The 72,089-nt window shown below is 32.4% G+C and overlaps 2 long non-coding RNA genes across 3 annotated transcripts; one reads left to right on the plus strand and one right to left on the minus strand.

Annotated features, from left to right (window-relative positions):
* Nucleotides 1–17,905: 17,905 nt before the first annotated feature.
* LOC134705370 (uncharacterized) lies at nt 17,906–25,219 on the minus strand. The gene is made up of 3 exons (XR_010105546.1): nt 25,035–25,219; nt 19,201–19,410; nt 17,906–18,211 (listed from the first exon to the last, which is right to left on the minus strand). It is a non-coding gene; the product is annotated as an uncharacterized LOC134705370 (long non-coding RNA).
* Nucleotides 25,220–25,365: 146 nt separating this feature from the next.
* On the plus strand, nt 25,366–54,240 carry LOC134705369 (uncharacterized). Of its 2 annotated transcripts, none has more exons than XR_010105544.1 (4): nt 25,366–25,481; nt 38,393–38,479; nt 40,459–40,543; nt 53,886–54,240. It is a non-coding gene; the product is annotated as an uncharacterized LOC134705369 (long non-coding RNA). The 2 variants fall into 2 exon arrangements; XR_010105545.1 differs by having other exon boundaries at nt 25,409–25,452.
* The last annotated feature ends 17,849 nt before the right edge of the window (nt 54,241–72,089 follow it).

Raw genomic sequence — 72,089 nt, forward strand, 5'->3', positions numbered from 1 at the left:
AAAAAATTGTGGGTTTGATGATAAAAGCATGAAACTTTGCATAGAGGTTAACATGTATATGGTGGTCAATTAAGGCTATGGACCCACTCTGAAAAATCCAAAATGGCGGAAATTTTCAAGATGGCGGACAGGTGCTATAAATTGCACAAATTTATAAAAAACAAAGCAAGGAAATTTGAAACTTAATCTTTTTAGAGTAAACAGAACACACGGAATCATTTCAGATAAGTGCTATCACTATTTCGAACTATTAAATTATTTTCAAAATGGTGGACATTTTAAAAATGGCCGCCAAAACAATTTTTTAAATGCACAAAACCAAAACTTTTCTAAATACTAAAACTATGTTTTTTTTCTATCAAATTGTACTTCGAAGTTCAAACACATTTCTTCACGGAAGTAATTACACTTCTTCAGTTGTCAAATTATATTCTTTACTTTTCTACATTGGTTAGAGGTATAGGGGAGGGTTGAGATCTCACAAACATGTTTAACCCCGCCGCATTTTTGCGCCTGTCCCAAGTCAGGAGCCTCTGGCCTTTGTTAGTCTTGTATTATTATAACTTTTAGTTTCTTGTGTTCAATTTGGAAATTAGTATGGCGTTCATTATCACTGAACTAGTATATATTTGTTTAGGGGCCAGCTGAAGGACGCCTCCGGGTGCGGGAATTTCTCGCTACATTGAAGACCTGCTGGTGACCTTCTGCTGTTGTTTTTTTATTTGGTCGGGTTGTGGTCTCTTTGACACATTCCCCGTTTCTATTCTCAATTTTATAATAGATTGGCCATCAAGTCTCTGTCATATTTAAAACCACATTTACAAAGTGCTGTACATGACAGCATGGCCTTCATGCAATTGTATCTTCCACGACGTCCATTTTCAATTTTACAGCCACACTTTATCAGCTCATTACAAAAGACTGAAGCTTGTTGCAAGGATGTCCAATAGGGTATCCACATCTGTGTTTTGTCTTTCTGCAACTCCTATTCACTCGGTGAATCTGTTTTGGGAGATGGTTCTAGACATTTCCGCAAACAAAGCTTGCCGTGTAAACAGCTCGTTTCGGATGTTCTAGTAACGCAGATTCAGATGTAAGAAAGTTATGTATTGTCCTTCCTTTCCTTTTGAAAAGATCTTTCCGTGTTGTTCACCTTCGTATATTCACTAGTTTTATCATACATCAGTATAGCATATCACTCTAACAGAGGCATGAAAGTGGAAACAACATTAGGTATGCTGTTCTACGTAATGTTTCAAACACAGGTGTAATATCTTCAAAAGGAGTCTAGGTATCTGATGCAGTTTTGATAGCAAACGACGATACTTGATCACAATCTGAAACTCCAAAAGCAATCCGAATATCATTAATCTCAATTTCATGGATAAAAGATATTGCAATAACTACGAAATCCGTATCAGTCTGCAATATAACCCGTCTTAGTCTATCTCCAACTTTTGGTTATCTGCTTAGATCATCAGTTCCTTTCGTAGTTATCAACTGTTTCTGTTCATCATACCCTCTTGCTGAAGTTACTAATTGTTCAGCTAAATATACTAACAGCTCCGTTTCATTGGCATTGGCCCTCCCAGTTTGCTGGAACTCTTGAATCTGGTAGGTCTTCTCACACCTTTGCCTCTTGTACATCTTGTTGAGGCTTTCAAACAATTTGAGAAGTACTCATCCAAAGTTACATCAAGTCGATTTACAAAATGCATCTGATCATGTATGTAAGACATGAAAATGTCATTGAAATATTCTTCAAATGTATTACTTCCACGGGATTTCAATATATTAATGATTGCTGCGCCATCTATTACCACAAAGTCTGCATTTGGTGCCTCCTTGTGCAGCACTTAAAATCGTTCCAATGGAACTAACAGGTCAGATCTTAGACTCATTTCTCCAAACTGTGAAAGGGCTGGAGGATATGATTGGTTGCCATGTCGAAATTATTCATCTTTTCTTACTTGGTATGACACATATCGTTGCTGCCCTACACGCCAATGTCGTACAAGGGCAGTAAGTAAGTAAGTATGACACATATAATTGTGAAATCAAAAAAACAGTTTGCTTCAAAGATAATATCTGCTGTTTGTCTTTTGATTTGGTCTTCGGTTGTTGTCGACTTAAAAGCAAGAACTTAGTTTGTTTTATTGGTACAAAGAGCTTCTTTACTCTGATCTCTTTTGATCCATTCTTGTGAAGTTTGGAATTCGTTGATTACGCAAGCCATTTCCGGTCCAGACACCATCCAACGCTGAAGTTGCGCCATTTTTTCAGCCAAGCCTAATGGCTTTTTTGGCCTTGACCTTCTTCTTTGACAAGTTTATTGTTTGGTCGTGTGCTTGATCTATAGCAATAGACGAAAATGTACTATGCAAGTTATGCAACACAAACTTGCTATTTCCAAATTCTGTTGCAACACTTGGTGCTGTTTCGTTTAATGCCATCATATCCCGTACATGTATTGGAAACCACCTTGCATAGTTTGAATGGTCTAAAGCAAAGAACCATGGAATAATCTGTGTCATAAAATCTTTGTATAACTTGAAGTTCCCTTCTCTTAATGATCTGACACACAGCAGAATGTACAATTCAGACCTCAAGTGAAAAAGTGTACTTTCTAATTCTCTCAGCGTACGCCATTCCTCAAAAGTAACATCAATATTACTTCAGGGTTGTGTGCTTCCATATACCGCCAGTATTGTCGTTGTATAAGACTGTACTGTGCACTTGCAGTAACCTCATGAACGTGTCGTGTTCTAAAGACATTAGACGCTCTCAAAAACAAATTTGCTGTTCCTGATGGTGTTATGTTGGCTTGACGTAAGGCACTTGTCCAACCACTATTGTCTAACCAATTGTCTATGGTTCTAAGCGCTGCTATTTCTAAGTGAAGACCTCCAAACAGGACTACAATTTTTTTTCTGAAATTATGTTTGGCCAATTCCACTGTACCGAATTCGGAGTGCATAGAAAGGCTGATCACAAGTGATCACTGCTCTCTGTCCAGAATTACGAAATTGAACATATTGTTTTGTTATATTCACTGAATGTTTAATCATTGCAATCGATTTAGCTTCTTCCTGAAACATGGGTAACAGTGAACTGATATCTAAAGGTACATTGCTATCTTTTGTGGCTTGACAAGCGTGGAAAGCTGCAAGGAATATTCAATGTTCAATTGTATTAAATTTACTGTTTACAAATTTTTGAATTTTTTGAAATACTAAGGCTTTTCTACCTCAGGCATAGTTTACCTTAGCTGTATTTGGCAACACTTTTAGGAATTTTGGTCTAATGCTCTTCAACTTCGTACTTTTTTTGGCCTTTTTAACTTTTTTGGATTCGAGCGTCACTTATTGTGATTTGTAATTGATGTTTATATTAATATTTCACGTTCTGTCCGACTCGGCTTCTGTTAAAATCATTATTTATTTAGGTGGACGATACACATTTTTATTACCAGATTTATGATGTCTGTGGTAGAGACGGCAATGTTTTCTTAACCGTCTCATGACTTGGTGCACGTGTTAAATTTTCAATCTTTGTCAGGTTTATTCAGTCAGTTGCATTGATACGTTAGTAGCAATAGAAGTGCAAAATTAAAATCAACCCTCCAGCCGCCCCAACACCGCCGATTTTTATTAAGATGTTGTGCCTTTATGGTTCACGTTATGTTACTATTATAAATGATCAGGCCAGACATTAATGAACATTTCTGAGTAGTTAGGGTGCCTACGTGCCCTAACGAGGAATAGTCTCATCTTGATTGCTCAACAGCTCTATTTCACGTCGGTCTATGCCCACAAAGATTTACTCTTATGCGGTACCACGTGGAAAATCAAGTAAGGCTATACCGCTCGTGAACGGCTTGCTAAAGTACTCCGAGACAAGTGGACTGGTAGTCGTACACACACGTGTATGCAAATACCCCTATGGTGACGCATTTCTGTCAAAGATATGTGGCTAGCTCAGGCACAGTATTTTAGCGGCAAATTATCCTTAATTATCTGAGAACACACTATCATTTTATGTACATACTCTGTGTTTTGTGTCAACTGCAGGTAGAATGTAATTTGTTTTGTTCTTGATTTACAATATGACAGAACTGAGTGAATTACATGATATACTATAGAAAAAATATCCTCAAGCATTCACAAGTATAATGTTGGCTTCAGTTAGTTTACATTCATCGCTTTTTATTCACTGATGCCAAGGAAGTTTTTTCTGTAACTTAACGTGTTGCCCTTAAGCCCAAATATTTGTATAATAAAAATAATTATTTTATTATGTTTTATATTTTTTCAGTACTCAAATAATCAGACTGGGTATCTTTGAAATACTTCCTGCTGGACGTTTACAGACTTTATATCAACAATAACTACTTTCGTAATTATGGTATATTGTCTGTGATCGTTCTTATAGACGGTCATTAAAAGCTTTAAATTATCTGCGGTCAAGGTTAATTTATATTTGTTTGTACATCTCTAATTATTGTTCACGCCTGTGATTCTCTTATCAAAGGTCTATAAAGGTCAACTCATTGAGGTTTTATTTGTTAATTGGCTATGATCTGCTGTGTCGGTATTAACTTTGGATCATACGCTTGATAAGCATTTATTATGTTTGAATTATGTTGTATAAATGGTGCATGTAAAACAAATATTTTAACAAAAAGCATTTGACAAATTTGACAAATGGGTCGAACAACTAATGTTCTTGTGTACATATTTCATGGCTGTATTCTAACCAACGATAAAACATACGGGCGATGTAGAATTTAATTATGATACAGTCCACTAAATTTTTTTATATATGATAAGAAAGTCTAAAAGGGAACAACTTTACAAAAAAAAGTAAATCTAAGTAAAATCTCTCTTCCACTTTGTACTTGTTTGGCTTTAATAACTATTTCGATCTGAGTGTCACTATTGAGTCTGTTGTAGACGAAACGCGCGTCTGGCATATTTAATTATAATCCTGGTACCTTTGATACCTAATTACTGATTACTAATCTGTCCCCAGTTTGATACTTTGTGACTTTACTATCTTCTCTTAGTCTTTCTCTAGAGGGTTCCTGAATATTTCATCATGCTAATGTAAGAGCTCTGTGTATTTGCTTGCCGTACGCTGACAAGGGAACAATTTTAATTATATTCGTATGAGATCTGGTTGGAGATTAGACAGAGTATGGGGATTTGAAGGATGCAAGGGAATCTGCCTGTCAAGCGGATTTAAACCTTGAATCCACAATCACAGTCTGTCTTCCCTTCATCATTACCAAATATATATTCTCTACATGCTTCCGATTCTTTTGATAAATTGTATACACCCAGCATGGACTTTGAGATAAATTGAGATCCATGGCGGCGAAGCCAAGGTTGACAATGTTTTTTTAGGGGAACTTCGTAATCTAAATCAAGGAATAAATTTAACATTTGTTCATGATTTTACTTTGATTTACTTTTTTTGTAAAGTTGTTCCCTTTTAGACTTTCTTATCATATATAAAAAAAATTAGTGGACTGTATCATAATTAAATTCTACATCGCCCGTATGTTTTATCGTTGGTTAGAATACAGCCATGAAATATGTACACAAGAACATTAGCTGTTCGACCCATTTGTCAAATGCTTTTTGTTAAAATATTTGTTTTACATGCACCATTTATACAACATAATTCAAACATAATAAATGCTCATCAAGCGTAGGACCGACACAGCAGACCATAGCCAATTAACAAATAAAACCTCAATGCGTTGACCTTTATAGACCTTTGATAAGAGAATTACAGGCGTGAACAATAATTAGAGATGTACAAACAAATATAAATTAACCTTGACCGCAGATAATTTAAAGCTTTTAATGACCGTCTATAAGAACGATCACAGACAATATACCATAATTACGAAAGTAGTTATTGTTGATATAAAGTCTGTAAACGTCCAGCAGGAAGTATTTCAAAGATACCCAGTCTGATTATTTGAGTACTGAAAAAATATAAAACATAATAAAATAATTATTTTTATTATACAAATATTTGGGCTTAAAGGCAACACGTTAATTTACAGAAAAAACTTCCTTGGCATCAGTGAATAAAAAGCGATGAATGTAAACTAACTGAAGCCAACATTATACTTGTGAATGCTTGAGGATATTTTTTCTATAGTATATCATGTAATTCACTCAGTTCTGTCATATTGTAAATCAAGAACAAAACAAATTACATTCTACCTGCAGTTGACACAAAACACAGAGTATGTACATAAAATGATAGTGTGTTCTCAGATAATTAAGGATAATTTGCCGCTAAAATACTGTGCCTGAGCTAGCCACATATCTTTGACAGAAATGCGTCACCATAGGGGTATTTGCATACACGTGTGTGTACGACTACCAGTCCACTTGTCTCAGAGTACTTTAGCAAGCCGTTCACGAGCGGTATAGCCTTACTTGATTTTCCACGTGGTACCGCATAAGAGTAAATCTTTGTGGGCATAGACCGACGTGAAATAGAACTGTTGAGCAATCAAGATGAGACTATTCCTCGTTAGGGCACGTAGGCACCCTAACTACTCAGAAATGTTCATTAATGTCTGGCCTGACCATTTATAATAGTAACATAACGTGAACCATAAAGGCACAACATCTTAATAAAAATCGGCGGTGTTGGGGCGGCTGGAGGGTTGATTTTAATTTTGCACTTCTATTGCTACTAACGTATCAATGCAACTGACTGAATAAACCTGACAAAGATTGAAAATTTAACACGTGCACCAAGTCATGAGACGGTTAAGAAAACATTGCCGTCTCTACCACAGACATCATAAATCTGGTAATAAAAATGTGTATCGTCCACCTAAATAAATAATGATTTTAACAGAAGCCGAGTCGGACAGAACGTGAAATATTAATATAAACATCAATTACAAATTTCTAATTTATACAACATGTTTCAAACATAATAAATAAACTCATCATAGATACCAGGACTAAATTTAGTATATACGCCAGACGCGTTTCGTCTACAAAAGGCTCATCAGTGACGCTCGAATCCAAAAAAGTTAAAAAGGCCAAAAAAAGTACGAAGTTGAAGAGCATTTGACCAAAATTCCTAAAAGTGTTGCCAAATACAGCTAAGGTAATCTAAGCCTGAGGTAGAAAAGCCTTAGTATTTCAAAAAATTCAAAAATTTGTAAACAGTAAATTTATAAATATAACCATATCAATGACTACACATTAAGCGTATGATCCAAATTTAATACCGACACAGCAGACCAAAGCCAATTAACTAATAAAACCTCAATGCGTTGACCTTAATAGACCTTTGGTAAGAGAATTACAGGCGTGAATAATAATTAGAGATGTACAAACAAATATAAATTAACCTTGACCGCAGATAATTTAAAGCTTTAAATGACCGTCTATAAGAACGACCACAGACAATATACCATAATTACGAAAGTAGTAATTGATGATATGAAGTCTGTAAACGTCCAGCAGGAAGTATTTCAAGATACCCAGTCTGATTGTGTGAGTACTGAAAAAATATAAAACATAATAAAATAATTATTTTTATTATACAAATACTTGGGCTTAAGGGCAACACGTTATGTTACAGAAAAAACTTCCTTGGCGTCAGTGAATAAAAAGTGATGAATGTAAACTAACTGACGCCAACATTATACTTAACTATCCGGGCAGTGTGCGCGGCACACTGTGTGAATGCTTGAGGATATTTGTTCTCTAGTATCATGTACTTCACTCAGTTCTGTCATATTGTAAATCAAGAACAAAACAAATTACATGCTACCTGCAGTTGACACAAAACACACAGTATGTACATAAAATGATAGTGTGTTCTCAAATAATTAAGGATAATTTGCCGCTAAAATACTGTGCCTGAGCTAGCCACATATCTTTGACAAAAATGCGTCTACTTTGGGGTATTTGCATACACGTGTGTGTACGACTACCAGTCTACTTGTCTCAGAGTACTTTAGCAAGCCGTTCACGAGCAGTATATCCTTACTTGATTTTCCACGTGGTACCGCATGAAAGTAAATCTTTGTGGGCATAGACCGACGTGAAATAGAGCTGTTGAGCAATCAAGATGAGACTATTCCTCGTTAAGGCACGTAGGCACCCTAACTACTCAGAAATGTTCATAAATGTCTGGCCTGATCATTTATAATAGTAACATAACGTGAACCATAAAGGCACAACATCTTCATAAAAATCGGCGGTGTTGGGGCGGCTGTACGTATCAATACTATACGTATCAATGCAACTGACTGAATTAACCTGACAAAGATTGAAAATTTAACACGTGCACCAAGTCATGAGACGGTTAAGATAACATTGCCGTCTCTACCACAGACATAATAAATCTGGTAATAAAAATGTGTATCGTCCACCTAAATAAAAAATGATTTTAACAGAAGCCTACTCGGACAGAACATGAAACATTAATATAAACATCAATTAAAAATTTCTAATATATACAACATGTTTCAAACATAATAAATACACATCAAGCGTATGATCCAAAGTTAATACCGACACAGCAGACCAAAGCCAATTAACTAATCAAACCTCAATGCGTTGACCTTAATAGACCTTTGATAAGAGAATTACAGGCGTGAACAATAATTAGAGATGTACAAACAAATATTAATTAACCTTGACCGCAGATAATTTAAAGCTTTAAATGACCGTCTATAAGAACGATCACAGACAATATACCATAATTACGAAAGTAGTTATTGTTGATATAAAGTCTGTAAACGTCCAGCAGGAAGTATTTCAAGATACCCAGTCTGATTGTTTGAGTACTGAAAAAATATAAAACATAATAAAATAATTATTTTTATTATACAAATATTTGGGCTTAAGGGCAACACGTTATGTTACAGAAAAAACTTCCTTGGCGTCATTGAATAAATAGCGATGAATGTAAACTAACTGACGCCAACATTATACTTAACTATCTGAGCAGTGTGCGCGGCACACTTTGTGAATGCTTGAGGATATTTTTTTCTAGTATCATGTAATTCACTCAGTTCTGTCATATTGTAAATCAAGAACAAAACAAATTACATGCTACCTGCAGTTGACACAAAACACACAGTATGTACATAAAATGATAGTTTGTTCTCAGATAATTAAGGATAATTTGCCGCTAAAATACTGTGCCTGAGCTAGCCACATATCTTTGACAGAAATGCGTCACCTTTGGGGTATTTGCATACACGTGTGTGTACGACTACAAGTCTACTTGTCTCAGAGTACTTTAGCAAGCCGTTCACGAGCGGTATAGCCTTACTTGATTTGCCACGTGGTACCGCATAAGAGTAAATCTTTGTGGGCATAGACCGACGTGAAATAGAGCTGTTGAGCAATCAAGATGAGACTATTCCTCGTTAAGGCACGTAGACACCCTAACTACTCAGAAATGTTTTGGGTAAACGATATTATATTTGGCCAAAATAAAATATCATAGCCCAAAAACCAAATATGTTACGTTATGTTGCCTGCCCAAGTTGCATATTGATTAACCCCAAAAGATTGAAGATGTTGTGCCTGATTAAGCCTTTTGCTTGTTAAAATTAAAGTTGATCTTGAGAAAAATTAATGTCAATATAAAATTCCTTAACCACAATATTGAGATCAACGTGAGAAGAAAAGACACAAGGCTAGGATGAAGGACAAATTACAAAGTTATAACCAATGAATAAAACGTTTTCTGCATTGTATCTTGTTATTTAATCTTTTCCAGCGCTGATTTAATATCCAATTTAGAAGTTCTGATGTTACGTTTAAAACAATCAGATTTCAAACGTCCCAGTTTTTGTATCATGCTGTCCTCAATACCTTGAGAACTAGCACATGTGGCCGCACCTGATCGAAAAGAATGTCCGCTATAATCCTTGTCAAGATATCCTAATGCTATGAGTATTGTTTTCAGCTTGCTTATAAAATTGTTCCGGGAAAGTGGTTTTCCGGTTTCTTCAACGAAAAACTAATCATTCTGCTTTGCGTTCAGGTTTAATCTTACACTCATCAGCTTGATAGCAATTAATACGGACAAACGACGCCCTCTATCTTCAACATTGAAATTATAATACCTTGTCGCAATATATCTGTCTTAGTAGCTTTTAAATTAACAGTTACTTCGCATTCTGACACAAAATTTATGTCAGAAACGCATAAATTTGAATCTGGATCAATAGCAGTTCTATATGTAAACTCATTGCATCTCAGGAAACCATAAAATGCAAGAACACACGCTGTTTGAAATGTTAAATCCATATAATCATGATTGAAAAATCCACGTTGCAAGCAAGTTACTATTTCCTGTAAAATTTTAAACGTTATTGGTAACTTTTGTCGTAATGGCTTACTCTCAGATTTTTAACTCCATTTAACACATTTTGCAAGTGTTGGTATGTATGACCAAATTTATCACAAAGTGGGTTCAAATTATCAAAATTAACTCCATGAAAACGAACTCCAGCGAGATATAATTTGATTATTGAATATTTCAGTTTTAACACTGATTGACAATGGGCCACGAAATAGATCAATAAATCTTCCGAAACTTTAGACATATTGAAACTCCTCGAGTTGAATCCAGTGATATGATTGCCACAAAATTAAATAAAACATTTATATCCTGTTGAATAAACATTGCGGGTATTTACATTGATACCTTTATTCCATAAGCTGTCGACTGCTTGATCTTATTCCACAGAATTTCGGAATGAGGAGGGCAGGTGCATGGATTTGGCGAAGATTCTGGAGCCAATTATCGAAACCGCTTCATCTGGTAACGAGGAAGAGCATCTGCTATGTTATTTTCTTTCCCTGGTACATGTACAGCATGTACAACAAAATTAAATTTAGCCGCACACCAAGTTAAACGGCGAACAAGATTCATAATTACGTTACACTTTGAACGACCCTTATTAATAATGTACACACTAGACATATTATAACAATGAAAAAGAATGCGTTTAGTATACCATTCATGCCCCCATAAAATAGCAGATATAACAATCGGATACAATTCTAAGTAAGCCATTGAGAAAGACTCCTCATCGGGCCGAAAAAAATCGTCGGGCCAAATGCCTTGAAACCACCTGTTCCTAAAATAACCTCCGTATCCGATTTTTGATGAAGCATCCGTAAATAAAGGAAAATCGGACGCATTAATAGAAGTGCAAAATTAAAATCATATGAACACATGTTATATGGATTTAATAGTTTAAAGATTCCTTTCAGCGCTCATAAAACAGTTGGTCCATCTACTTTATTAGAATATCTCAGCATAATTCTCGATTTAATGCATATGATTGCTAAATTTTCTGATGAGAAGCTTGTTCGAATTAAGAATATTTTATACAGCTATCTTAGTAGACATTCATGTACTAAGCGTGAAATGTTAAGTTTATTGGGTCCTCTCAATTATGCATGTAAAGTTATTATACCAGGGAGATCGTTTGTGTCGTATTTAATGACATGAGCACACTCCGTTAAAGAACTTTATCATCACGTTACAATTACAAAGGGATGTAGAGATGACATGGCAATGTTGTTTAAATTCCTAAGTCAGTGGAATGGTATATGGGACAAGACCCCTAAAGGACCTTGAGATGAGGAACTTTGACTCTCATTAAAAAATTAGTCCGCCATGCATATGTGGGAGCTGTGATTTTAAAAATTGACATAAATGAACTAGGACTGGTGTTTTATAGAGCTGATGTGATGTGAAAAAAAGTATACAAAAATAAACCTGATCAAAAAATTACAAAGGACATATTTTTTAATGATTTTTATGGTCAGAATTTTGGGATTATTTCCTGTGGAGAGTGACATTTTTCACTATCTTTCGGGGTTGGGCACTTGACGGGAAAACGAATCACACTTGCCACCCCGAAAATCGCACCACATATGTCCAAGTGTCTCAGCTTCAAAACGATCTATCATACATATCCAAGTTTACGATATGGCCTGAGCAACAGAAGAAAACGTTAACATTATGGCCTATGGAATATCTAATGCGCATATTGACCCATCTTGTGACCTTTAATTTCAAAGGTGATGGAGTGTTTCATGGCTCAGTGACTACAATATTAGGATGAAAGCTGCTGAAATCAAGGTCAGTTACACTCTTTTAGTGCTAATTAATCAAAACAATACAAAATGGCTTCTAAAACTTTTGACTTTTATCAAAAATATACCAATATTCTGTTGTTAAATTGCATTGATGCAGAAAATGGGTCGTGTAAAATCTGGACAGGGGCCATTCAGAGGAAAAGAAATTATATGTTAGGGATGCTAAATGTGGCTTATCCAAATGGAAAAAGGACAAAAATGAATGTTGCACGCTTGTCAAAAATGTTACAGCTAAAAACAATTGATATTGATAGAAATTTAGATGCCTCCCATCTCTGTCATAATGCCTTGTGTGTTAATGCTGACCATATAATGTTTGAGCCCCATGATTTAAATAACCACCGTAAGGTCTGTGTAGCTTCACAAAAATGCACCACTCATGAACTGCATGGCACAACATATCCTAACTGCATGCTGCATCTTAAACTGTGGTTTGTTATATTTATAATTCTAAAATTTAAGTCTCCCCGAGGTGACAACTGCACATTTCATTATGCACGAATCATTTCCTCAAATACAAGTTTCTTACACTGCTAAAAAAAATGAAAATGGGATAAAAGCCCTCCCTCTTAGACTCCAAGACACTGAAACAAACATGTATGTTTATTAACCTGAGGTAAAACATTTACGGCTGGTTTCATGAGTGTTTACATTTTACTTTACATAGAAGGGGGAGTAACTCTTGTTGTTTACAAATGTATTTTTAACTGCGTCAGGAAATTGGGACAATCAAACCACATGAACCAACTGAAGTAAGCACGAGTTAAAAGAAATCCTCAATATAAAAACCAAACAAATCAAACAAAAACTACAAAACTATAAAATTAGGATATCAAAAAGTAAAAGAAAAAGCCTACAGAACGAAAATAGTTGCAAAACAGAATGGAAGTAAATATGGACATGATTTTATTTTATTTTATTTTATTTTATTTCCTTGAATGTTCAGTTTCAACTAATGTGTGCAGTATAGGAAACACAAATTTTTATGCAATATATACATGTGTCTAAATTTGCATGTATGATGCTGTGTGTGGTATGTTTCAATGCCTTGGACCTTTATCCCATTTTCAAAACAGTTAAAATGAAACAAACTCTTTATTATAGAAATAAAAATAACTCAACTCAAAACAACATGCACATGCATATTACTGAAAAAGATTTTGATTTATCATCACAATAATTTATATAACATTTATTAGTCCCTGTAATCATAAAAAATAAATAAATAGCTAAATAAATTAATACATTTGTCATGTACTATTTCCTGAAATAGCTGAAAGAGAAATGGGAATTGTGACCTTGTTAATCTGGCCAAAAACTACAACCAGGCTGCGGAACAAACTCTTTGCAGTTAGTTAACTGACTAAGCTTTGGTTCCAACTGATGTTTTTTGTACCCGTCATTTCGGTTACTTTTGTGAAGCAGAAAATTAATCGCCTGCCTTTTACGAGCCTGTAACCTTCGATATTTTACTTTTGAACTTTTTTTATATGCACTATCATACATTTCAAGTTTACGTATTTTTTTCAGAGCTACTGCAGCACGAGACTTTTTACCCATTGTGCAGCCAACAGCTTTTAGAGTTTTAACCAAGGCAACATCTCTATTATTATTTACTTTCAAGACTGCTGCAGAAGCACGACCTATGGCATTGCGGGAGAAATTCTTATTTTTTGGTAGGTATGTGGAAATAGTCCTATTTACAGACTCACACTTGTTAGTGTTACTGAAAAATTTCATTTGATCTAACGCACTCTGCGAGAGTTTCATCTCTAGCAATGATTCTATTAATAATTTGTCTCTGTCAGTTGGTATCAGAGACCCATTTTGTAAGCCATGGCTATTTAGGTTTATTGATTTATACCACCAGCTTGTTTTTTTACCACCATTACAAAGTGTTATGCTCCATCTACACGTATCACCGCAATTACCACTGTAGCAATTTACCACAGACCGAACAATACCAGGCAAGCATTTTGAAATTTGTTGTCGGTCACCATTGTACTTCATAAATAATGATTTCATTATACCATGTGACCTTAGTTTTATATCATTTGCAAAAGCTGTTTTTATATCATTTTTCTGAGCTTTTGTTACACCAGGGAACATACCGACACTAAAATTTGCTCGAATTCCTTCACGGAACTGACTTTGACCCCTATGAATTGTATCGGCAAGTCTGTTAACCGACCATAAGGGACCAAATACCTCTTGCATTGCCTCTTGTAAACCTTTTACACTTTTTGCATCACCATCAGTAGTGCAATAATCTACAAGTAACTCATTTGTGGCAATATTTTTACCTATTTCATACCCTAGATCCTTTTCACTCAAAGGATCATACCTATTGGTATTTGCTGTACAATAATGCTCATGGTTAGGACATTCAACATCATAACCTTTACCCCGTAACCATGCACCGACCCAGCATAGTTTGTTTATTAAGTGAAATCCTATAACATCATGACTGTCAGTTTCATTCTCACAGGCAATGCCAATTGCTTGTGAGGCATTTTGATCCATTTTATGTCTACTTTTAATATAAACACTCTGGTAAGTACCATCCATTTGTAATTTTATTGGACTATTTTTATTTAACCCTAAGGTTTCATTTCTCCTTTTAAAATTCTCAACAACCTTTTTAGTTTCCTCATTAGCAAGTTTAACAACCTTGTCACATACATTATTGGTTATTCTTTGCATTGTTGTTCTTGCCATAGGAGGAATACACGAACTGGTCAAAAGTACTCGCGCGCTATCATTACCTATGTTAGAGTTTATTACACCAGTTTGAAACCCATAGTTTATGCTGGCACTCTTGCGGCCAGGACGCCCAGTTTCAATTTCTCTATACAGTTTATATTTTTCTGATATAAACTTACACTTTGTACATTTTAATTCCCAAATCCAACCGAGACCCCACTGAGTCTCTTGCACAAGTTCAAAATGTGGAACATTACAATGTGGACTTTCATTTATATGACAACTTATTAGATTATTCATCATTAAAATATTTAAATCTCTATCCACTGTTCTATTTTCTGTATTTGTATCACCTAAATATTCATCCAAATAGTCATCAGACACTTTATGTGGACGAAGGAGTTTCACGGTAGTAGCACACTTTTCAGTCTGAGGTGCTACAAATGACTTCTTATCATAACTTTCTTTAGAATACAATTTAAAATCCTTTTCAGTAAGGCGGGGTAACCAGAGGGATTCTTTGGGCTTTTTTGGCAATACATTTGTAGTTGAATTAGTAAATTCACTTTAACATGATGCAGATGATACTTGCATAGATGAATTTTTTAAAACCTGTGTAGATGGAGGTGTAGATGGAGCTGTAGATGGAGCAACACCATTGCAATCTTGATTTGTTGTTAGGGAATCATAACGTGATATATAAGCTTGGTTACCAACCTTAAATTTGTATCGTTTCTTTTTGCCTTTCATTTTTCAAAATTACTACACTCTGTAAGTTGTGTACAACTCTAAATTATGATGTCATAATGCAATGACGTCACAAAAACCATGACGTCACAATGTACTCTTCACCAAAAAAATAACCCATTTTTCCCACTTTCATGACACATACGAACAAGGTATTAAATAAAACTGGAAATCAACATCAAGTTTAGAAAACCTCCATTTCTTCTTACCTCTTAATTTCATGGTGTTAGTTCAATTATTTTTTAATTTGATGTAATTACCTTTTTTTTCTGTTTAGTTGTTTTTTTTCATATTCAACCTATTAATTATGTTTTACATACATATTGTGCATTATGACTTACCTTAGGAAATAAATTGCAAAACTTGATAGTAAGGCTTAACCTTTTCATGATTTGTAAACTTGAAAATTTAGAAACTAAGCTTACTCCATGCATGCATGGACTAACACAATAGACTTAGTCCATGCATGCATGCACTAAGGCAACTAACCCTAACTTAGTCCACGCTTGCATGGACTAACACAACAGACTTAGTCCATGCATGCATGGACGAAGGCAACCAAGGCTAACTTAGTCCATGCTTGCATGGACGAAGGCAACTAAAATTAACTTTTTTAAAGTTTGAAAAATTTATAAATGCAAAATATTTCAAAAAAATCAAATTTTTCAAAATCAAAAAAAAAAAAAAAAAAAAAAATTAAAAAAAATTTCCTTTTAAAATTTAATTCTTATAAAAATAAATGAAAAAAACATGAAAAATTTACAAAATTATATTTTTCCAAAATGCTGAAAAAAGTTTAAATTCCATTTTTTTTTTTCAAAATTAAACAAAAAGAAGAAAAAAATGGTTAGTTATCACCACCAGATATAGATACCCTTGGATATAGGTATAAATGCCACATGAGAATATTAACGTCTGCCAAAAGATTGGAATGTGTTCACATTTCATTTCAATGGTAAAAACTCTTCACTGAACAGATCAGTTGGAGGTGATTTGTTTAACATAACCTGGACAGTAGCTGCAATTAGTTCCTGAAAGTTCCTATTCATTTAGTAGTGGTAAGTGTTATTTTAGTTTGTTGTTATTATATCTGTAATAAACATGTTTTGTTGCACTATGATTTTTGCCTTTGTCTCAATAGCAGCCAACTTTTTGTATATATTGTACATGTACATGCATTTAGTCGTCAAATCATCAACCCAACAATGTAAGATCTGTAAATTTGCTTTCAAAAATTTTTTGTTCTTCCCATGCCGGGATTCTAATCCATGCTACTGAGATATTGTGACACCAAATCTGTACAATTTTTAAACACCAGAGAAGAGCAGATGATTTAAACACTTTTGTGTAATCCAGCATTATATAAGCTGTTTTTATTGCAGTTTGAGCATTTAAAAACATGTTCATTATGTCCATTGGTTGTGTTTGGTTGCTGTCTGCCATATTAAATGGATTTCCTTTTTTTGTTATTTGCTTAAATTTGTCTATTAGCTTTCTCTTTTGAAATTTAATAAAAACAGTTCACAAATTAAGTGTGCTGGGCTTATTTTAATTAACCTTCAACAGAAACATACTAACAAAAATTTGAAAGCAAATGATGTAGATAGCATTATCTTGGGACTTAATAAGCCCATGTGTAACGATCTTTAAATTCAGGCTTTTGCTCATTGTTGAAGACTTCAGGTGACCTGTACTTGTTTACATCAATGCCCTACTATGCAGGGCTAGTAGTTGTCTCAATTGCAATCATTCAATGTATCCTTGCTTTTGTATCATTTAAAGACTTCAATTCTTTAAATCATTTCAGTTAACACATTTTAATTTCAAAACATTCAACAGATATTTCCAAATAACAGATTTTGTAAACAACAGATATAATTGGTAACTGGTAATTATTTTACAGTCAATATGTTTTTATATTTATCAGGAGGCATCATAATCATGTTCATTAAATTCTTTCCTTGTCAGACTGTTACTGATCTCAAAACCAGTGAAAATTGCAAGTAGCTTTGAGTTTCTAGTAGTACTATTTTGATAAGATGTGTAATTTTTCGTCATTTCTTTTGATGTTCTGTCATATCCAGTCAGACTATTTCACATGTTGAACTTTACTCACAATTATATTTCATCTGTAAATGCTAAATTATGCAACTTCTAATGCAGGGAGACATGAGGGTTACTGATTTTTTAAATGTATAACTAGTATTTATCTAATACAGTATATTTTTTAATGTCAAAATAAAAATTACTAAAACTGAGTATTTAATAACAATATTTATTTGCCATTTTTTTTCGTTTTCCGTTATCTAACTTTAGTTTGCCTCAACTAAATGTTATGAAACTTATAAATCTAGGAAATGTGTAGAACATATTGTTGTTAATTGACCATGTTGATTTGCCATATAATTTATCACATTCACACATATTCATTGCAAAAACATCTTCTTTTTCATAAGTGTCTACAGGAGCTTGTGTTTCTGTATCTTTTCTTTAAAGAATCATCATGATAGCTTCTGTTCCCTTCACATTCGATACATAAATGAGATCTTCAGGAAAATATCTACTCTTTATATCTTAATCTGAAAAAACAAAACAAAAAATATGCTTTGACATAGTTTGACATATTTTAACAAGATTGTACATACTGAAATGTCTTGCCTGCTTTATGGTCATGATTGAACTTTCTGTCTGAAGAATATACCACAATTAGTTCCTAAAACAATTATACACATGACTAAATTTTTCTTCCAACATGATTTTTATTTATTTTCTAATCAAGGTGAGAGTAGACAATGAAAAATAGATAAACATTTATAGTTTACCGTAGCTTCTCAACTTTAATTTGATATCAACAAAATGTATTGTGGCAATTTCTCAAATATCAGTGGTGGATCCAAGGGGAGGGTTCCTGTGGTTGGAACCCCCCTTTTTTTGAGACGATCAATGCACTTGAATGGAGACATTTAGTTTGAACCCCCCCTTTAGGAATGTCTGAATTCACCCCTGAATATAATACAGGTTACCCAATCATCACAGTTGGTTGACCATTATGGATAAACCATTTCACAGATGATATCGGATGTTTCTTACTTCGTACCTACAATCCCCTTTCCTTTTCATGAATGTGACCTACCGAAATAGACTATATATATATACCAAGTTTGTAATAACATGTGCAACACAAAGGGTGCCACATGTGGAGCAGGATCTGCTTACCCTTCTGGAGACCCTGAGATCACCCCCAGTTTTGGTGGGGTTTGTGTGGCTCAGTTTTTAGTTTTTAATGTTGTTTCTAGTGTACTATTAATTGTCTGTTTGTCTTTTTCATTTTTAGCCATGGCTTTGTCAGTTTATTTTTCGATTTATGAGTTTGGATGTTGCTATGATATATTTCACCCCTCTTTTTTTAACAGGAGGTTAATAAGCTGTTATTAGCAATGGATGTTAGTAGCCATTTAATTCTTTTAAATTAAAACTAGTCTTAAGTACTGAACCATGTTTGATTGAAATATTTGTAGATGCTATAATGACACACTTCTTCAAACATCAATAACAGTTATAATCATACCTTTGCTGACTTCAGCATTTGGTTATGTCTTCAGTTTCTTTTCTCATCTGTCATAGTATCAATATTATATATGTAGCATACCACCATCTTGATGCATTTTGTATTACAAATAGTTACTCAACAGTTTTATCTTAGCAATCTTTTGGTGTTTTTTTTTTTATCAGGAACTACATGTTCTATATTCTGGAAATCTTACAATGCATGGAAAAGCTGAAATTATAAATTAGGTAAATAAATTTTAATTAATATGAAACGACACAATCAGCTTTTTTAATGTTAAATGTGTACTAAGTTTCAAATTGATTGGACTTTAACTTCATCAAAAACTACCTTGACTTAAAAAACTTTAACCTGAAACTGAGGGAACACTTTTAATTTCTATGTTCAGTGAACCATAAAAATGGGGTCAAAAGTCTTTAATTTTGTTTTAAAATAAGAAAGATCTAACATAAGGAACATTTGTACTAAGTTTCAAGTTGATTGGACTTCAGCTTCATCAAAAACTATCTTGACCAAAAACATTAAACTGAAGTGGGAAGAATGGATGGACAGACAAACAAACAGACGAAAGGACGCACAGACTAGAAAACATAATGCTTCTCTACTATTGTAGGTAGAGCATAAAAATTCATAAAAGAACTAGCAAAAAAAGGCACCAACAAAAAGAAACAAATCTAAAGTAATTGTCCGTTAACCAGGAAACCCTTGTTTTCCCCTTTTGTTGCTCCTAATTCATAAACAGATTGAGTCATAACTCCAATATTCCAACCCTTACTATCCTTTGTGGTGTGGAAACTTCAGGCAATTCTATAAACTGTACTACAAATTATTGTCTGGACAATAGAAAATTGATTATTTGGGCCCCTTTTATACCCCTTTTTCCTACACCAAAGGGACCATAAATTAACCCCCAAATCAATCCAAACCTTCCTTTTTGTGGTTGCAAACTTCAAAGATTTATATTTACTTATGCTAAAACTATTGGCATTTTTTTTAATTAAACTTAAGTTATCATATATAACTTCAAATAACTGATTTTTACTGAAGTTATATATGTTGGTAAATTTCAAAATCACATCTTTAAGGTGGTACCCAACACTTGAACTAAAATTAATTTGGCTCGTTTAATTTTCTTAAAATTTTGACAAAGTATTTACTTTGACTCTTTGACAAAACTATAAAAAAAAAATTTTTGTGAACCAACCGTTTTATCAGAAAAATTACACTGGTTATATAGCAGTTTGACAAACACTCATTTTGATCATTGAAAAGCTTAATATCCCTTTAACAACACAACGTAATTACAACGTTTAGCTGACTTTACAGAGTTACCTCCCTGTGGTGTTAGGTACCACCTTAAAAGTTGTGTGAAATAATTCAAATATAACTTTTGGATTACCTCCCTTACACAGCTTTCAAATTGTCTTGACTATCCTTTAACCTGAAAAATGATTGTTTTTCATCTTTTTTGCCCCTTATTCATAAATGGTTTTATCTATACCCTCAGCCAATCCTAACCATCCCATAGTAGTATAGAGCATTGGGGTATAATTTTAGAAAGATCATACATGTAAACTTTTACACAAGTCATTAAATTAAAACTACAAAAATGCTTGTGTTTCGCCCATCATTCATGACTGTTTGCCCCATAACCCTAAAAATAAATTCCAACCTTCTTCTTATAATATTTAACATTGTGGTACAATTTCAGAGGAATTGAAATACTTTTACACAACTTATTGTCCTGAAACTAGATAAATGCTTGTTTTGGTCCCCTTATCCTAAACCTTAGGGACCATAACCCCCAATATCAATCCTAAGCTTCCTTTTGTTGTTTTAAACATTGTGTTAAAATTCTATTAATTTCTATTAACATGATTAACTTATACTAAAGTTATTATCTGGAAACCATCCGTCTTCGAAAGATGCTCAGCTGACCACAAAGACGATGTGATACCAATATAATTATATGATTGCAAAAATTTTATGGTTGTATAAAAAGGTATTCTAGACTTTAAACTAGAGGCTCTAAAGAACCTGTGTCGCTCACCTTGGTCTACATGTATGTGAATATTAAACAAAGGAAGCAGATGGATTCATGACAAAATTGTGTTTTGGTGATGGTGATGTGTTTGTACATCTTACTTTACTGAACATTCTTGCTGCTTAAAATTATCTCTATAAATAATGAACTTGACCCAGTAGTTTTAGAGGAAAATGTTAGTAAAAATTTACAAATTTTATGAAAATTGTTAAAAATTGACTATAAAGGACAATAACTCCATAGGGGATTAATTGACCTTGTTGACCATTTCGGTCATGTTGACTTATTTGTAAATCTTTCTTTGCTGAACATTATTTCTGTTTACAGTTTATCTCTATCTATAATAATATTAAAGATAAAAACAGCAAAATTTCCTTAAAATTACTAAATCAGGGGCAGCAACCCAACAATGGGTTGTCTGATTCATCTGAAAATTTCAGGTCAGATAGATCTTCACCTGTTAAACAATTATACCCTTGTCAGATCTATGCTCTAAATGCTTTGGTTTTTGAGTTATAAGCCAAAAACTGTATTTTACCCCTATGTTCTATTTTTAGCCATGGTGGCCATCTTGGCTGGTTGGCCGGGTCATCTGACATATTTTTTTAACAAGATACCACAATGATGATTGTGGCCAAGTTTGGTTTAATTTGGCCCAGTAGTTTCAGAGTTCTAGAAGATTTTTGTAAAAGTAACAACGCCGGATGCAAAGTGATGGGAAAAGCTCAGTAGGCCCTTTGGGCTAGGTGAGCTAAACATTACTTTTTTTTCTAGTTTATAACTGAGTGAAGGCAATATCATATATATATACCCAATAAATCATCAAATTCTAAACATATTTCTATGTTGATTAAAATGAAGCTTTTTATTATTTGATGCAAATTTTATGTTCGGAGAGCATTCTACAGCTATTTTCCAGTATTCATTTAGGAATTACTTGATCATCAAAAAAGCGGTGTTTAAAGTATAATACAGGGGACTCATATTCATTTTAACTTTATTTCGTGCTGCTACTTTTGATTTTACACAGTTAAGATGGCTCAGACTTATTCAAAGTCTCTATCAGAATGCCGTATTATTTTAATCTTTACAAAGAGTACCTCAAATTTGTCGAAAAAAATAGGGGTTCCAGACCATTTAAGCTCAAAATTTTACTTTAAATAGGTACAAGCATGTTAAAGGGACCATTTTCAATGAAATGATAGGGAAAATAGAGGTGCTGACATATTTTTATGGGATATCAAATAAAAACGGTCTGTGATACCTCAGGTGTGACCTGGTCCAAATCTGTAATGTACAAAGCTGAAATATAGCTTCAAATATTAAGCAAATACAAGGACTTATATATACATGTATGCGTCCCTGGCAAATACAAGGGTCACCAATAAGGAAAAATAAAAATTTTGCCTTAAAACCCAAATTTTGGAGGGAAAATGGTGAAATTGGGTGAAATGTCAATTTGAGCCTTTAGCAGACCTGTACAGAAATTGCTAACAAAACCACATAGAAGCACATTTCAGAGATGCAAGTAAGAATTGTATAGCTTAAAATTTAAAAAAAAAACATAAATATTTAAAAGTTTTTAGGAAAGTTAATTGTTCAATAACATGTAAATTATTCTCACTGATTTTTGTGATAATTGTCTTTTGATGGATCAATAATAAAAAAACAAACTTTTTGTTTTGATTTATAAGCTAGTAGTCAGCGTGGAATTAATAAAAACAATGATGTCATGGATGTATGAACTGTAAATCATGAAAACAGGAGTTTAATACAAGGATTTACAAGTTCGTTTAAAATTACATTTTGTATATTCTGAGACTTGTATTAAAAAACAAATTATTTTGTTAAAAAATAGCAATGAAGATAAATTAATACATTGTACTCCAGTGTTCTACTATCATGACAGTGACTAAGCAAATAGGGGAAATAATAAATTGGTTGTTGCAATACAAAAATTCAGCAAATTTTTCAACAAACTTTAGCATGTAATGTTCAAATAATTAACATTATGCCACTGGAGTATAAAAAAAAAATCAGAGCAAATTGATCCAGGGCGAACAAGTACAAGTGTGAGTGATAAATTTGTCCTGGTAAAATATGTCAGGACGGACAAATATTACTATATATAGTATAAAAAGTCCATGGTTACAAAATTTACTAGTATATATTTAGTCCGATATTAGTTATATATGTCCCCAACCAAATTTTCCTAGGTAATCATGTCCTATAAAATCCTATAAAAGATTCAATTACTTGCATTTGCAAATTTAAATCTTATGTTTTAGTAATTTTTAAGAGTCACATAGTTAAATTTTTGATAAAATTTATGTACCCAGACTATTAATTTTCCCACAAAGTCATGTCCATGTCATTAGAAGTCCTAGGTTTAAATGTCTTTGCCTTTAATTTTTAAAAGTGAATATGAATGTAATATGTTTTAACATTGTTATAGACAAAACGAAAGAGTTGTGTATCAATCTGTTACAGCTAATTTCCTAAAGCATGTAGAGCAAGACTTAAGTTAGCTTGCTTGCTTTGTATTTAAACTGTACACTCATTAGGATAATATCCAATTAAATTCAAATATTAAATATAATATACAGGTTAAACTATGCCTATATATATTATATAAAGATGACCATCATGTCAATCATATTAATAAAGCTTGTATAAACAATTATACAAAAGAAGGCAAGCCAACCCAAGTTTTGCATTACATGCATTAGGAAATTAGCTGTAAATAAAATTTGTCTCCAGACTAATTTTCCTAGGAAATCATGTCCATGTCATATTTTCCAAGAAAATCATGTCCATGTCATTAGTATTGAATTCCTAGGTAAAAATGTCCTAGTCCAAATAATTATGACAGCTTGAAAGGCTATTATATTTTTTTTCTTTGACGCCTTACTTGGACGAACTAAGTAAGGCGTCAAAGAAAAAAAATATAAAAGCCTTTCAACTTACAAGACGTCATAATTTGACGAAGTAAGGCGTCAAAGAAAAAAAATATAATAGCCTATCAAGACGTCATAATTATTTGGACTAAAAATGTCCATGCATGTCTTTTATTATAAAAAATGTTATAAGCAAAGGAAACTGAATATTTATGTTTTTAATAATAAGTTATTAAGGAAATATTCTTCATTTTTATTGGAAAACAATTTCTTCTATTATCCAATCTTATCTATAAAAAAAAAAATCTTCTATTTTAAATATATTTTATGATACAAAAAAACTATTAGAAAAACAAGTCTTGTGACATATTTTCCTAGGAAAACAAGTTACAAACATAAATTAATAGCTATGGACTGATTTTCTAAGGGAGACAGGGAGTAAGGAGGTAGGAGAAAGGGGTGGGAGAAAGGGGGTAGGAGAAAGGAGAGGAAGGTTGGGAAAAAGGTAGTCCAAATAATTATGACGTCTTGGACGGCTATTTTATTATTTTTCTGTGACGCCTTCCTACAAAGGCGTCCCAGATAAAATTAAAATAGCCTTGCCAGACGTCATAATTATTTGGACTAAGGCGTCCCAGAAAAAAATTAAAATAGCCTTGCCAGACGTCATAATTATTTGGACTAGGAAAAAGGAGAAGTTGGAGAAAAAAATAAAATATGAAGAAATAAAATATCTCTATTTTTTCCGGTAAATTAAAAATAATAAAATAAGGAGAAAAGGGTAGGAGAAAGGAGAAAAGAGGTGAGAGAAGGAAAAAGAGTACCCCCCTGTCCTCCCCCTCATATAACTGCATTTTCAGATCCTTTTTTCGCTTGTTCTATTAAAATCTTACCACGTAAATTCCTTAACTCTCTTTTTTATTTAATTAAATGTTGATTTTGTTTGCCTCAAAACAAACTGTTTTTCCTGTGAATAATTTTCAATCTCCTTGCTTCTAGTATGAAAAATTTGCAAATCATCTTTGACAGACGACGCGAGCACGAATCGCAATCTGTCAACAAAGTTCTAAATGCACATAAAAATAGTCCGCTGTCGAATTTTAATTTGATTTAGAATGACAAGACATTTCATCGTTCTTTGTAGAACAAACCATGATATCAATACACATTTGTATTTTATTGATCTTTCTAGGGATGTTGCGACTTTAATAATAAATATTCGTGTAGTAATATGCCCTAACTTTTCTGTACGAAAGGAGACCGTAATGACAGAGCAAACGAAACTTGAGGATGAAGATGAAGATCTGAAACGTAAAATGCATAGAACTTAAATTTTCTCGGTAAAAAGTCACTTACTATTATTTCTCTTTCAAAACTGCCATTAAGGAAACACGCATAAAAATACCCGTTTGGAAAAAGGGGGGGGGGGGGGGGTCTCAACGGAAGATTCCGGGAACTTTCGGCCTGATATATAATATTTAGCCGTCATGTTAAGAATGTAAATTATTTGAATTAATATGGGAAACTGAAAGTTTGTTGAAATGTTCGCCGATTATGGCCAGATAATTTATTTCCATTGATTTGTGACTAAGCCTAATAAACTTTTGAGCTGCAAAAACAAACAGTTTCTTTTAACGGAGCTATCCATTGGATTTTAGGGGGGGGGGGGGGGTGGGGCTAGGATAAAATTTGAAAAAATAGGCAGGGCAGGAGTTTTGAGTAAAAAAAAAAGGCAGGATGTCACACTTGCAAAAAAAAATAAGACAATAGACAATAGACAATATTTTATTGGCACAAACGCATTTACAATAAATGGTAATGACCGAATGGATAAACAATTTGCTATACATGGTAGTAAAATACAAACAATTATATATATATGTGAATAAACGATTAAAGGTATAATGAAAATCTATTACAATAGATTACTTCTTGCATTAAAACAATTTGTTACGAAAGAGGAAGATAATTTTAGTGCCTTATAGGATGTATTATTAAGTATGAGATTTATTATATTTTTATCACACAATGTGGTTACACTTTTTCCTGTAATATTAAACATTTTTAATACAAAATACTCTCTAATACTGGAGTAACCGCTACAGTGTAGCAACATGTGCCCGTTCATTTTTAATTTCGCCACTTTTACAGATTTCACAAATTCTTTGATCTCTGGGCATTTTTAAATATCTTCCTCTTTCAATGGCAAGGTTATGAGCACTAACTCTTAATTTACATAATGATGATCGATCTGATCTATTTTTTAAAGCATCAACATAACCTGCCCGTTCATTAATTTTGTAGACACTCTGGAAAAATATTAATTTAGGAGATGCTGAAATATTTGCATGTTGTTCCTGAAAACCCTGATCAGTTAGTCTTTGTTTTATGAAACCAAACAGGGGTTTAATAGTAAGGTTATCATTTGACAAATAAGATAAACCTAAGTTTTGAATAATAATATTTAACTTTTTAACCCATGGGTTGCTTTTTTTTGTAGCATTATATATTTGGTGAACTAAACTTCCTTCTGAAGTGATTAAATGATCCCAGAATTTAATGCTAGATAACATTATCCTATTTTTCAATGGCAGTCTTGCAAGTTCGGAACGACATGCATCATTCGAGGCCTTACAGTGTACTCCTAAGATTTCTTTAATAAATTTTATATGCAACTTTTCGTAGGCATCACTGTCTTTAAATGTCGAAATAATCCCCCAGATTTCACTACAATAAAGGAGAATAGGGGCTACTAAGGAATCAAAAAGTTTTTCCAGAAGTTTACAAGGGTTATCTAATCCTATTGTTTTCTTTATTTTAAAATACGCTTTCCTAGCTTTTTCCATAAGCGAAGTGATGGCGACATTAAAACTGCCATTATATCTAATATTTATACCCAAGTAACAATAAGTATTAACTGTCTCTAAGGATTTGCCATTATAATAAAATTCGTTCAGAAAAGACTTTCCGTTTGAATTAAAAACCATTACTTTTGATTTCTCTGTATTGACTTGCAATTTCCAAGAAGAACAATAATTACTTAATGTATTGATACAATTTTGCAAACCCACTTTGCTATCAGATAATAATACAATATCATCTGCATACAAAAGTGCATTTAATGAAACATCACCAACTACAACTGGATCTGCATTGATATTTTCCAAGTCTTTAAGTATGTCGTTTATAAAAAAATTAAAGAGAAGAGGACTCAATACATCTCCTTGTTTAACACCACAGTTTGATTCAAACGATGGGCTAAGACCATTAGAAAATTTAATTCTACTTGTTGTATTCTACAAAATTCTACAATTTTGGTAAAAAAGTCAGGATAAACTAAAAAAAAAAAAGGCAGGACCAGAGACATATATTTATCATATAATACAATGTATTATATGTCTCTGGCAGGACCGAACACAGTGAAAAATAAAAAGGCAGGACAGAGATTACAGCTAAAAAAAAAAGGCAGGACAAAATTTACATCCTAGCCCCCCCCCCCCCCCCCCCCCCATAAAAATCATTGATTTTTATGGGGAGGCTAGGATGAAAAATTTTGTCCTGCCTTTTTTTTCAAATTTCATCCTAGTAATAATGATACAACTGATACAAATCAAAATATAGAGAACAAAAATCACAACTTTTCTAAAACATCCCTTAATGTCCCTATTACACGTAAAGAAATCAAAGACTGTATTAAGAAGTTAAAAAAGGGAAAATCTGGAGGTCCTGATTTGATAATTAATGAATTTCTAAAGGTGTGGTCAAACATTCTAGTTTTACTTTTGACCAAACTTTTTAATAAGATACTTAACTCAGAAAAATTCCCCAAAATTTGGAACATTTCTCTATTGACATCAATTTATAAATCTGGTGACCCATGATGGCATCTGATTGTGGGAACTATTATAGAGGTATAAATCAAAATCAAATATATTTTATTGTCAATTAAAGACGCCCATTACAGGCAGAATAATCACAAGTTAAATTTGGTACAATGATTACAAAATGATTACAATTATTTGAATACAATTAAATCAATGATTACAATGAAAAGACAAGAAAGACACACTAATGATCACTAATGTGCATTCATAAAATGTATCATGTTTCAACTTGACAAATACAGTGATCCTAAAAAAAAAATGAATATAGGAAACTAAATTTAGATATTCTGGGTTTTCCCCTGGTGTTTTTATGATCCTACATTTAAAATGAGAAGCTTTATAAATATCTAAATTTCTAAATTATGCCTCTGTCTTTTTACAGTAAAGTATATAAGTACACTAAGTTTCTAATAGTTGTTTTCGAACAACATTTAAATTATTAATTAAATTGCTTACTTGATTAAAAATGTGACTATCTTCATTGGACATTAGCCAAATAAATTGTGATTGATAGTCTAAATTGTGAAAGTTTTTGTAACTTTTAACTATGTTGGAAATAATGGAAACTCTCTCATTTTCCAAAGATGAACATTTAAGTAATAAATGGAGTTCATCTTCCACTTCTTTTTTACAAAGATTACAAATTCTATCCATTGCCTGAAGTCCCCTGTATCTGCCTCTCTCTATTTCTAAATCATGATTACTAATTCTGAATTTTGTCATCTGAATTCTCAGATTCCTATTACCTATAGCCAAATAAGGTTCAAAATATATATTTCTCTTAAAAAGTCTGTATGTTCTAAGTTTATTTCCAAATGACATATTTTTTCTGTCATCGTTTAAAGATGAATACCACAACTTATTATACTTTAATTTAAGTTTGTTTAAAATAAATCTTTTCAAGTTTGATTTCATATTAAAAACTTGTGATAAATCTATGTCTTAATATTTTGCTAATGAATTTATAGAATTAAACCAACTTTTCTTACTATGGTTTGATAAGGATTTTGATACAAGGAGAGCTTCAGACAATAATTGGTCCTCTGTACTTGTTAAATGTTATAAGTACGAAAAGGATATCTCCCAAGCTCACCTATCACTGCCATATTTGTGCTTCTCTTTCCTACTCCCAGTGAAAATTTACATATTTTAGAATGAATTGATTCAATTTGCAGTTCTTTACATAATTTTTCAAAATAACAATCTCCTTTTTCAGTTAACTTTTTTGAATCTAAAGCACCCCAAATTTCACTTCCATAAGTTAAAATTGGTTAAACTGTGTGGTCAAATATATGAAGTAAAGTTTTAATTTTGGGTTTATGACCTTTAAATATTTTATAAATTTTAAAAAGAGCTTTTAGTCCTCTTTTATATAGATCATGTTTAGCCTCTGTAAAGCTTCCAGAGGCACTAAAGTTTATTCCTAAATATGTATACTGTCTAGCTTTGTCAATAGGACAATTATTTAATTTAAAAGATGAATGATTTATTTTTCCTGTACAGTTGAAAACCAAACTTTTTGTTTTTTTAAGGTTAATTTCTAATCCCCGTTTATTACAGTACAGACACAACTTATCCAAACTATTTTGTAAGCCTTCTGCAGTTTCAGACAGCAAAACTACATCATCAGCATATAATAAGCAGTTCAACTGAATTGAATCAAGTTGAACTGGGTCACAAGTTTTATTAAAAATTTCAGGGAGGTCATTAATGAATAATTTAAAAAGATTAGGGCTGAGATTATCCCCTTGGCGAACCCCTATATTAGATGAGAAGGAGTCTGTCATGTGAGATTTGCTCATTCTCACATTCAACTAAGTCTTTTTATACATGCTTTAAATAACATTATAATATAAATCAATGATGCCATATTGTCTTAGTTTATAGAAGAGACCCATATATGCCAAACTGTATCAAATGCCTTTTTGAAATCGACAAAACAAGAAAAGAGAAGTTTAGGGCCCATTTGAGTATATTTTTCTATTAATGTTTTGAGAACAAACGTATGGTCACTTGTTCTTTTTTTCTTGCAAAAACCAATCTGTTCTTTACATATTATATTTCTCTTTGATAAAAAATTCTCTAGCCTTATGTTTAATATTTTTGCAAATAGTTTTCCTAGTGCACTTCCAATGGTTATACCCCTATAATTTGAGGGGTCATCAGTAGAACCACTTTTGAATATTGGCACTATAAATCCTTTTGCCCACATAGAAGGGAAGGAGCCAGTTAAAAGAATATGATTAAATAATTTTTTTAAACTTGTTAATAGAAATGACTGGCTACATTTTAGCATTTCATTTAGGATCATGTCAAAGCCACTTGACTTCTTGTTTTTTAATGTGTATATAGCTGTAATTATTTCTTTATCACTAATTTGGAAGTCAAGTTCTGAAAATATTTTTTCCTTTTCCAATTGCTTAAATCGATTAATAAAATTGTTATCGGTTGCATTAATTTTGCTTTTATTTAGCTCTTTAAAATAGTCAAACCATGTATTACATGGAGATGTAGATTTCTTTGTATCTTTTGATAAATCCTTTAGTAAACTCCAGTATTTATTAGGGTTATTTTCATGAAGGTTGTCAAGTTCATCCATTATACTTCGTCTAAATTCCTTTAATTTCTGTTTTCTAGTTTTTCTGTACAATTTTAATAGTGAAAAATAAGATGTCCTAACAATTGGATCTTTGCTAAACTTTTTAAGGAGTTTTTCCTTACTATCCAATAAGCATAACAAGCTGTCTTGGTTAAGTCTTTACATCCATTTTACAAAAACGACCTAGTGATTTTCTTGAAACACATAATTTATTTTTTTCAAATCAAGGTGGTTTTAGAAAAAAATTACAGAACTGTAGATCATGTCTTTGTTTTAAAAACAATAATAAACAAATATTTGTTTAAATGTAAAAAGAAACTATATGTGTGTTTTGTAGATTTTAAAAGGGCTTTTGACAGTGTCTGGAGATCAGCTCTGTTCTTAAAATTACAAAATAAAGAAATACAAGGCACATTTTATAATATACTGCATGACATGTACTCTAATACCTTATATTCATGTAAATATCAAAATATGTTTACCAAGCCTTTTCTTGATAATCAGGGTGTCAAACAAGGTGACAGTTTAAGTCCAACTTTATTTACTGTAAATTCAGAAATTATTGCGAGGTTTTGATTATTGCGAAAAATGTGACAGACTTGTAAACGCAATAATTTTAACTCGCATTTTAAAATTATTGATATGAATTAAACAGGATTTTTCTCAAAATCATTTTAATTAAAATCACATTTAAGTCTAAAATGACAAAATCGCAATAATAAATGCACGCAATAATTTCTGAATTTACAGTACAATGTAATATATTTGTTGATGACATAGAAAAATACTTAGTTACAAACTTAACTAGTGCAGTAAATTTAAATGGTCAAAAAGTGAACCATTTATTGTATGCTGATGATTTATTATTGATATCGGAATATGCAGATGGTCTCCAGAACTCTCTTGATTCTTTACAAAAACATAGTACTGAATGGAAACTGGACTTGAACCTTAAGAAAACAAAAATTATAATTTTCTCTAAAACTAAAAGTAAATTAAAAAACCTTTACTTTTATTACAGTTCTAATGCAATTGAAATTGTTGATTGTTATAAATACTTAGGAGTTGATTTTCATAGCTCTGGAAAATTTATACAAGTAGTGTCAAGCTTCTCAGATAAAGCTAAAACAGCATATTTTGCATTGAAGTCAAAACTACCATACATATATATAGTGAAAATTTGTCTGTTAAGACTTGGCTCCAGCTTTTTAATTCAATGATAACTCCTATTTTAACTTATGGATCAGAAGTATGGTTATCAGAATTCAAACCAAATTTTGAAGCATTTATAGACAAAAGTACATTAGACAAAACACAAAACTCCATATTTAAAAACATACTTGTGGTTCATGGAAAGTCTTCCAATCTAGCAGTGCGGTGTGAATTAGGCACTTTACCCATTCGCATTAAATGTTATCAACTTATGTGTAAATATTATGAGCGTCTCAATAATATTGGTGAACAGTCTGGTGGTCCGCATGAAATTTTCAAGGCTGCTTAAGCCTTTTGAAGTGGACAAAACTCTCACAAATAGAGAAAATTCATGGTCTTATAAGCTATCTGAATTAAAGAAAATATATTGCAATACCCTTTAAAAAGCATTGTAATAGTAATTTCAAACAGAAACTAGAAGATTTCTACAAAAATAAAATTATATTTTAACTTTCTAAAATAAAAGATGGACACATGGTAAACTTTTATTTTTTAGTAAAATTTAAACAACAAGAATATTTAAATTTTAATATTCCTAAATACCTTTAACCCTTTCCTCCATAATGACGCCTTTTGACGCCACCCCCCTTACTCAATAATGACGCCTTTTGAGGCCTTTGTAGTACCTCAGTTGAAACACTTTGACTAAAAAGTGTCTGCAGTTGACTTATTAAAATTGGTATCCATTATGAAAAGGAATATCATAGGAATATATATATCCGACACAAATTTATTTGATGAAATAGTTGTTTTTCGCAATGCCTTAATACTTTAAAGCATATGTTCAGCATTTTATCAAAAAAATCCTATGCGAATCAAGTATGCAAAAAAAAAAATTCAATGGAGGAAAGGGTTAATTGAAAAAAACTCACTTAATTAATAATAAGAATAATGCACACTCATTTGCAATAGAAACTGGGAGGTATGCAAGACCAAAAATACCATCTATAAATGAGAGATTTTGTAAATTTTGCACAGGAAAAATTGAAAATGAGATTCATTTCTTGATTGAATGTCTGCAATATAACAAAATTAGATCTAAATATAAAATTAATGATATAAATTTAAATAATTTGGATGAAAATTTTACCAAAATGTTAAATCCTATGTTGGAAAAGGAATTAAAATCTATTTGTATGTTTATTGAAGAAGCTCTTGATTTGAGAGACCACCATACGGTTTTATCAGATGATAATCCTTGACAGTAGTTTGTCCATATACATATATATATATTACGGATTACAAATGTGTCGAGGTTTGTGATTGGATAACAACACAGAGATGTCAGTATATATTCAGGAAACTGCCGGGGTATATACGACGTTTTTATCCCCAATTGGAACCTCAAAAACGTCATCATAAACCGGTTACTATGTGACGTAGTCAAAAGCTATCAGACTGTCAGAGGCTCACAGAGGGAAAGTAATGACGTGCTTCAATCAATAATACATTTTTGATACAAAATCACGCAATTTACACTTTTAATACTTAAATTTAATGTTAAAAGTGTTTTTATAAATTATTACATACACGCTAAAATTATGTTCACAGCAAATTAGAAAATCCTTCACGTATGCTGGACATATTAGGTTGGGTTTTTCAATATATGTGTTGTCAACAAAAACCTGCACTGGAAAATAACATTAAGTCGGGGGTAATCCGTAATATATGTGTAATTCAGGTCTCAGAAAGGGTATATACTGTGACATTCCCGGCTTAGGTCTTATATCCCCTTCGCCTTCGGCTCAGGGGATATAAACTCTAAGCCGGGAATGTCACAGTATATACCCTTTCTTAGACCTGAATAACATATAATATATATATAAATATCTTATATTGTGTGTTTTAAGTAAATATATGAAAATCTAGAATAATACTGAAATATAAGTCTATGGTATCAATATCAGTTTATAATGTATTTGTATACATAGAATTGGCTTGACTTTTTCCATGAATCTTTATTTCATTTGTGTGTTGTTTTAATATTATTAATTATCTGTATTTGGATCACGCCTCTATTGAGCTCTTTCCAATAAAATATTGAATTGAATTGAATAAACAGGAATCTCGGGAGGGGGCACTTCCTATACATATAAGGTGTCAGACCCCCCCCCCCCCCCTTTCGTGGGAAAAATTGGTTTATCAGGGGCGGATTAATCATTAAGGAGGGGGCCTTCCCCCCTTTTATAGCTCACCTGGCCCGAAGGGCCAAGTGAGCTTTTCTCATCACTTGGCGTCCGGCGTCGTTAACTTTTACAAAAATCTTCTCCTCTGAAACTGCTGAGCCAAATTAAACCAAACTTGGCCACAATCATCATTGGGGTATCTAGTTAAAAAATTGTGTCCGGTGACCCGCCCAACCAACCAAGATGGCCGCCATGGCTAATAATAGAACATAGGGGTAAAATGCAGTTTTTGGCTTATAACTCAAAAACCAAAGCATTTAGAGCAAATCTGAAATGGGGTTAAATTGTTAATCAGGTCAAGATCTATCTGCCTTGAAATTTTCAGATGAATCAGACAACCCATTGTTGGGTTGCTGCCCCTGAATCAGTAATTTTAAGGAAATTTTGCTGTTTTTTGGTTATTATCTTGAATATTATTATAGATAGAGATAAACTGTAAACAGCAATAATGTTCAGCAAAGTAAGATTTACAAATAAGTCAACATGACTGAAATGGTCAGTTGACCCGTTTAGGAGTTATTGCCCTTTATAGTCAATTTTTTACCATTTTTCGTAAATCTTAGTTATGTTTTATAAAAATCTTCTCCTCTGAAACTGCTGGGCCAAATTAAACCATACTTGGCCACAATCATCATTGGGGTATCTAGTTTAAAAATGTGTCCGGTGACCCGCCCAACCAACCAAGATGGCCGCAATGGCTAAAAATAGAACATAGGGGTAAAATGCAGTTTTTCGGCTTATAACTCAAAAATCAAAGCATTCAGAGCAATCTTACATGGTGTTAAATTGTTCATCAGGTAAAGATCTATCTGCCTTGAAATTTTCAGATGAATCGGACAACCCATTGTTTGGTTGCTGCCTCTGAATTAGTAATTTTAAGGAAATTTTGCTGTTTTTGGTATTATCTTGAATATTATTATAGATAGAGATAAACTGTAAACAGCAATAATGTTCAGCAAAGTAAGATTTACAAATAAGTCAACATGACTGAAATGGTCAGTTGACCCATTTAGGAGTTATTGCCCTTTATAGTCAATTTTTACCCATTTTTCGTAAAACTTGTTTTACAAAAATCTTCTCCTCTGAAACTACTGGGCCAAGTTAATTATAGATAGAGATAATTGTAAGCAGCTAGAATGTTCAGTAAATTAAGATGTTCAAACACATCAGCATCACCAAAACACAATTTTGTCATGAATCAATCTGCGTCCTTTGTTTAATATTCACATAGACCAAGGTGAGCGACACAGGCTCTTTAGAGCCTCTAGTTTTTGGAAAAATTTGGTTGCTTATACAGGAAATCACTGAAGCGTGACTGGAGCGGCCCCCTCTTAGGTCAGTCAGTGGACCCCACTTATGAAAATTTTTGGATCCGCCACTGTTTATATATAGGGAATTATTGAAGCATAACTGTAGCTTAAATTTCACATTATTATACAGTTTTCTATCAGAAGCTTTATTTTGGCTAGCATACCAATTTCTAATATATTTAGTGTGAATTAATTTGCTAGATATGTTCAAAAATTTATATTGTCCGAAATGTTTTACTTCTTGTTTAATTTCAAAAACTTTTTCTACTAGAAAAAAAAATGAGAACTGGCAGAAGAAGTTATGTTAGATTTGTGAAGCTCTTGGCTGCATTTATAAGCATCTTTCAATAGACTGAATTCAGTTGTAAGATTTTTAAATCTATACCAGTATTTTACAATTGACTTTACAATATCATAATGTTAGGGGAAAAGACTGAAGTGGGGACCTCCTCTTAGGCAGTCTTTGGGCCCCCACTTATGAAAATTTCTAGATCCGCCATTGTTTTCTAGTTTAAAAATATGTGAATAGGTGTTGAAAATATTAAGAAATATATTAAGTCAACAAATTAAAAAGAAAATGTGGTACACTGTATGATTCCCAATGAGACAACTCACTATTATGTTTCTAGATAGGCAGAATCAGGGGGCCCGGTCTGACAACACCTTTTGTTAGAAAAATTTAGTTGATTGTACAATGTATAGGGAATGACTCGAGTAGGGACTCCCTCTTAGGCAGTAAAAGGGCCCCCTCTTATGAAAATTTCTAGATCCACCATTGATTTCTAGTTTAAAAATATGTGAATAGGTGTTGAAATATTCAGAATATTAAGTCAACAAATTAAAAAGAAAATATGGTATACTGTATGATTGCCAATGAGACAAATCTAGTCTCTAGATAAGATAAGATAGTTTATTCTCATAAAACCATGCAAGTACAAAGTTTACAGAGAAGTTTAAAAATAATATACATGTATAAAACAATTTATGCATTTAAAATGCACACAATAGACACAATTACATTAGAAATTAACAACTTTAGGTCACTGTATGGCCTTCAACAATGATAAAACCAGAAACTACTATAAGTTACAATAAGGAGGCTCGAGGGTACATGTATAAAAATTTAAGAGAAAAATAAACATTTATTTTTTCATTACAAAGGAGTAGATTCAGTAAGACCCCTTTTTGGCCCCAAAATATAGCAGTTTTACAAAATTGTGAAAATGTAATCCTTAAGCTATTTATTGGAAAGTAGCATGCTTCTGCTAAATAAATATAGGATGTTTTGACAATACAATGCATATATCAGGTACTAGCATCATTTAGTTATGCTAAATTACTGAAATCTTCAAAATTTTAGATTTTTTGGTAAATTTTAGACGGTTTCTGTCTTAAATGAAAGTGTAAATTTTCCCCTTACATTATGATATTGTAATTATTCGTGTTCATTTATAATATTGAAATGTTAATTATACCCCATGCAACGAGTTGCGGAGGGTATAATGTTTTTGACCTGTTCGTCCGTCCGTCTGTCCTGTTTCTTGTCATCACAACTCCTTTCAAACCATGCATCAGAATTTCATGAAACCTTTTCAGATAATAAGGACATACTAGGCCAAAATAAATAATAGGTTTGTTTGCCCAAACGCTACCTACCCAGAAAAAAGCTGCCTACTCAAATTCTTTTATTGTCCTGATTTGAAGAAGTTTTTTTTAATCAAATATGCATGAAGAATAATAAACATCTGATACTTCAATTTCTTTTTTTGAAAAAAAAAAAGAAAATGCCTACCTACCTACCCACTGTCTCAACCTTTGGGTAGGGTTTGGGCAAACCAAAATATTTTTAAGTGTGGCCCTATGTAGTTGTGCATATTGACGGGAAATTGCGATTCAATTTTTTTTCTAGGAGTTACGCCCCTTTGAACTTATTTACTTTAATGTACTACTGCAACAGTTTGTCATCGCAACTCCTCTCAAACCACACAACAGAATTTCACGAAACCTTTTCAGATAATAAGGACATACTATGTAGTTGTGCATATCGACGGGAAATTGCGATTCAATTTATTTTCTAGGAGTTACGCCCCTTTGTACTTATTTGCTTCAATGTACTTCTGCAACAGTTTGTCATCTCAACTCCTCTGAAACCACACAACAGAATTTCATGAAATTTTGTAGATAATAAGGACATACTATTTAGATGTGCATATTGGCAGGAAATTAATTTTTCTTATACATTTTTTTTTCTTACACTAATTTAATTTCTCCAATGACAATGTGGGGACGTGGGGTATGTGAGTGTGCTCACTAAGGTTCTTTAATTGTATTTAATGATAATACATAATATATATATACATGTAAAGGTTGAGGATGAACACAGATGCGGCCACTTTCATTTTTTGACAAAAACCATCAGAAAAGTTACATTTTTTGGCAAATTCAATAGATTTTTCATACGAAAGCTTGAATCTGAGCGTTTTTAATGACTAAGTCAGTCAAAATCTTTCACATTAACTAATTGAAATTGAATCAATTGAAATAGACAGTTAAGAGTTTAAAAAGTGTCCAAAATCTTTCGTTAGATGAATTTGAAATTTGAGGCCAAAATCGGAACCTTACCTATACTCCTTTTATTTGTTACCTTAAGTAGTTGTTACTTTATCATATGGTACAAAAATAATTTTAAAAAATCAATTTTTTATGGCCTCAGATGAATTGTAAAATGTTGATCATCATTAAAATTGCTCAAAATTATCTCCCTTTGGTATAAAAATGCCCATTTTTGGAACTCATCTGTGACCTTTATTTTTTATTATTATTTTCAATTAAGCTGTTCTTAAACTTAACTATTGTAAAATTTGAGCGATTTCTGTAATTAAGTTCTCTTATTTTGGTATTACCTCTATTTCTGCTATTAGTTCAACAGAAAAAAGGTACCTTTACAAAAATGTATGCTTCTTTCGAAGGCAGGTTGTGAACGGTGACCCCATTTTTTTTTTATTAAGTACAATATTTAAGTACGTTTATCATTTTTACAGAAACAATTTTTCCTTGTAGATGTTGCAGATACATTCATACAAATGATGTTGAAGAAACAAAGAGAAAAGGAACTTGGACTGTACCAGTTTGTTTGCAGCTTCTTAGGTGAAGTATACTTATTTAAATGTTTTGTAAAAATAAGAAGATGTGGTATGATTGTAAATGAAACAACTCTCCATGAGAGACCAGTGAGACAAAAATTAAAAACCATAGGTAACTGTACATCCTTCAACAATGAGCTATACAACGTCAAGGACTTGAAATTACCAATGAACAACTTCGGGCCTGATTTATTAACAAAACATTGAACGATAAACTGTTATGATATACAGCAACAAACTACTGAATTTCAAGCTCCTGAATTGAGACAGACACATGGAGTTTGTAAAACATTAAAAATGGTTGCTGGCACGAAACCCTCCTTCTAACCTATGACAGTGGTGCAACATTTCAACTAGCAAACTATAAAAATCATTTGAAAAGGGCTTAATTCTAAGATCAATACAAAGTCAAAGCACAATAAAAAATCCTAAAACAAAAACACATGAAATACACATCTGAGATTTATAGCAGTTACTGAAAGCATGTTCTAATAATCAATATTTTATCCTTGTCCTTACACAATGGCCTGAATTTCTCACAAGGGCATACCGTACAGTTTTGATCCTGTATTTACAAGTTCGTGAAAATTTGCATATAGGCTATTTTTTACCTGATTAAATCAAATATGTAATAAAAAATATACCTTCATGTGCTACTTTTTGAGAAAAATGAGGTCGAAATTTTGTATATTTGCTCAAAATTCAGATATGTGGCCGTATTTTCTTCTTTCTAAAAAAAGACATATTTTTTTTGTTATAAAAGATAAACACAAATTGTTTTTTGTTAAAGTCATATGAAACGAGTGAGTGGTGAAAAATAATGTTTGTCCAATTCTTGAACCGATGGATGTATACATTCATAAACTTAGTCCTATGTGCAGGAATTTATCATTATTTTCGCAAATATATTATAGAATCGCCAATTTTTTTCTCTCTCTGTTTGTTATGATTGAACAAATATGGCTGCTCATTAAATGCCGTGATTTGAAGCCGTGATTTGAAGCCGAGTTTAACCGATTGTCACCTTATAGTAAACAAATCACAAAAAGCATGGGTATTGAGCACGTGTTTAACATGTATAATCAGATATTTGTTTATTTCAATGACAGATCCATGCGTATTGTGGTCACCGGATTTTTACGAGGAGGGTTACGCTCGGGTCACTATGCATACTGAAAATATGTCGGCAAATTGCTTGCTGGCAGCAAGCAATTAAAAAAAAGTACTCTTCTTCTAAATGTGGACAAATTAAAGAATTTTCATCAGAAAAAAGTATATGTACATAAGTTGTTTAATGAAAACTAACCATTTAGTTATAAAAAACATATGCATATTTTTTTTTAATTTGAGGTTTCTTATGACTTTAAATAATCGGTAATTTCTGTATTTTATAAGTATCCTAAAAAATTATGCATTTTTTATTCCGAAATAACTCGTATTTGTCAAATGTTCATGAATTGAGGAAAAATATGTCAATTTTGGCTTTATGTTTATCAAAATTAAAAAAAATCCTTTATTTACAGTTTTATGAAATTTGGGTCACATAATCTCCCTGCAAATTGAAAGTCAAACAAATTGCTGTTTTGAAAAATGGGGTTCCATGAACTCGTTTTCAAATAAATTCAGTTTGAATGATAAAAATCAGTCGAAAAATGCATTTTTCTCTGGTATGTTAAAGTTTGATGTCGCGAAAATAACATTTTGCAATAGCAACGTCATTACCTCCTCTGTAACTGTATTGTATGCCCTTAAAAGCTAACCTAGACCTATAAATGAATGATTATAGCCATCACTTGATGTCATCTAAACAAATAACATATAGATGGAGAGAAATTTTAGTTTAAGTCGCAAAAATGATCAACAAGAAAAGATCATCAAATAAGTATCATGAATGGTTGAAATTGTCAGTCAACTCCTAATTATTTAATAAATTAGCCACAGAGTTTTTTGTACGGTCAAGTTTTAATTAGGATTTTATTGTAGATAAAGGAGGTAAATTTCCTCTGTTGACAAAAAAATGGTTGAGGAGTCGGAAAGTTTGACTGAAGATTAAGGATATCAAATGAAGGTAAACATAAATTTAAAGTAATGTTTATATTTGTATTAATACATGTACCTCGAGTATGCATCAACGATGTATTGGGTAAGATGGTAATAACTGTATGTGAAACAATAAAATTTGTTTAAAGTGGGCAGTACATGTATATTAAAACATACCATCAACATTAGCACAACTAAAAATGCAATCATAAAATCATCTGCAAAGTTTCATAGAAATCTGTGAAAGTATGACACAGTATCCATGGTATCAGTTATTTGATGTCCATGTCATTCAAGGTGGATATTGTGTCATTGGCAATAGACAAATTTCCTTTTTACATGTACCCCCTTTAATCGGAACAAATTTGAGGGAAGTTAACTGTTTAATGCATATATGCCATTATGTTTTCTATACATGACTAAATCATCAGAAAACAGTAAACCTTCCGCCAAAATTGCACCATTTATATTTTTGAATTTATTTCTTTCGGGTGTTTGTAGTGACAGAGTACCAAGATGTCTTACCACAGAGAAGGTATTAAAACCTGTTGAAAAAACATAGAATCCGAGTCAAAAGTTGATAATGTGAAAATAGACTATTATACCACATCATCTTATTGTCGAGCCTGCAACTTTTGTTGCAGAAAGCTCGACATATATATAATGTTCTGGGGGCTAGCAGCGTAGCTGAATTCTTAAAAGCTTTATATTTTAGAAGGATGAAGACCTGGATGCTTCATACTTTGAATATATACCAAAATGCCTCAGGTTACCAAGTTTCTCTCCGTCACATGTCTAATGTCCTTTACCTAATTTTCATGGTTGAGTGTCTACTTGAAAAAAGTTAAGATTTTTATACATGTTATACGACTGCAAAAATTCAAAATTTTGGTCGTATATTGGTATGAGGTTGGCGTCGTTGTCATCCGTAGACATTTGGTTTTCACACTATAACTAGTAGAAGTAAATAGAAACCTATGAAATTTTAACACAAGGTTAAAGACTAGAAAAGGAAGTTTCAAATTGATTTTGGGAGTTTTGGTCCCAACAGATTAGGAGTTAGGGGCCAAAAAGGCCCAAATAAGCATTTTTCTTGGTTTTTGCACAATAACTTTAATAGTATAAGTGAATAGAAATCTATGAAATTTTAACACAAAGTTTATGACCACAAAAGGAAGGTTGTTATTGATTTTGGGAGTTTTGGTCCCAAACAGTTAAGGAATGAGGGTCCAAAGCCAAAGGGTCCAAAATTAAACTTTGTTTGATTTCATCAAAAAATGAATTATTTGGGTTCTTGTATATATGGCAGATTTTACAATTTAAGAAGGAATTATTGTTTTTTTGTATCCATCAAAAAAGCAATTGCTGAAACTGTGAAACAGACTGTGTAATGGAGTAATGCATTATGTTATTGAATAAAATGTGTCTTTCTGAGTAAATAAAAATAAAAATTACTCTGTGCTTGTGTTTTTTGTTAGAATTAGAGGGTTTTCAATTTCAAAATATTGGACATGGAATAGACATCATGACCTACTTTACTGACATCCAGCTTATTTGGAGTGGAATTTTGAAGTATTATTTATAAGTTGAGCCTTATCACATGGACTTATATTTTAATAAAAAGTCTTCTTTTGTGTTTTAATCATAACTTTAAGGCAGATTTTTATTGGTAAAGGCTAAAAAAGGTAATTTAATAATATTGTTGCTAACGTCACGTCTTTTCCGTCCATTGTGGTATGTCACGATCGCAATTTTCTTGTTGGTTCTCAGACAGGCAATTGTAGTTATTTTTATCCCGGGTTTTATAAATAATTGAAAATAGCAATCAGGGGCGTAGCTACCCGGAGGCACGACAGCACGTGCATCCACGTCGTTTTCACAACAACAAAAAAAGAAATGAAGAGAGAAAGAGAGAAATGAGTTGTCAATCGGAATCGAACAGCGACGCGTGATGCATGTATTATCTTAGACTATTATGATTATAATATTTGTTTAACGTCGGAGACTGTTGGTGTCCCAGATATTAGTTTGACAACCTATAGTTACAAGTGTTGATGAAGCTGTTCGATTCCTGCAGAAAAAGATCGTGGCTCCATATACACTTACACGCAGTTGCGTGTACATTGATTCGGCATGCAAAAAAGAAATGGCAAAATCAAAATTTATAAATTGAATGTTAAAGGAAACAACTATGTTGTCACCTTTTTAATTAATGAAATATCATTAAATAAAGACATTTGGTTTCAAAATTAAAAAAATTACAAGATCAGGAGGTAACTTGTATCTTTTACAAGATTTTAATTTATATTCAGTCTAAGACATGTAGTTTTGGAGAATATTTCACAGTGTACAGTTCATCAGTTTGGAATGAGATGTACCAATCGGCATTACAATTATTAGATCCCTTCGATATCGTTGAAAATATGCCGAGGCAAAGTGGTAGACAGACTACCGGAGCCAATCACCCTGCAACCACGCCAAAACAGTATTGGAAATTCTTATTATTTTTTGCGTTTTTAGACCATATGTCATGATAAGGGAACTGGAAAGTGGAGTCGCTTCAAGTATTATCTTCTTTATGCTGTATCTGCTTCATCATAATGTAGGAAATATCACAAATCTCAATATTGTCTGAGACATACGAAACTGACCTGTCATGTAATTTTGACGAATTCAATTGGGAAGGTCGCTCGTGCCGGACACGTACGCTGGTTTATTACATCTCGCGAGTGCTACCATACCATGATGGAGATCTTTCAGTCACGGTACTACATATGTAATTGAAAACAAATGTACGATAAACAATGAACAACGACAGTTACATAGCATTACTGCATATTCATCGGGATTTCAGTGTGAATATTGACAAAGTAATAGAGAAGTTTCTTTCTTCCAAGGCCCAAAGAGCAGATTTTGGACAATTTTGAGTAAATTCTTATCAAAAATATGAGTTGTTTATTTGTTACTCTATTCAGAAGATTTATTAATAGTTTTACATTCATAAATTTTTATCTACATATACGATGTAGCTACTTTTTTAGCCGTCCTATGACCAAAAACTGAAGAAAAAAAAACATTTGTCTGCAAAATAGGGTCCCAAAAATTTTTCGCCTCCCTCCGCTCGGCAGAACTTGCTTCCACGTCGTTTCTTGCTAGCTACGCCCCTGGCAATCATATTAAATTTGGATGACGTAAGGGGGTCAAAGGACTTGAGGAATCAATATCATTGGCTGTTTTATTTTTTGCGAACGTTACTACTTGAGGTTTCCGTCCAAATCAGTGTCACGTGAGCAACATATATTTAGATCTGTAACTCTCCTGTATAGGAGTTACGATATCGCCCTTTGCAGGATTAGATTCGGAGTCAGTTCCTTCACATGATGGGGTAGCAAAGAAGGGTAGTTGTATGTAATATCGTTACAAGAGGACCTTAAATGTATTCCGTCCATCAAAAAGACGTTCGCAACAAAACGTAATGTCATGATAGTAGATGTTGCTAATGTTACTATTACGAATTGGTTTCATGTGTATTCATTTGATATAAAGTACACCTGCAAATGACATTCTGTATATTTAGAAATTCTAAACCAGACTGTACAATTTTATTACTTCAGGCATATATTAAACATCACTGTGTGCATACATTTGAACTTTTAAAGATGTTGTTGCTCATGTTACATGTCCAAATGTCGCTAACGTTACTTATTTTTGTCTCCGTCACGTTAGCAACATGAAAGTAGGAGACAGAACACAATACTGTAAAATCTGCCATATGTCAAATCTAACCGTGTATTTAGGGTGCAATCAACAGTTTTTATACGACCGCAAATTTTGAAAAAATTTTCGTCGTATATTGCTATCACGTTGGCGTCGTCGTCGTCGTCGTCGTCGTCGTCGTCCGAATACTTTTAGTTTTCGCACTCTAACTTTAGTAAAAGTGAATAGAAATCTATGAAATTTTAACACAAGGTTTATGACCATGAAAGGAAGGCTGGTATTGATTTTGGGAGTTTTGGTCCTAACATTTTAGGAATTAGGGGCAAAAAAGGGCCCAAATAAGCATTTTCTTGGTTTTCGCACAATAACTTTAGTTAAAGTAAATAGAAATCAATGAAATTTAAACACAATGTTTATGACCACAAAAGGAAGGTTGGTATTGCTTTTGGGAGTTTTGGTTTCAACAGTTTAGGAATTAGGGGCCAAAAAGGGACCCAAATAAGCATTTTTCTTGGTTTTCGCACCATAGCGTTAGTATAAGTAAATAGAAATCTATGAAATTTAAACACAAGGTTTATGACTATAAAAGGAAGGTTGGTATTGATTTTGGGAGTTTTGGTCCCAACAGTTAAGGAAAAAGGGGCCCAAAGGGTCCAAAATTAAACTTTGTTTGATTTCATCAAAATTGAATAATTGGGGTTCTTTAATATGCTGAATCTAACTGTGTATGTAGATTCTTAATTTTTGGTCCAGTTTTCAAATTGGTCTACATTAAGGTCCAAAGGGTCCAAAATTAAACTTAGTTTGATTTTAACAAAAATTGAAACCTTGGGGTTCTTTGATATGCTGAATCTAAAAATGTACTTAGATTTTTGATTATTGGCCCTGTTTTCAAGTTGGCCCAAATCGAGGTCCAAAATTAAACATTGTTTGATTTCATCAAAAATTGAATAATTGGATTCTTTGATATGCCAAATCTAACTGTGTATGTAGATTCTTAATTTTTGGTCCAGTTTTAAAATTGGTCTAAATTAAAGTGCAAAGGGTCCAAAATTAAACTAAGTTTGATTTTAACAAAAATTAAATTCTTGGGCCTCTTTGATATGCTGAATCTAAACATGTACTTAGATTTTTGATTATGGGCCCAGTTTTCAAGTTGGTCCAAATCAGGATCTAAAATTATTATATTAAGTATTGTGCAATAGCAAGTCTTTTCAATTGCACAGTATTGTGCAATGGCAAGAAATATCTAATTTCACAATATTGTGAAATATGGCAATTTTTTTTTTAATTAAGAGTTATCTTTCTTTGTCCAGTATAGTAAGCAAGAAATATCTGCAAGATTTTTTTTTAATTAGAGTTATCTTTCTTTGTCCAGAATCAACTTAAATCTTTGTTATATACAATATACAATGTATATTCACTTTTTCTACCAACTGATAAATTTAAATAATCTTTACCATTCAGTGAAAACAAGCAGTTTTTTTACATCTTAATATTTTATGATGTATTTTAATGAGTAGTAATTGTTGCAAACTTCATTAGAATATTTTAATTGAAATTAGTTTTGGAATAAGGGAAAGGCATGAAAGGGGGATGTGATTAAAAAATTAGGTTCAATTTTTCTCATTTGAATTTTCTTAAATAAAAAGAAAATTTCTTCAAACATTTTTTTGAGAGGATTAATATTCAACAGCATAGTGAATTGCTCTAAGAGAAAACAAAAATTTTAAGTTATTTGAATACATTCATTCTGTGTCAGAAACCTATGCTGTGTCAACTATTTAATCACAATCCAAATTTAGAGCGGAATCCAGCTTGAATGTTGTGTCCATACTTGCCCCAACCGTTCAGGGTTCAACCTCTGCGGTCGTATAAAGCTACGCCCTGCGGAGCATCTGGTTTTCTATGACGTCATATTTTGAGGGACCATCTATAATTGACCCTTAGTGGTGTTAATGATAATGAAGATACTTGTTTAAAACTAGATATCATTAGAATCATATGTATAAGTTTGTGATAAGGTCAGTTCAAGGGGAACCATTAGTGGTAGGCCAATGTTAATTGGTGTTCAGTTTTATAAACATTAGCACATCTCATTTCCATGGAGAATATTTGGCCCTGCCCCCTCAGTCATGGTCTATTGACTTTAAAACTTTTGCTTAGTTTACATGTATTAGTGTGTGATAATATCAGTTTAAGATGAACTGCTAATGTTAAGTCAATGATATTTGGTATGCAAATTTATTGTCATTTGAAAGTGTTGTTTTCATGGAGATTATATAGCCCCACCCCTGATCATGGTTCATTGACTTTGAAACTTTTACATAGTTTAAAAGTTAATGTTTGTGTTTAGGTTCGTTTAAAGGGAGCTACTTATTATGAGTCAATGGTAATTGGTATGCAGTTGTATTATATTTATCATTGGCACATCTCATTCCATGGAGATTGTTTAGCCATGTACCTTCAGTCATTGTTCATAGACTTTGAATATTTGCATAACTTACATGTTAAAATATTGCTATTTAATTTCAACATTGCATTATCAAAATTACATGAATATTTGCATAACTTACATGTTAAAATATTGCTATTTAATTTCAACATTGCATTATCAAAATTACATGAATATTTGCATAACTTACATGTTAAAATATTGCTATTTAATTTTAACTTTGCATAATCAAAATTACATGAATATTTGCATAACTTACATGTTAAAATATTGCTATTTAATTTCAACATTGCATAATCAAAATTACAAAAAAGGGATACATATCTCTGTGATAACAGTTTATTAAGTGTAAGTTCTTAGACCACATTCGTTCTGTGTCAGAAACCTATCTTGTGTCAACTATTTAATCACAATCCAAATTCAGAGCTGTATCAAGCTTAAATGTTGTGTCCATACTTGCCCCAACTGTTCAGGGTTCAACCTCTGTGGTCCTATAAAGCTGTGCCCTGCGGAGCATCTGGTTTGTAAAGTGAAATTCTCTCTTATTATAAGTAATAGGATAACTATATTTGGTATGCGAGTACCTTGCAAGGTCCTCATGGCTGTCATAGTTTTCACTTGACCTCGACCTCCTTTCATGGATCAGTGAACAAGGTTAAGTTTTGGTGGTCAACTTGACCGTCAAGTCCATATCTCAGATACTAAAAGCAATGTGTCTAGTATATTTGGTGTATGGAGGACTGTAAGGTGTACATGTCCAACTGGCAGGTGTCATCTGACCTTGACCTCATTTCCATGGTTCAGTGATTATAGTTTAGTTTTTGTTGTTTTTTTTCTGTTTTTCATATACTATTTGCAATAGGTCTAATATATTTGGTGTACATGGTGTATGGAAATAATAACAGAATGATTGTTAGGTGTACATTTCTAGCTGGTATGTGTCATCTGCCCTTAACCTCATTTTCATGGTCAGTGGTCAAAGTTAAGTTTTTGAGTTTTTGTCTTTTTATCTAATACTATATGCAATAAGTCTACTGCTATAATAACTATATTAGGTGTATGGAAATATATTAGTTGTATGGAAGAATTATTAGCTGTATAGATGTGTGCCTTGTATGGTTCATCTCACCTTGCCTGTCCTTGGCCTCATTTTCATGGTTTAGTGGTCAATTTTTAGTTTTTTTGGTTAATGTTAAGGTTATGTTTCAATTGTAATAAAGCTTTATTTTAAGGACTACAAAAGAAGGCGAGACATTTCAGCGTGTGCACTCTTGGTTTTCTATTAAACCCTAGAAAGAAGCTACAGATTAATGTTAACTGCAAAAATACTAAAATCCTTTATTAATTAGATCATGTAGATACAGGAAATGAAAATATTTTGAAATTTTTTATCATAAAAATGGTTATGCTTATATATTCAAGTTTCACTAAATTCCAAGAAGGGTTTCCACAAATAACAATGACTGATTTTCAAAATGATCATCATGTAAAAATGAAGAGATGTGCTAAGATTGCCAATGAAAACTATCTTTATGAACAATGACAGTTCAGTGGTTTGCTTTCAGCCTTTAGCAAAAATAATTACCATATATATTGTGATAAGCTATAAATAAAAGCCCCCCATTGTAAAATGTTAAACAATTAAAAAGTAATTAACAGCGTCCTGATCTTTATAAGTTCGAAGAATAAAATTGAGTCATATTATGGTATGATGTTGTTGTTAGCGATGTATGTCGACACATATGGTTTCCGGATAATTATATAGTTAAAGCGAATGGATATCCATGAAATTTTACACAAGGTTTAATACCAAAAAGGAAGGTTGGGTTGATTTTTAGGGTGATGGTACCAACAGTTTAGAAATTAGGGGCAAAAAAGAAGCATTTTTGTAGTTTCCAGACATTAACTTGTGTGCCAGTGTACTAATCTCTCTGAAATTGTTCTTCAAGGTTCCATATCACAAAGGGTAGACTGGAATTGTTTAAAGGGGTAATTGCCTCAAACGTTCAGGAAATAGGGGGTCAAAAACAATCATTTTTAGCTCACCTGTCCCGAAGGGACAAGTGAGCCTATGCCATCACTTGGCGTCCGTCTTCGTTCGTCGTCTGTCGTCCGTTGTCTGTCGTCGTAAACTATTTCAAGAATCTTCTCCTCTGAAACTACTGGGCCAAATACTTTCAAACTTTAACTGAATGTTCCTTAGGGTATCTAATTTATAAATTGTATCCGAAGTTTTGATCTATCAACAAACATGGTCGCCATTGCTAAAAATAGAACATAGGGGTCAAATGCAGTTTTTGGCTTATAACTCAAAAACCAAAACATTTAGAGCAAGTCTGACATGGGGTAATTGTTTATCAGGTCAAGATCTATCTGCCCCGAAATGTTCAGATGAATCAGACAACCCATTGTTGGGTTGCTGCGCCTGAATTGGTAATTTTAAGGAAATTTTGCTGTTTTTGGTTATTATCTTGAATATTATTATACGACCGCAAATTTTGAAAAAAATTTCGTCGTATATTGCTATCACGTTGGCGTCGTCGTCGTCGTCGTCGTCGTCGTCCGAATACTTTTAGTTTTTGCACTCTAACTTTAGTAAAAGTGAATAGAAATCTATGAAATTTTAACACAAGGTTTATGACCATAAAAGGAAGACTGGTATTGATTTTGGGAGTTTTGGTCCCAACATTTTAGGAATTAGGGGCCAAAAAGGGCCCAAATAAGCATTTTCTTGGTTTTCGCACTATAACTTTAGTTTAAGTTAATAGAAATCTATGAAATTTTGACACAAGGTTTATGACTACAAAAGAAAGGTTGGGATTGATTTTGGGAGTTTTGGTTTAAACAGTTTAGGAATTAGGGGCCAAAAAAGGGCCCAAATAAGCATTTTTCTTGGTTTTCGCACCATAACTTTAGTATAAGTAAATAGAAATCAATGAAATTTAAACACAATGTTTATGACCACAAAAGCAAGGTTGGTATTGATTTTGGGAGTTTCCGTCCCAAAAGTTTAGGAATTAGGGGCCAAAAAGGGACCCAAATAAGCATTTTTCTTGGTTTTCGCACCATAGCCTTAGTATAAGTAAATAGAAATCTATGAAATTTAAACACAAGGTTTATGACTATAAAAGGAAGGTTTGTATTGATTTTGGGAGTTTTGGTCCCAACAGTTAAGGAAAAAGGGGCCCAAAGGGTCCAAAATTAAACTTTGTTTGATTTCATCAAAATTGAATAATTGGGGTTCTTTAATATGCCGAATCTAACTGTGTATGTAGATTCTTAATTTTTGGTCCCGTTTTCAAATTGGTCTACATTAAGGTCCAAAGGGTCCAAAATTAAACTTAGTTTGATTTTACCAAAAATTGAAACCTTGGAGTTCTTTGATATGCTGAATCTAAAAATGTAATTAGATTTTTGATTATTGGCCCAGTTTTCAAGTTGGCCCAAATCGAGGTCCAAAATTAAACATTGTTTGATTTCATCAAAAATTGAATAATTGGGGTTCTTTGATATGCCAAATCTAACTGTGTATGTAGATTCTTAATTTTTGGTCCACTTTTAAAATTGGTCTAAATTAAAGTGCAAAGGGTCCAAAATTAAACTAAGTTTGATTTTAACAAAAATTAAATTCTTGGGCCTCTTTGGTATGCTGAATCTAAACATGTACTTAGATTTTTGATTATGGGCCCAGTTTTCAAGTTGGTCCAAATCAGGATCTAAAATTATTATATTAAGTATTGTGCAATAGCAAGTCTTTTCAATTGCACAGTATTGTGCAATGGCAAGAAATATCTTATTTCACAATATTGTGAAATAGCAAATTTTTTTTTAATTAAGAGTTATCTTTCTTTGTCCAGTATAGTAAGCAAGAAATATCTGCAAGAATTTTTTTTAATTGGAGTTATCTTTCTTTGTCCAGAATCAACTTAAATCTTTGTTATATACAATATACAATGTATATTCACTTTTTACTACCAACTGATAAATTTAAATATAATCTTTACCATTCAGTGATAACAAGCAGTTTTTTAACATCTTAATATTTTATGATGTATTTAAATGAGTAGTAATTGTTGCAAACTCCATTAGAATATTTTAATTGAAATTAGTTTTGGAATAAGGGAAAGGGGGATGTGATTAAAAAATTGGGTTAAATTGTTCTCATTTGAAATTTCATAAATAAAAAGAAAATTTCTTCAAACATTTTTTTGAGAGGATTAATATTCAACAGCATAGTGAATTGCTCTAAGAGAAAACAAAAATTTTAAGTTCATTTGAATACATTCATTCTGTGTCAGAAACCTATGCTGTGTCAACTATTTAATCACAATCCAAATTTAGAGCGGAATCCAGCTTGAATGTTGTGTCCATACTTGCCCCAACCGTTCAGGGTTCAACCTCTGCGGTCGTATAAAGCTACGCCCTGCGGAGCATCTGGTTATAGATAGAGATAAACTGTAAACAGGAATAATGTTCAGCAAAGTAAGATCTACAAATAAGTCAACATGACGGAAATGGTCAGTTGACCCCTTTAGGAGTTATTGCCCTTTATAGTCAATTTTTAACCATTTTTCGTAAATCTTAGTAATCTTTTACAAAAATCTTCTCTGAAACTACAGGGCAAAATACTTCCAAACTTTAACTGAATGTTCCTTAGGGTATCTAGTTTGTAAATTGTATCCGAAGTTATGATCTATCAACAAACATGGTCGCCATTGCTAAAAATAGAACATAGGGGTCAAATGCAGTTTTTGGCTTATAACTCAAAAACCAAAGCATTTAGAGCAAATCTGACGTTGGGTTATATTGTTTATCAGGTCAAGATCTATCTGCCCTGAAATTTCAGATGAATCAGACAACCCGTTGTTGGGTTGCTGCCCCTGAATTGGTAATTTTAAGGAAATTTTGCTGTTTTTGGTTATTATCTTGAATATTATTATAGATAGAGATAAACTGTAAACAGGAATAATGTTCAGCAAAGTAAGATCTACAAATAAGTCAACATGACGGGAATGGTCAGTTGACCCCTTTAGGAGTTATTGCCCTTTATAGTCAATTTTTAACCATTTTTCGTAAATCTTAGTAATCTTTTACAAAAATCTTCTCCTCTGAAACTACTGGGCAAAATACTTCCAAACTTTAACTGAATGTTCCTTAGGGTATCTAGTTTGTAAATTGTATCCGAAGTTATGATCTATCAACAAACATGGTCGCCATTGCTAAAAATAGAACATAGGGGTCAAATACATTTTTTGGCTTATAACTCAAAAACCAAAGCATTTAGAGCAAATCTGACCGGGGTTATATTGTTTATCAGGTCAAGATCTATCTGCCCTGAAATTTTCAGATGAATCAGACAACCTGTTGTTGGGTTGCTGCCCCTGAATTGATAATTTTAAGGAAATTTTGCTGTTTTTGGTTATTATCTTGAATATTATTATAGATAGAGATAAACTGTAAACAGCAATAATGTTCAGCAAAGTAAGATTTACAAAAAAGTCAACATGACGGAAATGGTCAGTTGAACCCTTCAGGAGTTATTGCCCTTTATAGTCAATTTTTAACCATTTTTCGTAAATCTTAGTAATCTTTTACAAAAATCTTCTCCTCTGAAACTACTGGGCAAAATACTTCCAAACTTTAACTGAATGTTCCTTAGGGTATCTAGTTTGTAAATTGTATCCGAAGTTAGGATCTATCAACAAACATGGTCGCCATTGCTAAAAATAGAACATAGGGGTCAAATGCAGTTTTTGGCTTATAACTCAAAAACCAAAGCATTTAGAGCAAATCTGACGTTGGGTTATATTGTTTATCAGGTTAAGATCTATCTGCCCTGATATTTCAGATGAATCAGACAACCCGTTGTTGGGTTGCTGCCCCTGAATTGGTAATTTTAAGGAAATTTTGCTGTTTTTGGTTATTATCTTGAATATTATTATAGATAGAGATAAACTGTAAACAGGAATAATGTTCAGCAAAGTAAGATCTACAAATAAGTCAACATGACGGGAATGGTCAGTTGACCCCTTTAGGAGTTATTGCCCTTTATAGTCAATTTTTAACCATTTTTCGTAAATCTTAGTAATCTTTTACAAAAATCTTCTCCTCTGAAACTACTGGGCAAAATACTTCCAAACTTTAACTGAATGTTCCTTAGGGTATCTAGTTTGTAAATTGTATCCGAAGTTAGGATCTATCAACAAACATGGTCGCCATTGCTAAAAATAGAACATAGGGGTCAAATGCAGTTTTTGGCTTATAACTCAAAAACCAAAGCATTTAGAGCAAATCTGACATGGGTAATATTGTTCATCAGGTCAAGCTCTATCTGCCTTGAAATTTTCAGATGAATCGGACAACCCATTGTTTGGTTGCTGCCCCTGAATTAGTAATTTTAAGGAAATTTTGCTGTTTTTGGTTATTATCTTGAATATAATTATAGATAGATATAAACTGTAAACAGCAATAATGTTCAGCAAAGTAAGATCTTCAATTAAGTCAATTTGACCAAAATTGTCAATTGACCCCTTAAGGAGTTGTTGCCCTTTAAAGACTTTTTTCACAATTTGTTCATCATGTTGACTTACTTTAAAAAATCTTCTCCTTTGAAACTGCTGTATCAATTTCAGCCAAACTTAGGCTAAATGAGTTTCAGAGTATCTAGTATAAATTTTATATTTTATTTCCTCAATGTATGTCAAGAACATAGCTACTATGGCTAAAATAGAACATAGGAGAAAATGATTATTTTTTTTGGCTTTTGAAGAAAATAGGACGATCGGATAAGCCAAAATAATCATTGATGAGAGATTTAACCAAAAGAATTAAGGTGAGCGATTCAGGCTCTTGAGAGCCTCTTGTTCTAATTTCCAGACAATATTTTGTGTTTAAGTGTATGGATTTCTTTAAAATTGTACTGCAAAGTACCATACCACAAAGGCTGGGATTAAGTTTTGGGGTAATTACTGAAAGGGGGTTGAAAAAAATTGGGGGAGGGGGATTTTTTTTCTCATAATTCTGATCAAAATCCAAATACAGACAGTCTATCATGCTTGAATATTGTGTCCAAACATGCACCAACTGGTCAGTCAAATAACAAGGCTGCGCTGCACATCATTTTCTTAATCATATTAATCTGACATGTTAAAGTTTGTACATTATGAAGTTACTAACCTGTTGATTTTGTGTATTTCAGATTATTATTGAAAAAAGAGCACTTTGAAGTACTAGGAGAATTTGAAAACATCTTGGTGAAATAGTCTGACTGATTATGACAGAACATCAAAAGAAATGACGAAAAATTACACATCTCATCAAAATAGCACTACTAGAAACTAAAAGCTACTTGCAATTTTCACTGGTTTTGAGATCAGTAACAGTCTGACAAGGAAAGAATTTAATGAACATGATTATGATGCCTCTTGATAAATATAAAAACATATTGACTGTAAAATAATTACCAGTTACCAATTATATCTGTTGTTTACAAAATTTGTTATTTGGAAATATCTGTTGAATGTTTTGAAATTAAAATGTGTTAACTTAAATGATTTAAGAATTGAAGTCTTTAAATGATACAAAAGCAAGGATACATGGAATGATTGCAATTGAGACAGCTACTAGCCCTGCATAATAGGGCACTGATGTAAACAAGTACAGGTCACCTGAAGTCTTCAACAATAAGCAAAAGCCTTAATTTAAAGATCGTTATACATGGGCTTATTATGTCCCAAGATAATGGTATCTACATCATTTGCTGTCAAATTTTTGTGTGTATGTTTCTGATGAAGGTTAATTAAAATAAGCCCAGCACACCTAATTTGTGAACTGTTTTCTTTTAATTTTAAAAGAGAAAGCTAATAGACAAATTTAAGCAAAAAACAAAAAAAAGTAAATCCATTTAATATGGCAGACAGCAACCAAACACAACCAGTTGACATAATGAACATGTTTTTGAGTGCTCAAACTGCACTATAACATTAGACACAAAAACATCTTATATAATGATGGATTACACAAAAGTGTTTAAATCATCTGCTCTTCTCTGGTGTTTAAAAATTGTACAGATTTGGTGTCACAATATCTCAGTAACATGGGTTAGAATCCCGGCATGGGAAGAACAAAAAAATTGCGAAAGCAAACTTACAGATCTTACATTTTTGGGTTGATGTTTTGACGACTTGCATGTACATGTACAATATATACAAAAAGTTAGCTGCTATTGAGACAAAGGCAAAAATCATAGTGCAACAAATAAAATTGAGAAAGGAAATGGTGAATATGTCAAAGCGACAACCACCCAACCATAGAGCAAACAACAGCCGAAAGCAACCAATGGGTCTTCAATGTAGCGAGAATTCCCGTACCCGTAGGTGTCCTTCAGCTGGCCCCTAAAATATGCATAATAGTACAGTGATAATGGATGTCATACTAAACTCCGAATTATACACAAGAAACTAAAATTTAAAATCATACAAGACTAACAAGGGCCAGAGGCTCCTGACTTGGAACAGGCGCAAAATTGCGGCGGGGTTAAACATGTTTATGAGATCTCAACCCTCCCCCTATACCTCTAGCCAATGTAGAAAAGTAAAAGAATAACAATATGCACATTAAAATTCAGTTCAAGAGAAGTCCGAGTCCTATGTCAAAAGATGTAACAAAAGAAAATAAATAAAATGACAATAATACATAAATAACAACAGACTACTAGCAGTTAACTGACATGCCAGCTCCAGACCTCAATTAAACTGATTAAACATGTTTATTACAGATATAATAACAATAAACTAAAATAACACTTACCACTACTAAATGATTAGGAACTTTCAGGAACTAATTGCAGCTACTGTCCAGGTTATGTTAAACAAATTTTCAGCTCCAACTGATCTGTTCAGTGAAGAGTTTTTATCATTTAAATAAAATGTGAACACATTCTAATCTTTTGGCAGACGTGAATATTCTCATGTGGCATTTATACCTATATGCAAGGGTACCTATATCTGGTGGTGATGATACACAGTGATAATTAACCATTTTTTTCTTCTTTTTGTGTAATTTTGAAAAAAAATGGAATTTAAACTTTTTTCAGCATTTTGGAAAAAAATAATTTTGTAAATTTTTCATGTTTTTTTCATTTATTTTATAAAAATTAAATTTTAAAAGATTTTTTTTTTTAAATATTTAAATTTTTTTTTTTAATTTTTGAAAAATTTGATTTTTTTGAAATATTTTGCATTTATAAATTTTTTAAACTTTAAAAAAGTTAATTTTAGTTGCCTTCGTCCATGCAAGCATGGACTAAGTTAGCCTTGGTTGCCTTCGTCCATGCATGCATGGACTAAGTGTTGCGTTAGTCCATGCAAGCATGGACTAAGTTAGGGTTAGTTGCCTTAGTGCATGCATGCATGGACTAAGTCTGTTGTGTTAGTCCATGCATGCATGGACTAAATTAACGTTAGTTACCTTCGTCCATGCATGCATGGAGTAAGCTTAGTTTCTAAGTTTTCATGTTTACAAATCATGAAAAGGTTTAGCCATACTATCAAGTTTTGCAATTTATTTCCTAAGGTAAGTTATAATGCACAATATGCATGTAAAACATAATTAATAGGTTGAATATGAAAAAAATCAACTAAACAGAAAAAAAAGGTAATTACATCAAATTAAAAAATAATTGAACTAACACCATGAAATTAAGAGGTAAGAAGAAATGGAGGTTTTCTAAACTTGATGTTGATTTCCAGTTTTATTTAATACCTTGTTTACAAAGAAAACCTCTAAAAATCTTATTACTTGATGGATTTTAAAAACAAGACTAGTTTTGGAAAGGTCTATGACTAATCTTTACAGCAATGCAAAGATATAAGAGCTTTTTATTCAATAAAAAAAAATATAATAGAAAACAAGACTTTCAGGGTGGAAAAATTTCTTAAAAATGATAGTTTTTAAGTGAAAAACACTATATTTTCATGATTTATCAACAAAAAAAGATGATTTGTAGAAAGTCTGTAAGGTAAAAGAGGCTTATGAATTGCAGTTATACCAAAATAAGTTAAAACAAATGTTTAAAATGAAAATTTATAACATATGCTTATTGTGTTTTTTTCTTTCTTAAAAATGATATTAAACAGTTATAAACATTGCTACCTAAATTATTAAAATGACCTTATTTTATTTCAGATATGGCTAAAACTTCACAGAATTGTTCAGAAATATGTACTGAAGGGATACAAACTGCAAAATAAGTGGAATCTGACATTAGCTGATCTAATATGGGACAAGACCCCTAAAGGACCTTGAGATGAGGAACACAGATTTTTGACTCTCATTAAAAAATTAGTCCGCCATGCATATGTGGGAGCTGTGATTTTAAAAATTGACATAAATGAACTAGGACTGGTGTTTTATAGAGCTGATGTGATGTGAAAAAAAAGTATACAAAAATAAACCTGATCAAAAAATTACAAAGGACATATTTTTTAATGATTTTTATGGTCAGAATTTTGGGATTATTTCCTGTGGAGAGTGACATTTTTCACTATCTTTCATGGTTTGGCACTTGACGGGAAAACGAATCACACTTGCCACCCCGAAAATCGCACCACATATGTCCAAGTGTCTCAGCTTCAAAACGAGCTATCATACATATCCAAGTTTAAGATATGGCCTGAGCAACAGAAGAAAACGTTAACATTATGGCCTATGGAATATCTAATGCGCATATTGACCCATATCATTTTTTGTCAGCGATAACGTTATCCATGTCATCTCTACATCCCTTTGTAATTGTAACGTGATGAATATGCCGAGATATTCTAATGAAGTAGATGGACCAACTGTTTTATGAGCGCTGAGAGGAATCTTTAAACTATTAAATCCATATAACATGTGTTCATATGATTTTAATTTTGCACTTCTATTACTACTAACGTATCAATGCAGCTGACTGAATTAACCTGAAAAAGATTGAAAATTTAACACGTGCACCAAGTCATGAGACGGTTAAGAAAACATTGCCGTCTCTACCACAGACATCATAAATCTGGTAATAAAAATGTGTATCGTCCACCTAAATAAATAATGATTTTAACAGAAGCTGAGTCTGACAGAACGTGAAACATTAATATAAACATCAAATAAAAATTTATAATATAAAAATTGCGGTTTTTATCACACCCAATCATAGGTTTAAACGTTGTTTTCAATTCAGACTTTTTTTATACATATTTCGTTTTGGCTTGTATTATATTTTCACTCCGGTTTAAATCATCACTTCATCTCATTTTGACTTTTTAAAATTCATGAGTCTATTCTAAATTGCGGTAAATTATATGGCCTTCAAAATACTTTTCGATCCCTAACATCACTGACGAGACATTAATTGTCGAAATCCGGATATTGTATATTTTTGCATCTCTTGTTTTTTGTTTACCATTTTTACTGCAAATTATTTTTTTCTATTGGATATTAGATAAATATAAAGATCCACTCTGTTAATCCTGTGATCAATTTATTTGGCAATTGTCAATGACAGTCAGCATGCAGGTTTAAGAACATCAGTTATTCGTCAAATACGAATACAATGATTTTTTTTGCTCCAACAACGATATTGCAAACAAAACGACTACAAGAACTTCGTGGTCACCTTAAACATCAGGGATTCAAAATAAAAGACATCGATAAAGGGTTTTCTCGTGCTAACAACATCAGCCGAGATGAGCTTTTTACAATATGAAGACAAAAAGGTCAACAAGACGGTGCCTTTTGTGTTGACTTACTATCCAAAATTTGACAATTTATCTCACATAAACCGCAAAATTGGGAAAGAAATCGAAAAACATCCTCAATTATACAAGATATTTCGAATTCCTGAGCCACCTATACAGGCTTTCTGTAGGCCCAAAAACCTTAAAGACTTGCTGGTTAGAGCTGATTTATCTTCTCAAGTAGGCTCTTCATCAGTGCGATGATACGAAAATTAACATTGGGATAAATGAAAAGATGAGTAAGGTTAAGAAATAGAAACAGAGGATGTAATATTATTTAATATAACCTAAATGTGAAGCACTACACGGAGTTGAACTACATCTTAGTGAGGAGTAGGTTCAAGTAAGAACCGATTTTGGCCTAAAGTTGCAGGTTCATCTGACGAAAGATTTTGACCACTTTATAAACACTTAAGTGTCTATATCATTTGAATCAATTAGTTTATGTGAAAAAATTTAACTAATAAAATTAACGGTTCCACGTTTCTTGCACCAGATGCGCATTTCGACAATGCTTGTCTCTTCAGTGATCCTCGTGGCCAAAATATTTGAAATCTAAAGATTATATAAAAGATGAAGAGCTATAATCCAAAAGGTCCAAAAAGTATAGTCAAATCCGTGAAAGAAATCAGAGCTTTGCAAGAGGGAGATACATTCCTTAATTTATAATACTTTCTTATATTTTGTAACAGCAAATTTTAATAACACAAAAAATCCGCATTTTCATGCCAGTACCGAAGTACTGGCTACTGGGCTGGTGATACCCTCGGGGACTAATATTTATGTTATCATAAAATACAACTTACATTTCAATATTAACCCTTTCGCGGCGAGTGTATCCTTGAGGATACACAATGCGCAGGGCGGATGTATCCTTGAGGATACACGATGCGCAGGGCGAGTGTATCTTTCAGGATACATAAATGTTGTCCCAACAAAAGCCGCAATTATCCGCTATTTACCGTTCTTAACAGTTAAAATCAATGTTTCAATTAAAATCTACGATATCTGAGGGTATTATTTCAGTTCTTCAACAGCATTAAAAACATCGTGAAAAGTAAATAAATCAAATCGGAAAATTGTATTTTCTAAAATTAGAACCGGAAACACGTTTTGAGGTCATGTGGGGTTTCAAAATGGCTCCTCTCGATAACGAGGAGTGGAAGTACAGCTGTTTTCTGTGTTTTGATGAAGCCCTTTATAATTCTTAGGTAGTTTTAAATATATAATAAAATAAATGATTCAATATATCTTAAATACATATGATGGCGATCTTTTTAAAGCCTTTGAATCCCCCCCAAAATCGGAACTAGACAAGTAAGTTTTTTTCGCGTTCATGGCTTTGCTACAAAAACAATTCTCGATTTCGAGGGAACAGAGATATGGCTTTGAAATGCTGGTACTCGGGTGACACATACACTTTGATTTAGTATCGGGTGAAATAAGCGGATAGGGCTGTGAATGTACGGGAGAACAATGAACGAAATGGAAAGTAGTTTAGGAAGTGAAACTTCGTCTGCTAGTATTGCAGTGTGAAAATGTTATCAGACGAAACTAAAATTTGCAGGTTCAGTGAAAATGATGTAATTATAAATGCCGGACAAGAGGTCTTACTTTATGGGGAAAGGTTCAGAATTGGCAGGAGAAAGATGATAGTGAGGGCTATAGTGAGTCAAATATAAATGAGAAAGCCAAAGGGGAGCAGGAGGTTAATATTAATTGGCGAGGAGATGGTGGTGATTGGTGGCACAACCAATGAGATTAGTAGTGTTGAAAAAGGTCTTTACATATTATTTGCTCCTTGTGGGAATACTGGGCTAAGTCATGTCATGGGTGCTGAAAAAGGAGGTGTCAGATTTCAGGCAACTTTATATGGACAATCCTTTTCTTGAATGCATTCTAAATTAACAAAACTGATAACTTTAAGCTTTCCCCTGATATTTATAGGTGCTGTTATGACATTATCCCAGATAAGGGGGAAAGGTTGACCGCTCACAAAAACGTTTAACCCTGGCACACTCATTATGTGCCTGTCCAAAGTTAGGAGCATGTAGTTCACTGGTTGTTGTTGGTTCACTTCTGTCATTTTCATTTTAGATTATTAAATTGTTTTGTAATCAAGTACATGTAGCTATATATATAGACAGTTAGTTTCTTGGTCGAATTGTTTAATATTTCTCATATCTGGCGGGCTTTTTATAGCCGACTTTACATTATGGATTTTTTCTCATTGATGAAGGCCATATGGTTGCCTTTAATTGCTTACATCCACTGTATTTTAACTTTGTTGTATAGTTGTCTTATTGCCAATCATACCTCATCTCCCTATTTTCATATTCACTACAAAGACAAAGGCCAAATGACAAAAAAATGCCTTGGAGCTACAAATCAGAAATGAAAGCATTTCTTGGTCTTGCATACCATTTACTAAGTTATATTGGTTAACAGATCCAATAATGGTCACTTCAATATTTTCTTGTACAATGATTAGGGACAGCTAGGTATACCCATATTTTATGGTACCTTCATTTCTCTGACCATCATGGTAAATGAAACTTGATTAAGTGAACAAAATGTTGATCCTTTCTGTAATATTAAACCTGTTGTTTCATTAGTTGAAACTCTAAAAATCAAAACAAATGTCTTGTTAATTTAATATATTGGTCAAGTTAAATGTGTAATAAATGTTGACCAGTTTGCAAGAGGTTAAACTACCTCTTTGCCATTGTTGACTACACTTTAAACAGGGGTGGCTGACCAATACATCTAGTATTAATTATTGTTATTATCAAAAAACCTTGCAATGGCTAAAAAAAGTATGTTTCATTTTACTTGGGATAGTTAAATTTGTAATGCCTACATAATTATTATTTACTATTCATTCAACCTAAGATTTCTTCAGTTGTCTTGTTTGCTGGTAAAAAGGATTGATAAATAGATATTTTGTGCTGGGGTAAGCAGGGGAAGGCCATTTCTAGACATAAGTTCACACACATGCCTTCAAACTGGAACAATAAAGAGAAAAGTCAAGTTTGCTGTATTTAATTTGTTCTTGTTGTTTATTAAAATTTTATTGTTGAAAGTTCATGATTTAGTTATCAAATTCTCTTAGTTAATTGTAATACTGATTATATAAATGGGAAGATATTGCTTAATTTTTTATCAAAATCTAAAGTTTTGTGACTTGATATGTGAAAAATGAAACTGCACTGAATTATCAAGAAAGGATGAAACATATGACAGACATGTGTAAAGAAATCCATTGTGTAAGTGATTATTCTTCACATGCTTACAATGTATATATATATATATATGATAACTATTCTAAAGTATCTATCAGAATTAAAATAGTAATTTAATATATTGTATATACTCAGTGATTTAAGGTTTTTCAAATTACACAATCAGAAAATCTAGAACAAAGCTGTTGCATATTGGTAATAGAGGAAGTTGAAAAAACACCAAACCTTTGAAAAAAAGACCAACTACAAAAGTACTTGTATATATTATAATGGTTGACCCTGGTAAATTAATTAATCTATTTTGTTTTATCTACTTATAAAAAGATCATGACCAACTATATTCTGCTTTTTTATTCTTCTAAAATAGGCAGCATGTACTAATTGATCCAGAGACGTATATGTCTGATTGCACTAAAAATATTTTTTTTCAGCAGATTTTTAAAAATTTTTTTTTTATAAAGTATTGTAATGTTTACCAGGGAAAATGAAACAACAAACATATCTTGTTTGTTTAAAAACACTCTTTAAAACCAGTGTTTTCTATATCAACAACTTATCCGTAAATGATCGTAAAACTGATCTATCACTTTGAAAACGAGTAGTCGTTCGTCGATTGACAGAGTTGTCTTTTCATCAATACAAATGGCGGTCGGAAACGAAAAGTCAAACGGTCAATTTATGAGAGAAAAAAAGCTTCGGTGTTGCTATAGACGATGTTTAAATGACAAAAACGAGTGATAAGATAAATAAGAAGACTCGGTAGTAATGATTTGCTGAATATTATCCGTTTAAACACATTTTTAACGTAAACAAGTACATCCGAATGTCGACATTTTGGCAACATTGAGCTAGCAAGGTAACAAAAACCGATCTTTCAAGCATTGTAAAGACATTATTCTTTGTTTTAATTTTAATTCACTTGGAAAATCTTTTACAGAGCAACCTTTTGAACTTCTGTATCAGTTGTTTAGGCGATCTGAGACTTCGTTCTCGAGTTAGAGCATGTTTTTCAATTTGCAACTTTTCTTGAGGCACCGGTCACGAAATTAATTCAGGCTGGGGAATCTGAGCGTGCAAATTTGCCTCGGCCACAGAAACCCGCGGAAAAAATAAATTCAGTAGTGAAAGTGTTAAGGATGAACACGAATGCGTCCACTTTCGTTTTACACAGAAACTGTTTAAAATTTAACTACACCGCTAGAATTGTGAAGATTTTAGTAACTTAGCATGACTTGATGGTGCTAGTACCCGATATATGTGCATTGTATTGTAAAAAAACAGCACATATTTGTGTAGCAGAAGCATTCTAATGTTCAATAAATAACTAAAAAGTTACATTTTAACAATTTTGTAAAACTGCTATATTTGTGGGCCAAAAAGGGGTCTTCCTGGAACTACTCCTTTTTTGAATATACCAATTTAAATTGCTTACTTTTTGAGGGCTGTAAAAATACCAACTAGTTAACCTGAGTCAAAACTTATTATAATATTTTAACGGACGTTTGTTTGCGATGTTTAAATACGCAGACTCTGTTGCAACTACTCTACTCTGTCAATTTGAAATATGTATAAATTTAGATCGTTCACTACTGTTTATTTGGTATTTTAATTGAAGTAATCGTTCTTGTACCATCATAACTGTCGTTACCGTTAAAGCTTTAAAATACATTATCATTTTTATTTAAAGCATATATTTGAATTCTCCGTTGTGATGAGCCATATAACCTAAATATCATGTCTAACATTTCTTTAGAATGGTGCAAGCGTTTTAACTGATGTTCGGTTTGACTTTTTTACTGTATAAATTTCCAGTTTGTTATAGGTTAATCTGAGAAGACTAAAAGATGATTTATTTAAAATCAGAATTTTACTGAGGAAGGATATCTGTCTATTGTGTACATGTATCGTTACTCGTAACGATTAAGCGCCCTCGTTGGGCAGATCGTTGACTTTTATTAAGACTTTAACAATCATACAAGTAAAAACCATAAGATAAACAGCTACGATTGATGTCACAGTTTTTATGTCTAAATAAAATTTCTGTTTAGATGACAATATCATGTTAACTATTCCCTAAGGGTTGCATGTCCCAGTACTCTATCTTGTTTCATTTCATTACATCGACAGTTGTCTGCACCCAAATTTATCTCTGTGACCCCGGAACAACATATACATTTGTAAACCATTGGCGAAGTGATGTGAATATCACCACAATCCGTCAATATTGCCTGACCGTTTCCAACTACAGTTCTATAAAATAAATAAAAGACAATTCAGTTTGTGACAAATCAATCAATTCTTAATATAGCCAGAAAATGGAGAAATGTAAACACTAATTATTTAAGCATAATGTATTTTATTGAGTGGAGTGTTGAAGTGGAGTATTGGAGTGGAGTGTTGGAGTGAGATTCTGGAGTGAGATTTTGGAGTGAAATTTTTGGAGTGAGATTTTGGCGTGATTTTTTTTTTGGTGTAATTTTAGAGTATATAGTATATTATTCTAGAAGTAGTAGAATGTCAGGGGGTTAAATGTTTTGTTTAATTTTGAACAAGTATTCATTAAAAATAGATAAAAAAAAAATTACAGTGCTAAATATTAATTTAAATTTTGATCACAGAATAATTATTTGGTCATGTTCATTCAAAAATATGAAATATGCTCCTCTCATTAACTCAACTTGTGGGAGTGTCATTTGACTTGTGGTGACAAAGTGCACATTGAATTGCACAGCATTTCGAAGTCCTAATGGGCAAAAATCTGAGAAAACAAATGGAGCAGCATACTACATAATTAACGGACACGAAAGACATAAAATCAATTTATTAAAATTTATATTATCTATATAAGAATAAGTATTTTTAACTTTCTGTAAAAATTCAAGTCTCAATTTTTCATTTTTTTTTACATACAAACATAAAGTGTTCTTTATCGTCTATTTCATTTAAAAAAACCAATGTTGACATAAACGTTCCTCTTTTTTTATATTTTTGTATCTGCCCCTTTCGATTTCCAAAATATGGTCACTTACCCTTAATTTTGAAAAACATTTCTTGATTTCAGAGTTATTTTTCATTAAATAAGGCTCAATTCCATATTTCTTTTTAACTTTACTATAAATAAATAATTTATTATTTTCTGTTAACGAATCATTTTTTTTTAAAAACAGTTTTTTATAATTTTCTTGCATAATTTCTTTTATCTGTTTATTCATTTTCTTTTTTTCTTTTACAAAATAAAATTTTTCAATATCACATATTTTAAAATTATTTTCTATATTGGTACAACCCGCAAATGATTTGCATAATATATTATTACCTGAAACCTGTGATAACCCAGTTCACACGCAAAGAAATACTGCAACCGTTTAAAGAACATTATAGTAAAATCTTCTGAAACTATCAATTGATACATGTTTCATCTGAGTTATCAATGTTTATAGTTGTGTAGTCATAGGCAATAAGGATGCATTCTTTTGTGACCTCGTGTGACTCTATTTTATTAATGAAGTCTTTTGTATCTTGAATGTAAAAGTTATGCCTCTTCAATAATGGTTTTAAGATTAGACCCAGTAATCTTGCAATGCGTCTCGTGGGAGAGTTACACTTATTGATGATTGGTCGGTAAGGAATGTTTATGTTTCCAACTATTTAACCAGTTCGGAATGCCTCATTAATTATTTTTAGATTAATTTTATGAACTTTTGGAAGAAGGTAACTTGTGTCCTTGTTTTGATTCATTCTTATTCCTCAAGAAATTATAAGTTTGTGAATCTATTTCGTTTTTCCTATATAGATTTTTAACAATATCTTTTATAGATTTGACAACAACGTTAGTAGTTGGTTCATTTATTTTAAACTTTTATTAAATGCGGTTCCTTCAACCAACATACGTAATGCATCTCAAGACTTATATATTTTATTGAGACCATAATTATCATATGCCTTATAACTACAACTAAAACAGTGTAAATCCAGGAAATAACACTGTTATTGCAGTTCATCTTTTATTTTGTGTTCTATTGATACCGAAATGATAGCTAGGTAATACAAATTAATAACTTATTTTTTCATAAATCCAAATTTCATCTAAATTAAATTCAGAAAATGAAAATACTTTCTTCATTGTTGAAAACATTTAAACATTCTTTTTTATTTAAACAGAAGCTCAAGTCAATTAATTTGTAAATCATTTAAAAAACAAAAATAACAGTGCAAAAACAATTAATATGATACTTTTAAACATGATAATGTGAAGATTTTTTGTTCATTTTACAAAATAATATAATTATAATACAGACATGACAGAATGGAAATGGGGACTAAACCTAATACACGAGCATGTAAAATTCTCCTAATGAGGATGCTGCTAGATTCTTAAGAGATTGGGAAATCAGAATGCTAAATAATTATATAACTCCAAGTTATGCATCAGTAGATCAGGAGAATTTGAAACTTTTTATAAAGGACTGTTGATATGAGATCGTTCACATTATTATTCGAAACATTATTGTAAAGGTAAACTACACCAAAATAAAACATCGATAGAAATTGTGTTATTATTAATGTATCCTGCCAGAATAAGTGACTAGAGATACAAAGCTCTCCCTCGTGCAAAGCTATGATTTCTTTGACGGATTTGGCTATACTTTTTGGACCTTTTGGATTATAGCTCTTCATCTTTTATATAAGCTTTGGATTTCAAATATTTTAGCCACGAGCATCACTGAAGAGACATGTATTGTCGAAATGCGCATCTGGTGCAAGAAAATTAGTACCGTTAATTTTATTTTATATACAAACCACCATTCATTGGTGCTGGTAAGTTTTCACGCGTATAAGGTTTGTCCCCCACGAATAGCGTTGCGGGAGATATTGTAATACCAGGCATCTAAGTGTCCGTCTCATGAAGTCAGCGTTCTCTTGAGAACAATTCTTTTCAGATTTAAAAAAAATAATTATACTTTAGGTAAATAATACTTAATATCACCAATTATTAGAACAAGTTCTTTGACGGTGACCGATCGACTTTTAAAAGTTATGTTCTTGGTACTATGGATTTTTAAAACCCTGTAAGTATTCTCACGGATACCTGAGAGTTATTATTCTGGTACAAATAGTTTTATGTATCTGATAGAGCTATTGCAAACTTTCCCTTTACAATGCTTTATTCCGAATTCAAAAAAGACAAATGTTATGATTGCTTTTGGAACAAAGTATGTTATTGAAAGCCCTTTCCTTATCGGTACAAATATTGTTTATGCAAAATATAAAAAAATTCAAATTACAATTAGGAGATATGCGTCGGATTTACGACTAATGAAATGAACTGAATAAAGGTACAAAGGGATACACTAATAAGAATCTTGTTATTCATTTCTTCAGTCAGCCTTTAATGCTTCTTTTGGTAAACTTTTTAGAGTTAAATAAAAACACAACCATCACCCCTATATAAATTAACTAAACAAGTTGGCGAGTCTACTATTTCCGATTTAAAATATACCTGTAGGACGTGTTATGTTAAGTATTTTAGCGTCTTGTGGTATCTTCTTTTCAAGATACAGCTTGTATCCGAAACCTTGATAAAACTGTCTCAAATCTTCTCCAAGCGAAACTGTGTCAGTGACTTCATCGCCATCAACATTATACAATTCTGTTACCACTCTAGACCTTGACTTTGATATGCTGTTAATTCCCTTGTTCTGAAATGTTTATATTTTTCATGCATTACTTAAAACAAAACTAGCACCCTGCGCTGTTTATATGAAAAATAAAGCAGGGACTACTTTAGAAATAGAGTAAACCAGAATGTCATAAGGAATAACCATTCATACATAACTTTCGAGTTTTCTTCCTATGGATGTTTATTTCATCTGTACAAACATGTGTGTAAATTGTAGAGTATTCCTCTAGCATTTAATTAAAAGACAGGTTCCTCTTTATTTAATAGTGATTAAGTAAAAAGGATAATTAAGATAACAAACAAACAAAAAAAATATAAGATTGGCGAAAACTCCAATTTATTGTTTACGCACCCTTTCAACCAAAATTTATAAGTTACGACATGTCGCAACTAACAATTAAGTAAAAATAAAAATAATATGTCAATTTTTTATATGGTTTTAGAAGCTAAATGAAAATAAGCCAAAATCTAAATTTTTAATATGACCTTGACCTTTGACCTTGACCTTATGTTCATTTTTTAACCAATGAATTCAAATTAAAAGACCCTAGGTCTCTATCACTTATGGTTTACCAGTTAAAAACGCATATTACTAATATCAATTGTTGAAGGAGAAATAACTCTCATATGTAGTGTTCATATCGCTTCGTTTAAAATAGTACAAATCATGCAAAGGATATAACGCACTATTCTATGAAATAAATTTGTCGCTTTCTTTTGAGGTTACGTAGGAGATTAACTCATTAGGAAAACAGTGTTCGGTGATATAACTCTAACAAAGAAAATTGTTCGTCTTAGAAGGGTGAAATTTAAAAGCGTATGAACTATACGATACCATATGAGAAACATCTATGCGATATATTGCGAAACACATATTTATCACAAGAACACAATTGGGCGGAAAAAAAGGAAAAACCAATTGTCCAGAGAACTATTTAAGGTCTTTCTACCTATAAAGATACATTTTAATATAGAACTATGAAAAAGCCGTTTGAAATATCATATCCAGTGTCAATTGGCAGCTTATTGTGCACTTATTGCTAAAATAAACTCATCATAGATACCAGGACTACAATTTGTTTATACGCCAGACGCGCGTTTTGTCTACAAAAGACTGATGATCAGTGATGATAGTTATCAAAAGTACCAGGATTATAATCATGATAGAATCACAAAAAAAGTTAAAAGGCTCAAAAAGTACGAAGTTGGTTTCTATACATTTTTTTCTAAATTAGGGAGATAAACTGTTACTTCCGGTTTGAAATACATCATTTCCGGTTTTATTTGATATTTGAATATAATTTCGATAAATATGTATACAAATTAGCAACTTCCGATTTACACCAGGTCACTTCCTGTTGGCTTTTCCATGGTAAAGTGGTTTGCAATGTAATCGAAAAAGTCCCATGGCTTCATCATGAATATATATGAGATAAAAAAAAAAGGTCAATATCTAGAACGCCAATTTTACCTATGACCTAACCAAGAATTCCTAATCAAAAGACCATAGGTCTTAATTATATATGGTTAATGAGTTATATCACTAGTACTATATGCCTTGTTTTTAATATCACAGGGGAGAAAACTCCAATTAAATGTAAGTGTACCCTTTCAAACAAAGTTCATATGTAACGACATTTCGCAATTAACATTTTATTAAAACTATGTTGTCGATATCTTATACGGTTTTTGGAAAGAATTGAAAATAAGCCAAAATCAAATTTTGAAATATGACCTTGACCTCTGACCTTGACCCAATTTTCTTATTTTTGGATCAACGACCTCAAATCAAAAGATCTTAGGGCTCTATCACTTATGGTTTACAAGATAGAAATGCATATCACTTATATCAAATGCATAAGGGGCAATAACTCTCATATTGAGTTTTTATATCGACTCGGTTAAAAAAAGAAAAAAATCATAAGAAGGATGTAACGAGTAATTTTATAAAATTAATTTGTCGCTTTCTTTGCGGTTACGGAGTAGTTGTAGTCACAAGGAAAACAGTGTTTGTGGAGATAACTCTTACAAAAAATTTGTTCAGCTTAGAACAGGTAAACAATAAAAAGCGCATAAACTATATGATACAATACAAGAAGTATCTTAGAGACAAATTGCGAAACAAAAATGTTACGCGAGAACATAATCTTTTCTACAGATTCCGATCAATATTATAGACTAAGTGAGTTCACTCTGAAAAAAATGTGTCAAAGGTGGGCAAAGGGCTGAGAGCACTGATTAAGGAAGACAAAAATAATTTAATGCAACATACCCTCTGAAAGTCTTGCATCAGGTAGGATTCCATAACATTATTGTGTGCTGGAGTATGGATTTTTACTATATTTGTCCCAAGATTCGTTTCTATGTCTTCAATAAATCGTGCATTCCCTTCGCTTATTTGATAACCAAATTTCTGAAAAAAAAACCAAAACATTCAACAATTGTAAACAAAGCTTTTTCTAAACTAAATGTTGCCCTGACATAATATTGATTTTTGGCGTTATTGTATCCATTGACATACCAAATTGACTATGTACCTTTATTATTTTAATTCGCTGAAAAAGTAAAATCGGAAATATCCCGACCTCCAAGGAAATTCAAAACGGAAAGTCCCTTATCAAATGGCAAAATCAAATGATAAAACACATCAAACGAATGAACAGCAACCCTTTTATTTCTGAGTTGGTACAGGCATTATCAAATGTAGACTATAATTGATTGAACTTGGTTTTATAGCGCTAAACCTCAAACCTGTACGGCAGTCACATCAAGTTCCATTACATTTACAACTATGTGAACGAAACAGATAAGGTATGTAATATTTTTATAATTGGGTACAACAGTCACAATCTCAATCAAAACAAAAATATATTTAACAAAGTGACTAATGAAACAAAAATTCTAATGAATAAAATGGAGATTAACTCATCAAAGAAATTGTAGAACCTAAAAAGTGATGCTCGTGACCAAAATATTTGAAATCCAAAGCTTATATAAAAGATGAAGAGCTATAATCCAAAAGTTCCAAAAAATATAGCAAAATCCGTGAAAGGAATCAGAGCTTTGCATGAGGGAGATACATTCTTTAATTTATAATAATATTTAATATTTTGTAACAGCTAATTTTAATAACACTAAAAATCCGTATTTTCATGCCAGTACCGAAGTACTGGCTACTGGGCTGGTGATACCCTCGGGAACTTATAGACCACCAGCAGCGGCATCGACCCAGGGGTAGTATTAACATTAACGGTACCAATTTGCTTGCACCAGATGCGCATTTCGACAATATATGTCTCTTCAGTGATGCTCGTGGCCAAAATATTTGAAATCCAAAGCTTATATAAAAGATGAAGAGCTATAATCCAAAAGTTCCAAAAGATATAGCAAAATCCGTGAAAGGAATCAGAGCTTTGCATGAGGGAGATACATTCCTTAATTTATCATAATATCTAATATTTTGTAACAGCAAATTTTAATAACACAAAAAAATACGTATTTTCATGCCAGTACCGAAGTACTGGCTACTGGGCTGGTGATACCCTCGGGGACTAATAGACCACAAGCAGCGGTATCGACCCAGTGGTAGTTTTAACATTAACGGTACCAATTTGCTTGCACCAGATACGCATTTCGACAATATATGTCTCTTCAGTGATGCTCGTGGCCAAAATATTTGAAATACAAAGCTTATATAAAAGATGAAGAGCTATAATCCAAAAGTTCCAAAAAGTATAGCCAAATCCGTGAAAGGAATCAGAGCTTTGCATCAGGGAGATACATTCCTTAATTTATATAATATCTTATATTTTGTAACAGCAAATTTTAATAACACTAAAAATCCGTATTTTCATGACAGTTCCGAAGTACTGGCTACTAGGCTGGTGATACCCTCGGGAACTATTAGTTCACCAGAAGCGGCATTGACCCAGGGGTAGTATTAACATTAACGGTACCAATTTGCTTGCACCAAATGCCCATTGCGACAATATATGTCAAAATAGACCGCATGACATCTGAATTGAAATACGGTCATAAAGTAATCAAAGACTTTCAAATTACCTTGTTTATACCTTTGATAAAGAATAAATCATCATATTTAAATATTAAACGAATCACAAATTTAAATTGTAAAATATGATATTACGATACATAAAGATGGTACGAATAAATATAGATTGACTACAACATGACACTAACAAGGGAGGTTATTACTTTTAAAACTGACAAGAAAACTAGCCTGGTCGTTAAAGTATACATGCACAGCGGTTTTCATATCAATACTATTTTAATCAAAGATAATGTCGACGGATGCAAAAGTCTAACCTCATTGGTTGATATCTTTTGCGGAAGTACATGTGATACATCCTCATTCTTTCAATATCCAAGCTGTGGGAAGGTCGTGATCCACGTGTTGTCGGCAAAGTAACTATATTCTTTAACTTTTACTTACATTTGCCTTGGTGGCTTTAAGACTTTGATGGTCATTTAAATATGCCTTGGTGGCAATAGACCTAGGTGGTCATTTATATATGCCTTGGTGACAATAGACCTAGGTGGTCATTTATATATGCCTTGGTGGCAATAGACCTAGGTGGTCATGTTTATAATTTTTTTATATTTGCTTGATGGCAATATTAAATTAAAAATACTAGCCTTTGGGGCTTCAAGACCTTGGTGGTCATTTATATTCGCCTTGGTGGCTTCTT

Source organism: Mytilus trossulus, chromosome 2 (assembly GCF_036588685.1).
Source record: "Mytilus trossulus isolate FHL-02 chromosome 2, PNRI_Mtr1.1.1.hap1, whole genome shotgun sequence".
Lineage (NCBI taxonomy): Eukaryota > Metazoa > Mollusca > Bivalvia > Mytilida > Mytilidae > Mytilus > Mytilus trossulus.